Here is a 70,654-nt window from a genome sequence, read left to right on the forward strand (position 1 = left end):
CAGAGGCAGGGCCAGGCCAGGCAGAGCAGGTGGGAGAAGGAAGGACGGTCAAGGAGTCTCCAAGGGCTTGGATCTTCTCGGGAAGAGTGGTTTTATTCTGTTCCCACAAATCCATAGCAGGATAACACTTCCCTCTCCCTTCCCACTCCCTCCCTTTCCCTTGCTGTCTCCCATCCTCTCTCTGGAACCAAATCACTTTCTGGAGGAAATACTGACTTACAAGACCAAGAACAATAATTTTCTAGGGGCTTCCCTTCTTTGGAGAAGGGAAGAAAGCAGAGCTAAGAACACAGCCTCTGGAGCCACTGTCTGAGTTCAGCCCCCAGCTTCACCTCTTACCTGCCTTCCCCATGCCTGTTAGAAGGAATAGCAACAGTGCCTCATGTGCCCAGGAGGTTGTGATGAGAACTCAATGAACCATGGCTCACCATGAGTTTGTCCTGATGCTGTCATTAGGGGCTAATGCTAACATTTCTTTCTTAATTATCCCCCCACCTCCACTGTTGTAGAACACTAGCCAGGTCCCAGCAGTAAAAGGCAGAGCTGGTCCTGAGGCACTGGGTCTGCCTTGTTCCTACTTCTACACCTTGTCTAGGTGCAGTATCCTCCTGGGAAGATGGCAGCGCCAGATGACATGATGCCCCCCCCAACAATTCTTTGGTTTCTCTTTCCTGATGCTCTGTCCAGACTCTCCTTGTCCCTTGACCTTTCCCAGGATAGGGAAGGGAGTCAGCTGCCCAGGGCTTTAGAATAGTTGGGTCCACTTACCACAGAAGCACTCCCCTGCCCCATTTCTTTGGGGGAGGCTGAGAGGACAACGGATTTGAGCCCATACACCTGCCTCTGAAGAGACTTCTTTTGGAGGCTCAAAGTCAATGGTGTATTAATTAAGGGGGAACAGCTGCTACTGCAGTTCTTATAAGTCAGTGACAAATGGCCGTGTTTACCTTACTCCTGAGCAGAGATTCCAGAAGGTGGCTGGAGCTCTTGGGTGGATGTCCACCAGCGAGATTTGTGGGTTATAGTCTCTTCTTCCCTCAACCCCAAAACTTCTTTATCTGTGGCCACTGAACCCAAGAGAGCTGTTTGTCACCAGAGACAGGCTGGTGTACAGCGGTGCTTAGAAGGGACTGGGTGGAGCAATGGAAACTTTTCAACACTGGTTTTCATCCAGAGACACCCTACGACATCCTCCCCCCACAATATCTCTCATGAAATAAGAGCCGCTTAAAAGTGAGATGAGGCCCTTCAAAGCTGAGGGAGGCTCAGGCTGTCTGCAGCAGGGGACGCCTCTGGCCTTTGTGCTACTCCGCACCATCAAGGAGGGGGCTCAGCTGTCAAGGGCTTTTGTTATTTCATTTATTTTGATCTTGCTCTCCAAACAGATTCACAGAAATAGAGCCCTGCATTCACTCTCTTCTCAGCATAAGACAAAACACTGAAGAGGGAGAGGAAAAAAATGTCTTTTTTTCTTTTTCTGGGGTCCTTTGTATCAATTCACCCACTACCCCAGTCTAGCTGATGGGACAGGGACTGCCCGGGGGTGCTGGTGGAAGGCAGGAGAGCAGGCGGTGAGGGTGCCAGCAACTCAGGGCTGACACCATGGACCCTGAAAGGAAGGCCTTGCTGGATGCAGGTGCCAGCTCATGCCTGCTGCTTTCCTTCCCTGATGGCAGAGCGGTAGGACCCTGAAACATACTTGGCACCTTCTGTCCTCTAAAGGCCCACCTGCTCCCACAGGTGGGGGGCCCCTGGGTCCCCCCAGATGCATTCATGTTCTTATGATGTGGACCCAGAGGCATTCTGGCATCCACATCAATCTCTGGCCTCCTCAGAGGACACCAGCTGCCAAGGAGGCGCCCCATCCTGATCCCTTGAGCTATAAGGAGCACTGGAAACCTTGAGGGGCTTGAGGGCAGGTGGGCCTAAGGAGAGGTTCTGCTGACATCCTCTCTGCACCCACTGGGACAGGCAGGCATCCTGTCATCACACCATAAATGGGAAACTGAGGCCTTAAGTCTACATGTAACCTGCCCGAGGACCCCACTGCTAAAGGGCTGAGGACCCTGGAGGCCAGACCCTTCTTGGCCCACAGCTGCCTCTACAGCTGGCCTCTCCCTGGCTCAGCCAGAATAACTCCGAGTTGCCATTCCATTTACATTGCTTTGGGCAAGAGGGAGAGAACTACAGATGAGAAACACATTCATTTTTAATAGCAGTTTATTTATCCAGCAGTTTCAACCCTGATACTGAAGCCTGCTAGTGTTTTCTTATTCTTCTGGTTGGAGCCTGATTACAAGATTGCTTCTTTGCCATGGGGGGTGCTCGAATTCCAGCCCCTCTGATTATCCAGACATCAGAGGAAATGAGAGAGTATTGCTCAAATGAGGGAGACTGGAGCTTTATTAAGGAAACAGAAAAATACCAATAGAGCCGAAAGAGATGCATGAAGCCTTCTGGAAGCAACTGTAAGCCTCCTCTGGTCCTCTGTTGCTGTGGACAAGAGCATACGGGGTGAGGCTCTGCTGGAGTGGCTGCTTGCACTTAGCTAGTAAGGCCCCTGCCAGTTGGTTTTGGAGACACTCAGGCCGTACGGTCTGGTGAGCTGGTGGGGTCAGTGGTCTGCGAGGCTGAGTATGCTCCCCGGTGGCCAGGAGGGGGCTGGGGGGCAGTCACCACGCCTCATCCCAGGCACAGAAACCAAAGCTGTGCTGGGAGCTCTGGCTCAGCAGCCCTGACGAGGAGGCTGTGGCTGCCATGAACAAGGCAGGGATCTTTGCTCGCAGGAGGAGCACGACATCTGAGGTCCTGGTATTGGCCCAGTGCAGCGCCACGGCAGTAGGTCTGGCTATGACGGTGGCTATTCTGAGAAGTGCTGCTCAAGAGGTCACCTTGGGTGGGGCCATGGAGATGGTGGCAGTCCTGGCCCCTCTTGTTCTCAGGCCCTGTGCCTACTCCAGGTCCCTTGCCAAGGTCATATCAGTAGCCCACTCCAACTGTACCCAGGGCCTCAGGGATCTGGGCCTGGTGTCTCTAGATAGTTCTCTTATAGTACTTGTTCTTATAGTACTTGTTACTTAGAATCTTCCCCCTGAAGAAGCCCAATTCCAGCTTGAGGACAGGCTTTCTCCCTTCACCCTTGAACTCCCAAGTAACACCCTCTGAAGGCACATGGACAAGCTGTATCCCTAACCCTGCTGCCCTCCCCCGCCACCCCGACCTGCCTTCCACAGGTATGGAGCCACCTCACTGTCCAGTGCTCACCGCGGAAGACCAGCTACTGCCCACCCAACCTCACACTTGCTCTGCAGGTTCTCACAGTTGTTGTGCTTTTATCTTTTCTACTCATGAAAAACAAACCGTCTCCCTTTTCCTGCTGGAAAAACAGGCGGAGAGGGTCAGACCAACATAGGACAAGCTACCACCTGACCCATGGCTTCTCCCCTCTGCCCTTCCAGGAATCCCACATTTTCCTACTGTGCTAATCTCTGGGGAGTCTTACAGAGACTCTGGAACCAGGGTAGGAGGATGGTGAAAATCAAGGCAAGTGTGAATTCAGCACCGGCAGGTTGGTGGTCCTCTCATGTCCCTGGAGCAGACTGGGAACAGGTCCCCACTAGGGACTTATCGCTCTGAGTCAGAGAAGGACGAGGGCTTAGTCCATCTCCACACCAGCATATCTTCCCCGGCCACGCGGTGGGACTCTGTCTGGATCCGGGATTCATTGGAGGCCAGGAATTCCACTGCCCGGTCCCAGACTCGCTTCATGCGCCTCCTGCAACAAGAGGAGGCAGGATCAGCTGGGTAGGTTGTGGCAGCTCTGCCCGGCACTGAGGGAGAGGAAGCTGGGCTCTGGACATCCTTTGTATAAAGGGAAGGTGGGGATAAAGTTCCCAGATCCAGCACAGAATATATCTGCAGGAAGAAAAACTGTCAGATACTAACAGGGCTCCTGCAGAGGAGAGAGACTTCAGACCACAAAGAAATGTTTCCTCAGTCTTCTCTGCTCCAAAAGCTTTCAATTAGAGGGAACTGAAAGGGGGCTAGAGGTGTCTGGAGCACCCCCAGGTGTCCACACGGGAAGGGGCTGTGCTCAGCTTTGCAGCCCTTTCTGGGATGTGCTGCTGCAGCAGCCTCACCAGGCTGGCCCCACCACCGGTGCTGTCTGCATTTTAATGCCCCGTGTGGGCTCATTAAAGAGTGGCCATTGGGCTGTTGAGTCCAAACTCCACAGCACTGCAGGGGATGGGATGAGCTGAGCATCCAACCAGGGAGGCCAAGAAACTGGAACTGTTCTTGGAACCAGAACCACCAGGTCAGGTCCCTTCCTGGCTGGCTGGCTTTGGACCTTAGGCCAGCATCCCTACTCTGCTGGGTTCCTGAGGTCTGGTATCCCCTGGGTACCAGTCTATTTCCTCCCCCTTCCAGACTAGATAGGAAGATGCCAAGGCAGCATGGAAGCTGCTTTGATGTCTGCCCTTTGATGAAGCCCTGCCTTTCGTCAGCACTGCAGACCACTTCCTCACGACCCCACGAATGGAGTGTGTAAGTATGAGTATGGATGTGTGGGAGAGGGAGGTTTAACCTGGGGGACAAAGGAAGGGGGGCTCCTGAGGTGGCCTGCAGGTAGAAGGCGGAGTGAAGGTATCAGGGCTCCTTTCCTTGGGGCTGGGGGGGTTCAGGTCCTGCCACCTACCAGACCTAGAGCTGTTCAGCAGCTCCCTTGGCTGGTCTGGCCAAGGTCATACATGCCTTGGGTACCAGTCCCACCATGGCAGGTCCCCAGGGTGGAGGCAGCTGGCACTGTGTGGGGGCCAGCACCTCACTGCAGCTCCTCCTTCCCAGCTGCCTATTAACAGGTAATGAACAAGCTTGTCGGAGCCAGCTGCTCTCCTCAGCAACCTGGCGCTCCTCACTAACATGCTCTTCAGATCCCCCCCCTCAGTCTCTCACAAGCAGGCCCTCACAGACAGGCAGGGTCTATGAGATCCAGTGTAGCCTTCCTACTCCAGAGCCTGACTGCACTGACTGGGTGGCTTGCAAGACATCAAGGAGCTGAGAGCCCACAGGGCAGGAGCTGGAGTTTGCTGATGAGGCTCAAACCCCTCAGGGTGGCTTCCCTCTTCCTGTCTCTGCAAATGCCCAGAAGCAGGCGGATGGTGGCTCGGCCCACAAACTGCAAAGCCACTCCCACTGTTATTTAAGGGAGTCTGTGTGCTGCTTGTAATATCAGCAACCCCTTGATGAGTGCTCAGGTGTGAGGCCCAGGCTTAATGAGCTATGAGACAATCCCCAGCACCCTGCTCCCACTTCCCTTGGAGCCTTTCAGTTTCCTTATACATCTTATCACGCCTTTCTCTCTAGAGGAAGGACAAGAGAGCTTTGCTTTGCACTCCCCCATGGCCTGATAAGTCTGGCATGCTGAAGGCTGGGAGAGGATGAGTTACTCAGGGCACATGCCAGGAATTACACTGGGTGTATGAATATACCAAGTGGCCAGCCTCTGAGAGCTGGCGTGTCCTGTGACTGCCTTCTGCTGGAGTCAATCACAAGTGCAAGCCCCACACCTGGGTCAGTCTACTCTCAGACAGATGCTGCCTCAGAGCAGGGCGATGTGGCAGTTTTTAAACATCTTTATACTGAAAATGGGCCCTTACTTATTTTCTTTCAATTCCTGAGGCCAGTGGACGTACATGCCTTATTGTGCCTGGTGCCTTGCGTTTGAGCCCTGGCACCACGAAGGAACAGTATGGATGGTACTGGCGGGGGGTAGGGGGACTTCATGGATAGTGAGAGTGGTCTCATGGTATCCCTCTTCTCTCATTCTCTCTAAAAACAGACTGAGAAAACTGGCTTGAGAGACGCTTCAAAGCCCCAGTGTCATATTTAAACAAATTTCTCTCAGGTTGCACAGAAGTGGTGATTTCTACTGCTAAGTCTGGCAGTGGAAGCACAAAATGCTGCCAGCTGTAGATCCCTGAGCAAGTTCCTTTATTTCCCTGTGCCTCCTCTGGAAACTGGTTTCTCACTATACCTCAAAGCCATGCGGACGGTCAAGTGACTGTGTCTGTTCTTATGAAAACTCAGAGCAGTGCCTGCCAGTGTGAGCTCTCAGCCCCATCTAGCCAATGAGATGATCCAGCCAGAAACCACAGCAAAACTTGCCCCATGTGGAGTGCTGGCAACCCAAGCTGATACCTGGTGAAGCCTGCTGGCTGCCTCCTATGATGCTCTCCCCCAGCTCCACTCCACCTGGCTTTATCAGGGACCCATCCAGCACCTGCAGCCCACATAGGAGTCCTTGGAGTCCGCACCTGTTCCGACTGGCCCCGTGTCCTGGAAGCTGACACCTCAATATACCAGTGTGGAACCCTGCTCTCAACTACATATATGTGCATTTGTTAGTGTGTGTGCATATATGGGCACTGGGCTTTCTTTTAGGTTGTAAGTGTCTTGACGGTGGGTCATAATTCAAATCCTCCCCCTTGCCAGGATTCTTTGTTTTCAAGAACAGAAAAGTAATCAAGTCTGGCCAGTGGAGCCTCAAGGAGTATGTCGCTGGCAGCTTCAGGGAACACCTCCTGTTTGCTTGTGACAGCAACAGGAAACCCAATTCTTGCCCAATTCTTACGGTGAGGCAGGTGCTGCTCCAGGCTGCTGCTGGCACCAACTTGTGACCACAGGGGGGTACAACCTCTGACAGTATTCATGGAGGGCAGGGCCACGAGGGTCACTGAGAAACAGAATTCTGGTTGTTCTGTGCCTGGAGCGCTCATGATGCTGAGCTTTGGCGTGAAGCCACTGGGGAGACAGGGATTCTGGGACATGTCGCTCCAGTCAACAACAGTACTAGTGGTGCTGCCATCTCTGTAGAGGCAGCCCCAGCTCCCACACCTGTCTGTATATTCTGCCATAAAGAGCCACACCCCCATCTGTGATTGTGGGGGCTGAGCTGCCTCCTGCAGACAAGTGACACAAGGCTGTGGATTTCCTGGGTACTCAGTAGGGTTAGACCCATGACTCACCGGCTCTGTGGAGGGATCAGGGTGTCGCGCACATGCAGAATGCCCACATACGGGTAACGCTCCATATCCTGTTCCCAGTCCACATAATGGTCCTGGACCACGTCTGCAGGGTGAAGAGCACTGTTAGGGTGAGGAGCTTCTGGTGTGCACCGGCAGCTCTTTCACCAGGGAGCCACGCACATACCTATGATCTTCTTCACCATCTCATACATGGCCTGCTCCTCTTCTTCTAGCTTCCGCCACCGATATTTCAGGAGGATTAGGAGCCCCCACAGAAAAGCCAAGCCTGTGAGGGAACATAACACTGTTAATCCCTTATATCACCTTCTGCCGTTTAAATGCTCATTGGGTCTCACTACAGAGTCTTAGGACAGCTGTGCTTGGGCTCTGGGTCAACTGCCCACTGTGTACTGGGTACCTATTGTGTGCCAGACCCATGGCTGGAATGCAGGGAAACAAAGGAGGACACGAAATTAAATGATTACCCCCCCATCCTGTTACCACACAGGCACCCCTGCAGTCCAGATCTCATCTCCTCCCTACCTCATTCTCGGGCTTTCATCTCCTCCCTTGTGAGCCAAAACAGAATGTTTCATACATATATACATGCCGGGCCCCTTTGTATTCAAGATGCTGCTGCCGATAATGATGTCTGTGCCTGATGGTTTGGGTGAGGGAGCTATGTGCATGCCCAGATGGCCTGTGATTAGTGACTGGGTTATCTCTGTAGAGCCAGCGCTTTCTGTGACTGGCCTTTCACCTTCAGAGACACCCTGAGGTCTTTGCTCAAAGGCAGCCTCTGATGTTGCGAGACAAGGTCCGCATTCTCCTTTTCAGCTCAGTACCTGGGTCCCTCATGCTTTCATCAGGGATCTGTAGCTCTACAGGAGATGTTTACATTGTTCTGGGAGTAAAATTAGGCCAAGCTCCTACTGCAATGCCTCCTTGGAGCAGCCTCCCTGGAGGCATAAAGCCTGCCTCCAACTCACCTAAGCTCCATCTCTAGGATGCTGATAAGTCTCCTGTCCTGATTTAAGGACATTTTCTATTTCTTCTCATGTTCCTGCTACCAATCTCCAAAGGGAAAAATGACCTGTAGCAGAGGCTAACTTGTCATTTCCTCTGTTTTATCAGATAGACTTAAGGTTCACTAGACAGAAATAAGCTCTCTGGGCCTGGTCTCTAGAACTGATCCTTATGCCTCATCACTGGGTTGGGCCCTGGGAGACAGTGTGAGAGAGAGTAGTGCTGAGGCTAGAAAAAGGGGTGTGGGGAGGCAAGCACTTACACCAGAAGAAGATGAGTACATGGGTGACTGCAGTGAGCAGGGCACGGCTCAGGCGACAGCCAACACCCATGCGTGGGCGGGCAGATTCCAGACAGACAATCTTGTCCACAGTTGTCACCAATTCTGATGGGTCTTCTCCTTTCAACCTGCAAAAGAACACAGGGCTATCAAAGTGTTTAAAAGCTCCCAGAATTGGCTAGAGATGGCTTAGTGGTAGAGTGCAGGGCTGCACATAAGGTCCAGAGTGTGAACTCGGGTACTGTGTATGCTAGACTTGAAAACATATTTTCCTTACTTATCCTCCCTTCCTCCCGGAGCACTGCTCAGTTCTGGTTTATGGTAATGTGGGGGATTGAACTTGATATCTGAGCCTCAAATCTGCATCTTTTTACAGACACCTGTAGACCTATTTCACCACTTGTGAAGCTTTCCTCCTGGAGGTGGGGTCCAGAGGCTTGAACCTGGGCCCTTGCACACTGTAATATGTGGGCTTAACCAGATGCACCACTGCCTGGCCCCAAATCTGAATCTTTTTGTATTATCATTATGCTATCTCCCCCATTTTACATATGCTAGACTGATGTTCTTACTGTCTCTCATGTTAAATAAACCTAAAAAAAAAAAGACAATACAAAAACAACTCAAGGAACCAAGGCCTAAAACCCATGTTGAGCTAGGTGGAGGAAGAAGAGGAGAAGCAGCCTTGAGGCTTCTATTTGCTTAAAAAGTGGACTTGGTATCCTGGTTACACTCTTTCCAGAAATTTCCTATGTTGGCTACTTAGAAAGAATAAAGCTTACAGGTGGCAGCAGGCTTGAACTCCTACTGCTAAAGTGACGTCCCCCTCTGTCAAGTCTTTGCCAGCCCCTCTCAGTGTGCAGAAGATTAAACTGTAAATTGGATTCCCACCTCCCATCACAGAGAGATGGAAATATTTACTGAATTGCTGGCTTGGTGCTGTATAGCAAAAGCTGAAGGAGAGTCTGGGAGGGTGTATTTTCCTCAGTGCTTAGGAGGCATATAAGCCGTTTAAGTGTAAAGATCATGGGTGTTGTGAAGCCCAGGGGAATGAAAACTTTCAGGGTCTCTGAGACTAGATCCCAGCCATAATGCCTTCACCCTGGCCCCCAGCAAGATGACACTGGGACACACATGGACACTAGTATCTGCACTTTCTTTCAGTGAGAGATAACCCCATGCTTTGAACTATGTGCTGGAATGGCTGAACAGTACCCAAAGGGCTCTGATTTTGCAAGACCCACTTGGAATGCTGGTTGTCTGAGCTGAGCTCAGCCCCGCAAAGAAAAGGCGAGTGTCATCATTCTTCTGTGTTAGTTAGCAGCTTCAGTGAGGCGACTGAGGATAAAATCCGCATTCTCCTCTACCTTTTCTAGCACACAGGAAAATCACTCAGCCACTCAGAAAAGCTTTATTATTATTTTTTTTCAAGTCTGCAAATTTTAATCGTGCCACGCATCCAGTTATCTAGCTTTAGGCTGAGCTGCCTTAGGGACTTCTGCTGGATGCACTGCTGATGGAATTAGTAATTTGGGTGGATTAAAGAGGAAGAGAATAAAACCCGAGAGTGTTTTATTATTAGGAGCTACAGCCTGAACAGAGACCCTAACAAGCCCCAGCAAATGGAAGGGGGCATCAGGGCAGGGGAGAGGGGGCCTTTTCCAACAGTCCAGTGGCTGGTGCAACGCTTTCCACCGGCTGAGCAGCCAGATGGGGCCTTTCAGGAGGGTGAAAGGACTCGTTATTTATGCTAAGGGTGCTCGCCAGAGATAGAAATGAGGCAGAACTGCCCTGTCAGAATAAAATCCAGTATTTCCTTTTGCAATTTCCATACTGAGTGAAACCAACATACAGAATCATTTTATCTACAAATGAAAACTAGCACCCAAGGAAAGGAAGTACAGAAAAATGCCTTCTCCAGCAAACCATGCAGGGCCAGTGAATTACAAAGGCACAGACTGAGTTATCTGAAACAGGTTTAGCTGAAACATCAGGCTAACATCCTGACACCTGGATTTTGTGTTGCATCTGAAAATACTCCTTATACTGCATTCCTAACACCACTTCCTTCCTTTGCCCCAATTCAAGTGGAACCCACCTTCTAACTTCAGACAGGAGACACCTCTGTTAGAGCTTTAGAGTCAGCTGATGGGTGAGGTCAGTGGCTATAGGCGCCCAAGGCTGTGCTGTTACCTCGTGATGCCCACCCCCACTCACCAGATGCCTACATCCTTGTTACTGCTCAGGATCCAGGTCAGTGCAGATTCAAACCTGGTGGAGGAGCTGCCGGTCACATTCTGCGGGAAGGGGCAAGAAGATTAGTTCTGCGTCTGGGTGGAGTAGCTGAAACATTATTTTACTGCTGGATTAAGGAAACCCTCTCCCATGTCCTCTGCATGCCCTGAAGCTCTGTTCTGCTAAGTGCACAGCAAACTGGCAGGCAGGAAATGTGGAACTGATGAGAGTTGAGGAAGAGGCTATAACCAGAGGAGGTGATGCGGAAGTGTACATAGGGAAACAATGCAGGTTTGAGGCAGCTAAAAGAATATACTTTACTCAAAGACTGAAGTATCTGGTAGAGAGTTGGCATTTTACCTCTTGGATAAAATGAAAACTGTGTGTGTGTGTGTGTGTGTGTGTGTTGGGAGGCAGTGGTCCTAGCTGTATGGTAAGTTCCTGCCCCTCTCTAGGCCTCAGTTTCTTCATCTGTTAAATGAACAATGAACTGGCTGACCCTGATGGCTTCTGCTAGCTCCAGAGTTCTACAGTCCTATCATTCTGAGGCCATGCGGAAAATCAAAGGGGGCCCTGAGCAATCCTTTCAGCAATTGTAAGGGGAGAGAATGGCCAAGTTATGTGTGTTCTTAGGGCTGAAAGGAAGACAAGTAAAAGGCTCACTTAAAGGTCAGCTTGTAGTGTCCTGTGCCAACTGGCTAGGACCGCTACTGCTGTCATACACAGCTGACATGGGCTGGCTCACAGTTTACATGTCCCCAATGGGCTACCTCAAGTTAAGGTGGACCAGCAATTGACTAAGTTAAAGGGGGAAATAAGAGGGGGGAATGCAGGGCTTCAAAGATCAATAGCAAAGTACCAGGCCCTCCCGGGAGTGGATAAGCACTGTAGCCTACTTACTGCTATATATTCCTGGGCTTCCATTACAGGAATGCATTTGCTTTTTAGCTTCTCTGGATTTCCACATTCAAAATTACCTAGGAGGAAAAAACAAAAAAGAGCACATATTCAAACACAAAGAAGAGGTGAAAAAAAATTACTGTGAGACAGGCTAAAAAAATGCAGTCAGAATCAAGCCATCAGCTCTGATGGGGAGCATGTGGCCCTGTGGCCTCGGCTTCTGTGGGGCATCTTCACTCTGCAGCAAGATCAAAAGCCACTTAGCTTGGATCGATTCCAGATCATTAAAACCTGACCTGCAAAGCAGTGCGGCGATTTGCATTAAATGACTAAAAAGCTGCCCAATACCGAGGCCTGCTTGCAATTGATCCCTAAAAGGATCAGACGGATAACTTTGGTAAGTCCCGGAATGGCACTATAAATAGACATAGCTAGGGCAAAAAGAAAGGCAGGGAGCCCATGGGCACTGTCAGGATTTTGACTCCTGACACAGGCAGGTGACGTGGGACACTAGGTCCACTGTTCTAAAGAGTTCACAAGAGGTATGTCCAAGAGTGGGGATTCTGTGTGCCTGGAAGCTGGGCCTGGTCATCGTGTTCCATGAGACAGCTCCCTCCTGGGAACCCTGAGCCCTCTGCTGCCACCAATAGTGGAGCTGGGAGTCATGTACTTTGTCTTGCTCAGCCCTGCAGGCCTCTTCTGCAAAGCCCTCAAAGGTGCCTCCCATCTTGGGAGCTTGGCATAGCCTTTGACTCTCTACCATCCACTATGGTTCAGATACCATAAGCTGCTTTCCACAGGACTCTGAAAGCAAGGACAGCACAGAGCTAGCAACATACAACCCTCCTTAATCTGACACAACAGTTTGGCCCTGAGCTGGCACAACCTCCGGAGCATTGCGTGGTGTGTGTGTGTGTGTGTGTGTGTGTGTGTGTGTGTGTGTGTAATGTTCCCCAAAAGGTCAGGGGTTGGGTAACTTGAAATGCTTACAATAAATCTTTTGTAAAAGAAGAGTTAACATGCTGAACTGAATCTAGAAAAAAGGTCACAACTTCAGGAAATCACATTTCCTTTTCCTGATGGCCTTGCTCTCTTGGAATAATGAAGAATCATTAAGAACAAATAAAGGCTTGGTTCTAGGAGGAAAATTGAGAAGTCATAATCCAGGAGGTGGGAAGATCTTGGGACATACAACCTCTTATTGCCCCCAGATCCAGCTTCTGGATTCTTAGCCCTTTCCTACTTCCACCTGTATAAAACGTTAACAGTTATGACCTAGGAGGTGGTGCAGTGGTTAGAACTTTTGACTTAAAAGCATGAGGTTCTGAGTTCAATCCTCAGCATTACATATACCAGAGTGATGCTCTGATTCTTTTCCTCCTTATCTTTCTCTCTTAGGTTACTAAGTAAATAAAAAAAAAATACTTTTTTTTTAAAGTTAACACTTTTGGTGGGGGGGGGGGAAGAGCATGAGTTGAGATCCAATTATATATTCAAATAGCAATAATTAAAATTTTCTTTTTTTCATTACCACCAGGGCTTGGAGCTGGCACTAGGAATCCACTGTTCTTGGTGGCCATTTTTCCCGTTAAAAAATCTATTTTATTTGGTAGAACAGAGAAAAATTAGACAGGAGAAAGACACCTGCAGACTTGCTTCAATGCTTTTAAAGTGTCCCACCTACAGGTGGGAGGCAGGGGTTTGAACCTGGGTCCTTGTGTATGGTAATGTGTGCATTCAACTGGGTGTGCTACAGCCTGGCCCCTCAAATTTTCTTTTATGCAAAAGCTGGTATAACAGAGTTTACCTAGCAGGCCCATGTTTGATTTCGTGTGTACAGTTTCAGATGATGATGATGCTGTGTATGTGTGTGTGTGTGCATGTGTATGTGTTGGGAGATGAAGAAGTAGACTATCATGTTAAAATGTTAAAATAATAATCATCTTGAGATTTAAGCCTACCTCCTGACCCTCAACACAGCCAAACCTTCCAATCTCAAAGTTGATCTGACCCTTCAGGTTCTGAGAGCAACTAGTCTTCTCCTATCTGCCTGCCCCTGCTCAGACTAACTTCCTGGATCACTACAGCCTTCTGTTTGGTGGCAGTTTTCTTTTTTCCCTTTCTCATCTAATGCTTAAAATAACTCTGCTTAAATCACACAGCACTCAAGATGATGCCATTTTGTCTTCCTGGCACCTGGCCCTCAGCATGCCCCCACTCTGCTCAAAAGCCTTCCTGGTCCTCCCAGCCTGCATCAAGTCCTGGTGGCTTGGCATCCACAGTGGGGTCCAAACGGCCTTTCCAAACTTCATTTTCTGTTTCTTCTTTGCCCATGAAACCAACTGCTTCTATTCCTGACTCTCATCTCCTGTCTTTTTGTTTCTTTCTTTTTTGGCACCACTGCTCCAGGCTGACTTTTCAGGTAAACAGAGACAAAGTGAAACAAAGAGAAAGACATCACAGCACTGAAACTTCTTTCAGTGCAGTGGGGGTTAGGCTCAAATCTGGGTTGTGTCCATGTCAAAGCGAGCATATTATCCAAGTAAGCCATCTTGCTCGCCTGATTCCTTGTCTTTGACCATGTCCTTCTTCCCACATAAACATAACTAAACCTATCTGGGTTTCAGGACCTGGCTCAGATGCCACCTCCCCTGTGATGCTTCCCTGGCTGTTCCAGTTAAAAGGTATGTGGTCACTTGGCTCTCATCCTAGGCCACCCTATACCACCCAGTGCTCAGAGCCTGTCTGGCTCTTCTTCTACTATTCCACAGCAGTCTACAAGGTAGGACTTTGAGCTGCCATCTTGTATCCTATAAAGGTCAGCACAGTGCCCTGCACCCAGATGCTCTCCCATAAGAGACAGGGAATGGGGAGTATAGTCTAGCAGAGACCCTGCACTCTTCTGCACCCCAGCTAAATGAGACTCAGACCTCCAGGGCTGCCCCTGTCAGGCTTGTTAGAGGATAGCAGGTATCAGGCCCATTGATGGCATAAGCAGGACCACACATGGAGAGTAACAGGGAGAAGAAATGTCTTCTAGGATCCAGAAATTAGGAACAGAGCTTCTCAACTTTGTTTCCACAGGGATCTTAAAGAAATGCAGATTCTAAGTCAATAGTTAGAATGGGATCAGAGATTCTGCATTTCCAATAAGCTCTTAGGTGATGCTGATGCTGCCAATTCTTGAACCACAATTAAGTCAAAGATCCAGAATATCCTCTATGGTTTGATTTTATATCCCAAGAATTTGGGCGATAGGTAAAACAAAACAAAACAAAACAAAACACCTTTTAAAACTCTGAGCTCCAACTCTGATCATGGATGCTTCCTGAGGCACCTCCAGTCTCCCACCAGTGGAGAGAGGATGGGATAGAATTGAGATAAAGACAGAGCCAAGATCAGTCTGTGAGATGGAGAAACTGGGTGGGCTGAGAGGGGACTTTCCAAAAGTTCCATATCAAATAAAGTGATCAGAGCCAGATGTGACAACAGATCCTACTGGATGAGATTGGATGGGCCTGCATGTGTCTATCCACCAGACCTTCACAGGCCTCTCTACTTGGTCTGGCTGTCAGGTGCAGGGAAGCCTTCCAGGTCAGAGGACCCAGACTCTGAGATCTGCGGCCTGGCCGCTTCCAATGCATTATGAGCCTTCCAGCCCCACTCCTCTACCAGTATTAGACAGAATGCATTCCATGGAAGGGAGAACATCTGCAGAAAGGACTGTAGGACTGTGTACATTCTAGGACTGCTTGAAAGATATGTCTGAGTGAGGAGGTGGGGAAGGCCAGTTATTTATTATGCTTGTGGATGACCACTGAGCATCTCAGTCACTTGCCAGTCATGGGTGACAGGGGCAGTGGCCCACATGTGCTCACAATCTTGGATCTCAGGAGACCTACTTACCAGCTTGAGTGGCCAGGAAGTTGTAGAGTTCATGCAGCAGCTCCAGCAAGGCCGCCTTCTGCTTGGCCTGACAGAACTGAAAGGGCACAGACAACTGATTAGCAAGGAGTAGGGGGTAAGGGGGTCTGTCTGTGTGGTTTAACCTCCTTAGTCACACTGTGAAGTACTAAGCAGCAAGGAACAACTCATACTTAAACAAATAGACTGAAAAATGGGGAGTGTAGGGATAGGGTCAATAAATAGCAGATCAACTGATCAGAGAGGAACACTGTAAATGAAGAGGCAGACTGGAAGCAGACACAGTGACTACAGGTCTGCCATTCTGGAGGCTCTCCTGCTCTGCCTCTAAGTTCCCATTAAGTGGGGCTGCAGCAGAGTTGATATACATGTGGGGGAAATGCACGACCTCTCTTCCTGGGAGAGAACAGCAAATGCTTGACAAGCATGTTCTTGTTTCCCCCTCAGGTCATTCTCGGTAATTTCTGGAGAGTCCTATGTCTACATGTGGAAAGTTTTATGTCTATGTGCAGCACGTGCTCTGTGGATTATGTGCTATGCATGCTTACTCCTAAACTGCACCTCCCTATGAAAGGAAAGCTCTATAGAGCTGTAGGAGGTACAAATAATCTGAGAAAGTAGGGAGAGAAGTATATGTAGGCTGTATCTTCCAGCACCTGTAAAAGGACTGATGCAACTGTGCTGAACTTACTGGACTTAGAGCAGTAAGTGAGAGAAAAAAAAAGACGACTCTTGGAGAGTTGATTTTGAAAAGCCAGGCATTATGCAGTGATTCATACAGAACTGTACACTGAACCCTCATAATCTTTATGGTACTCCTAATTTCTATTGAGTAGCCTGAGGGTTAGAGACCTGCTTGTAAAGGGTGGAATCCAGTCAGTTGATTCCAAGCCTACCTGCCATATTTGGGTCTCATCTGGGGTGTCTGGGGGCAGAGCCTTGAACTAGAAGCTGAGGGCCTAGATTTTTGGGTTGACTCTCAACTACACAAGGAACCAAAGCTACTTTCCTGCTTAGGATCATCTGCTGCCCTTGCCTGCAATGTGAAGAACTTGATTTCTAAAGGTCTTGGAGGCCAAAACTTTTTTCCCCCATGTTGTCACAAAAGCCTTTACAAGGCACAAGGGATAGAACCAAGGTTTACACACATCACTATCAATGTTCAGAAACAACTCTTGTATCTGCCAACCCTAACTACTATTTAAAGGTTATCAAATGATATAGAGAATGTGGACAATAAATGTTCAGTGTGACTGAGAATTCCAATTTTTTAAGCATATCTATATTAAGTCAAAGATTATGAAGGTAGACACAGGAATAGACAAGTTAGGGTACACTTCTTGCCTTTGGTGAGGTTCTTGTTGAAAGTCTCAGTCTTTGTGTAGCTACAGGCTCACCCGAAACCTAGACAGTTAGTTTGAGCTATATATATATACACACACACACATACATACATACAGAGATACAAGGCAGGAAGTGTGTTCCCAAAATACAGTGATTATCTCTAAGAGAAGGAAACAAGGGTCATTTTTTTTTGTTATATTTTTCAAATTTCCTATTCTAAACATCTAGTACTGTTAGAACCAGAAAAAAAAAAATAGCATCAACTAACAGTTATAAATTCACCAACATTTAAGCAAAGCCAGAAACCACTTGAAGGAAAAAGCCAGACAAAGCTATCAGACAACCTGATTAAGACATTATGCTCACTTGCAGTCAGTCTCCATGATTTCAGCAGCATAAGTGCAATGTGTTTTACTCAGCTAAGAATGGAAAACAACACATATCTGAAGCTCAAACTAACTGTCTAGGTTTCGGGTGAGCCTGTAGCTACACAAAGACTGAGACTTTCAACAAGAACCTCACCAAAGGCAAGAAGTGTACCCCAACTTGTCTATTCCTGTGTCTACCTTCATAAAGGACATAGGCTCCCCATGAAATAATTCAAGAGAGCTTAAGATGATGTGGCCTGCACCCAATTTTCTGATGGCTTTGATGTTGAAAGTGTCCAGTGTGTTCAATAAGCACATTCTAGCAAGGGCTGGATTGTACTAGTACAATCAAGTTTACTCAAGCAGGTTGGGAGCAGGTGTGGCTCAGAAGAGGTCCAGGAATCAAATCTGTCATTCAGTTGTGGGTCTGCTACATCTAGAGATGTAAAGGGCCAGGAAACAGAAGCCAGGTGTCTTTTACTATTTTAAAGAGGCACAACTATATCAACATAAAAAGGACTCCCTCCACCTGTTTTGTTTTCAGACTACAGAATTTTAACTTCTAGTGACCACATGCTTCTGGGTCACTTTCCCTACTCAACTGCAGTTTTTATGGTAGGAGGCAGGTTAAATTATAAATCTGTTTTTTTACAGAAAAAATTAAGAAACAAACCTGTCTGCCTGGTGGATGAATAAAACATCCACAAACATGACATAGCAGAAGCCAAAGAGAAATACAACTGGTTATCTGCACCAAGATGCCTCTCAGTTAACACAGGGGCAATCAGATGCCCATGCATTATTCCTTTTCTAGCTCTGGTGCTGCCAGAGGAAGCCTGAAATTGCACGCTTAACAATTAGACTACTAAGTCATGCCCTCTGGCATCATAGGCTCCACCTGGTAGGATTTATGACCTGAAATTTATTACCTTGTATCCTTCCCAGGGTACTACCTGTACCAGCATCCTAGCTCCTCGCTAATACTGCTTCCATGACTCATAAAATGAACAGGGCTGTACACTTCCCCAAATATTATTTGTAGGAACATTAAAGTTTCATAAAACAAATCTGTAGAGTGAAGGGCTAATTCTTCCTCAGACGTGCTTGACACAAAGCCTCCCGCCCCCTTCAAATCAGGCTGTTTTTTTTTTTCTTCTTCTTCTTCTTCAGAGGCACAGGCCTGTGAAAACAATGTGCAACTCAGACCCAGCCTCCTGATGCTGAAAAAACACTAACCCTTCCTCCTGCAGCCAGGAAACTCAAGAGGTTCTTCAACCATAACCTACTGCATCTTCCTAGATCAACTTAGGCAGAAGATCAACTCTGCGATTAATGGAAAAGCTTCCATAACAAGCCCAGGGTTGGATCTTGGGAGCTTAATTCTCTCTGTTTCAAGTACTCCTTCACTGCCACAACTGAGTTTGACACAAATATCACAGAACAAGATGTGATTTTGGTATATGACAGGGAGCACTCACTGAAAATGATTCGATTATGATCTTTTTCTAAGGAAGTTTCCCTCCCGATGGAGGCTAATATCCTCAGGAAAAATCATAATATCTAGAGAAACTCAAACTCACCTCACTTGTTTTCCTCTCACAGTCCACTGGCAATAATTTCACTGAGACCAAGAAAAAAACATAGAGGATATTAAAAAATTGGGTTGAGGAAAAGAATACAAAAAGAGATCACTCTCAAAAGTCAGGGGAAGTAGACATTACCAGACTTAGGGGTGACAATTAGAAGGATATGACGTAAATAAGGCAACTTTACTATGTAAAGAGTAAAAGGTAATTGGACTCTTAGTATTAGGTTAGGAATTAAGACAACTTGGTACTAACATCTGCTGCAAATGATGAGCTACAAGCTCTTGGGCAACTCAACCATTCTGAATCTCTTCCCTCATCTTTAAAATGAAATCAGTAAGGTCGGTCTTCCCTGTTTAGCTTAGGGAGGTAGGCTCAAACAAGACAACATATATGCAGATTTTGCAAATTTTAAACAAAGGGGATTGATAATCAACACCATCACAGAATAGAAAATCCAGGATAAACCTGGTATACATTTAGGAATTGTTGTTTTAAAGCCTCTCCAAAGTGACTAAGAGTGAAACAATTTGACATCATTGGTTTAAGTCATAGTACCAATCTGGCACCAAGACGCTCCCAGGCCTGCTTTCTTTATTTAGCAGGTGGAGAAAAATAGCTCTCATTGTTAAGAGCATATTTGGGTGTGTGTTTGAGCCTGGGATCTCCATGCCCAGAGACATGTTCATACACCCAAATATGCATCTGCTGTAATAGCTAAGACAATTTAGCCTTTCCTTGCATTTTGGCTGTTCTACTAGGCGTGGAAAAGAGGAGGCCTTGGCTTGAGGCTGCAAACAGCATGAAAGATATTCATGCTTGGACACAGCACAGAATTCTGGTGGCAGGTGCAATGTAGAATTATCACTCTGTAATCTTATAACTTTACAAACCATTATTAAACCACTAATAAAATCATACAATGTGAGAAAAAAGTATGCTTGCAAAGAATATTCAAAGTTGATGAGCTACAGTGTCACTTTAAATTTATAAAGAAGTACTTTCTATGTTGTTAGACTGCTGTCCAGAATCACCAGAGGCAAGCTTCCTCTTTAGGACACACAAGTCTTCACCTCTTGAGAAAAAAACTGTCATCTATGGACCTCTTATTGGTTTGTCTAATGACATAACTAGACAAAAGCCGAGCTGAGAGCTCTAGGAAACACAGGACCCTCTCTCTCTCTTTCAACATACTCCATGCGAGTTCTGCAAGCAATGACAACCGCCTCTGGTTATCATATACAGGCCCAGTACAATCTCCTTTTGAAAAATAAATAAGGGCCCTGAGGTCCAGAGTGGAGGACATGTCCTTTTTGGTGCTACAAACTAGGAATCTGACTAGATTCCCATGTGTGAAGAGAAACTTGGGGTGCCCTCAAATCAACATTGATGTGTGAATGAGCAAGAGATCTAAGAGGGGAAGAAAAAAAAGAAAGAAAAGAAAAGAGCTTGTTTGCCCTGTTAGAGGGAGGGGGTGTGGCATGTTCTCCAGCTGGAGAAGCAGAGGTTGGGGTAAAAGCGGTAACAAATGAAGACTGCTTCCAGCACGTGGTTGAAAGAGAAATTAGAAAGGAGGGCTAGGGAAGAAAAGGAAAAATGAAGACAGAAATCAGCACTGGTGAAGGAATCCCAGCCCTCTCCTCCCTCAGTTGGAGGAAGGAAAGTGGAGGTCTGGAGCGAGGTAGGCGAGTGCTGCCCGGCGCGGCGCCGAGAGGGTCGGAGGTCGCTGGGGCCACGCGGCCCGGGGCCCCCCCTGAGCCGGCCCGGGACGTACTTTTGTCCTCCGCCTCCTGCGGCGCCGAGGGCTTGCCCATCTTCACCCAGAGGATGCCCAGGAAGACGAGCAGCAGCCCCAGGCTGGCCCAGAGAAGGAGCCGGGACAGGCAGCGCTCCAGCCGCCGCCCCACCTCGGGCCGGGGCCGCGCCGCGCCCGCTGGGCCCGCTCGCGACGCCCGCAGCCCGGGCCGCAGGTCGGGGCCGAGGCCCGCGGAGGGCGGCCGCGCCGGGGACGGGGCCCACCAGCGACGCGGCCCGGGGCCCGGCGCGGTCTTGTCGAGCGGCCGGGCGTCCTCGTCCTCCTCGGAGCTGCCTCGTACCGAGGCGCGGCGCCGGAACGGCAAGGGGCGGGCAGGGTAGGCGAGGCCGCGGCTCCCGGACCAGGAGGCCCCGAGGTCGCAATAGGCCCCGGAGGTCGCGTACGCCGAGCCCGACGCCACCGGCGAGAGCCAGGGCTCCGCCCGCGTAGCGGCCGCGGCGGGCCGGGCGCGCAGCGGCGCCTCCTCCCGCAGCCGGGCCTCCTCTCGCAGCTGCCCGTGGCCCCGCGGTCCGGCCTCCTCCCGCAGCCGCTCCTCGCCACGCAGCCGGGTCTCGCCCCGCAGGCGGCGCAGCTTGTTGCGGTAGACGTCCCGAGTGGTGTCGGTGATGGGTCCTGGCTGGAAGCCCAGGGCCTGCAGCTCCCGCCGCAGCTCCAAGTCCGACAGGCCAGCCATGGCCAGGACGCCGCCCCCCGCCCGCCCCCGGTGCGCACCGCACCCGGAACTGCTCCCGCTGCCGGCGGCTGCGGCGGAGCGGGCGGGGTCCCGCGCCATGATGGGAAGGTCTTCGGTGGTCGCCATGTTGAGAAGGTCAGTGCCTGTACGGCGGGGCCGCCCATGATGAGGAGGTCAGAATGAGCGTCTAGACCGCCATCTTGGGGAGGTCACATGCTTCCCTCCCCTTTTATTTTATTTCTTAATATTCTTCAGTGGGTGCGTTGTCTCTGGCACGCTCTCGAAACTCAATAAAGTCGTGCTGATTTAATGGGTAAGTTACTTAACGGTGAAAAACAGACCATGTTGAGAGTGCGGAGACATCCTTTATGTGCTGCGTACTTGAAGGCTGTGTGTTGCTCCCTTCAGCCCTCAGGGAGGGGATTTGTTTTGGTTCTTGAACTAGACCCCAGGCGTGCCCGACTGGTGGTGGTGACTGGCTTCTGTTTGTGTGGCCATACACACACCAACATTGAGCACCAAGTGAGTGTGGCCCCTTGTTGGCCAGCAAAGGACTCCAGCTGGTGGGAGAGGCCACCTTGACACATCGCATCCGCTGTGGGTGCAGAGAGCCCAGTGATCCCGGGCTGGGGGAAGGGGGGTAGTTCACCCTTTGGAGAAGAGACCAGGTAGTTGAATGGTGGGATTTCCATAAGGAGAGATGTGAAGGGCAAGACCCCAGAGACACAGCATTATGCCTTTTGTGGTTGAAATTGAGAGATCTCGCGTCCCACCTCCACCACTATTACATGTGCGACCAGGTTCCAATTAACGTTTGCAGCCCGCTTACAAATAAACCTTGTTGGGTTGCTGTAAGGATTAGTAGAGGTATAAGGTGCTTAGGACAATATCTGGCATAGGTTTCCAGATGTTTATGCTTAACCCATCTATATTTCTCAGCGTCAGTGATGTGGAGAACCTCCCACAGGGCATGCTGCTTGGTTACAAGAGGTTCTTAGTGAGAAACCCCTAAGGGAAACATTAGGAGAGGTGGCAAACAGGACCGAGCCATGGTTCACGTTCACAATTTTTCTTCTCCCTTCCTTTTTGTATTCCTTCCACATCTGTCATCGACTGTCTTTCCCAAACATTTATTGCCAGGCTTGTAGGTTCCATCCCATTTCTACCCCTCCACATCAGTTCTCCAGGTTTCCCTTGGGTAAAGCCCCTCTGCCAGTGGTTTGCATTCCTGTCACTTGCTCTTCCACAGGGACCTTCAACTCCGGCCACAGTTGCTGGGAAAATTACAGCCTCAGCTTGGTCAGGCCTCTGCTGTTAGCCTCCTCATCTCCCCCAACTTAGCTGCTCCCATGTGGTGCGTTTCTCTCACCAAGTGTTGTTTTCCTTTTCTCTGCCTGTGTTTGCACGGAATGCCATGAATTTGATATAGTGATTGCCTAACACATATACCACATAATAGTATTTTATTTCTTTCTGAAGCACTGTTTGCATGACAAATGAGTTGGTAACATTTGTGCAACTCCTTGCAGCTGTGCAGTTCAATATATAAAGAATGAGCCTTTCAGCATCAATACTGGCCCTGTGTATTCTAAGAGGGCTTGAAACTGATGCTTAAACAAAGTTAACTGTTACAGCATTTCACAGAGTTATGGTCTGTTTCATCACAATGGATCTCTAGGCAATTTAAAAATATGTACCAAACTGGAACCACCCCCAGTGGTGGTCCCCAGTGTGAGTTTTGTGCCTTGTCTGTGTGTGCCTTGTCTTTGGGGCCACTGCTGCCGCTATAGCACTTTGGTCCAGACGACCCGTGGCTGTCTCCTGCCCCCAACCCTGGTGTCTGTTGTTTCTACTCTACAACCAAATGAATCTGCCATTGTTTCCTCTCTCTCTCTCTCTCTCTGTGTGTGTGTGTGTTTTCTCCCCCCCCCATCCACCTATCTGCCTCCAATGATTTCTGGCAGTCCCTGGATTTTTCTTCCTGGGTCTAATTAATAGGTCACTGGGGTAGCAAGCCACTGCTTAATGGCATATCTGCCAACCAGTGCTTCTTTTAGTCTCACAATCAGATGGAGAAAGTTACTCCTTCTAGCCGTGGACTCTGCCATTTCCTCCTGAAGTTCCTATGACAGACCTTTTCCCTTCCTGCATATAGCCTCCCCCTGGTTGGTCCTCCATCCATATTCCCCAGCCCTTGTACCACTGCCCCCACTGATCCTCCTTGGGAGCTGTCATGGGCCCTTTTGGGAGGAGCCCCTGTCTTGTTCTGTCTCCAGCGAGCTTCCTCAGCTGGCTCTTTCCTGAGTATAAGATTGCTAAGTCAACAGCTGCTCTTCATGCCCTCTTTTTTCATGACTCTGTTGTGAGGCTTTAGTTTTTTAATTTTTTTTTAAACACGAGTGGCTCAGACCATGGTCAGTCTTCCTGATGTATTAAAGGCAAGAGAGGAAAAACAAAATGCAACATCTAAATCTACATAGTGACCACATGCCCACAGCTAGTAAGGTGGGGGCTGCTCTAGGATGCTCTGGGATGCTCTGGAACCCCGAAGGGCTGCCACACTCCCTGCAGTCCTGCTGACCTCTCTCTGTCTCAGCAGAGCTTTGTAATAATAACAGCCATAAATCTTTCAGTGGGTTCCATTCTCCTTCTCCTGCAGAAAGCCCTGCACACATTTATCAGGTCCTTAAAGAGACCCAGGGACTGTGGATTTGTCCTTGAGCCACTTCTTCATTGCCTCATGTGTCCCTCTCTGGCATTCTGAGCTTCCTTGGGCTATTTCATGGGTGGTGTCATTCCGGTGGGGGCAGAGGGGGACTGAGGAGTTGCCAAAGAGGGGACAAGATGAGTGCCCTCTTGGGCTCATGGACTCCAGCTTCCTGTTGTCTGATTTCTTACTTCTTTTTTTTTTCTTACTATTTTATTTATTCACTTATTGGATAAAGGCAGAAGCTGAGATGGAAGGAGAAATAGAGAGGGAGAGAGAAAGGGAGATACTGCAGCACTGCTTCATAGCTTGTGAAGCTTCTCCCCTACAGTTGGGGACTGGGAGCTTGAACCCTGTATCCTTATGGATGGTAAAGTGTGTGCTCAGTCAGGTGCGCCCCCACCTGGCCCCTCTGTTGCCTCTTTTCACCCTCCTCATGGGAAGTGAAGGTCTGCTTCTCTTTTTGGGTCAGTGAAGGGGCAAATAGAAATGTCAGGACACATAATGGGTAGTGATATTACCTTCTTGTCCCACTGTGCTGAAAACTAAACAAACTCTCACTTTGCGGGGGGGGGGGGTTCTCTTATGCTTTGTTAGTTGTGAGCTCAAGTTCCTGCAATGGCACATGAAATCCACGCCCCCCCCCCCCCATGTCAGTGACAAATTGTGTATGAAGAAAAATGAAACACTTTTAGAACATTTTCTTTTGGGCTTTGTCCATGATTAGATTATACTAAATTACAGAGTACAGATATCAGGCAATTACTCTTTGCTTTTAACTATTCAATTCATGGCAAATCCGTGTTGCTCAGCAATTATAAAATCACACCAATGTGGTTACTGAGAAAGTACCTCATCATCTCCATCTTGTGGAGCTCGACACAGGTCGCCCTCTAATTACTGGTGTCCCTCTGAAGTGGGAATGAAAAAAGGGGCAGTCAGCGGCTTTCCCCCATAACTGCCAGGTGTCTGTGGAGAGGATTGCAGAGTTTGCCTGATACACATCTGTCACAGGTGAGGAATGGCACTGTTCCCAGCTCAGATCCTGGCTGGGTCCTGCTCCAGGCAGGCCACAGTCTTGCCATGAGTCTCTCTCCACAGTGTTTTGTAAAAGCCTGGCCATTTTCTCTTGGCTCAGTGCACAGAATCCTCCCCCACCTCAGTCCCCCGAATCTTAATTTCTTCCAGGGTTGTGCATGTCCTGTAAGCAATCAAGTCTGCTGTCCTGGAAACTGAAGAAACTCATTGGAGAAAAAGAATTATTTGAGCTGATGGTGAGAAATCGAACAGTGGCAGGAGGAGGAAAAAGAGAGAAGAAAAGAGCCGACACATCTAAACAGGCTGCTGGGGCACCATGCATACAGATGTGGGTGGTGGCTGGGTCCCTGTTGCGGCTCATTACCAGCAGCACATCAGAGGCCGCTGGACAAGGGTCAGGGACAGCTGGCTGCAGTGGGCTGAGTTTTGTACAGGGCTCTTCTGCAGGACGGACAGCACTCTCGTGCTTCCCGGTGTTGTGCTGGCTGAGCCAGTCCCTTCTGTAAAAGCTGCAGCCCACCCGAGGCACAACTTGTCAGTGGTCTCCTTTCCTTCCTCTGTCTCAAGGCTGCTTTTCAATCCTGGAGTGTAAAGCAAATCCCCCAAGACGGTGCTGGGGTCCTGCTACCCCAGAATGCCAGTGATGAAGGAAGGTAGTCTCGGGCAGGGGCAGGTCATAGCAGAGATTGGGGAAAAGACAAAAATGTTTGTTTTCCACGAGAAAAGAGGCAGGGAGGGAACATTTTGTTCTTCTGCTCCTTGTGGTGTGTTACAGATAATGGGGTGAGTGAACTGGGGTGGTGGAGCTCAGAAAGGTGAGGAGTCTTGGATCCAGTTCCTTCCAATCTCATGCTTTGTTGGTTTCTGCATCTTTTTCCTTTGTATCTGTCCCTGCTGCAGCCCTTTCTCTTCATTTGCTACTGATATCTTGGCAGCATTTCCTGGAACCTGCAGCTGAGCTTTGGCTGATCAGTTTTTATTTTTTCATTTTCTTCCTTCCTTTTATTTGATAGGGCAGAGAGAAATTGAAATTGAGAGGGGGTGTGCTGCTTGTGAAGCTTCCCCCAGGTGGGGACCGGGGTCCTTGCAAATGGTAACATGTACTGTCAACTGGGTGCACCACAGCTGGGCCCAAGCTTGGGCTGACCAGTATGTGCACTGGAAATGGTGCAGCATGTAGGGTCTGGGTGTTCCTTAAACATTCGGTACACCCCAGTCAAGGGTCCTGTGTGTGCACCTCTTGGAACTTGTGAACTTTGCTTTTCCTTTTAATCTCAGGGAGGAAGAAAGAGATACACAGAGAGAGGAGAGACTACAGCAGTGCCCTACCATTCATAGAACTTCCCCTTGTTGCTATGCAAGTTGCTCCTGGGTGGCACTATGTGCTGGAACCCAGGATCTCAAGCATAATAAAATGTGCACTCAACCAGCTAAGATATCTCCCAACCCCAATGCTACTTTTTTTTTTGGGGGGGGGGCCGGTAGGAGGGACACCACCGGATCATCACTGCTCAGGTCTGACTCTTTCAGATAGAAAGATAGAGAGGAGAGACACCACAGAATCGAAGCTTCCCCCAGTGGGGCTGGGGGGCTCAAACCTGGCAAAACAGGTGCCTCTCCAGGTGAGCTATCTTGCTAGCCCTAGGGGTCCTTTCTCAGTACTGAATTTTTCTAGTTCTGGTAACTACTCACTGAGGTAAGCCCTGGCAGGGATCAGGGTGCTGGGTCTAATTGCTGGTAACCTATGGATGGAGGGAGCTTCAGTTCCTGTGTGGCCCCAGTTTATAAATAAATGAACATTCATTTATGTAAAATTAAATTAGAATGAAATCTCCCATCCAGTTTTGTTGAGAAGGCAAAAAGAAGTGGTTGGCTGTGTGGTTTTCCTGCGGATGCTGGAACTTCTAGTCACAAGGTAGTAATAATAGTAATTTACTCTTTGCTAGTGCCTGGGTCCCCAGATCTCTAAGCAGATATCACCTCCTCGATTTTGCAAAGGCTCATTGAGGGTAAAGGGCTGGCTGAAGTTACCCAGCAAGGGGTGGAGTGTAGAGGCCTTAAAGCTCTCTGGCCCATTAGACCTCAAGCTTATCTGTAAACTGAAAATGAATCAGGATCCAGGAGACCTCAATTCCAGTCCTTACTCTGCCACTAATTCAGGTTGGGGGTCGGGGGAGGGAAAAACAACAACAACAACAACAAACATATCCTTCTAGGCCTGTCTCCATATCCAGAATGGAAGGACCAATGCAAGCTTCCTTATTCTGTGGATTAAAGTCACTATTTGAAGGTAGAAGTTATAAAAGGCGCACACAACTCAAAGCTGAATCTGACTGAGTTTGGAGTATTTCACCAAAGTAAAAATCTCTGGGTGGAGGGTGAGGGTAAGTGTTCAGCTTCACTGTGGGGGGAGGGGGAAGGGACACAGACCTTTGGTGGCAGGAGTGGGGTTAATATATACTCCTATTAACGTGTAGTCTCACAAATCACTTTAATTAATATGAAAGAGGAAAAAAGAAAAAGGCACACATTTTGCTAATCCATGCACCACTAATGGACTTTCCTTTCCCTCTTTATGGCCTGACCTGAGTTTGTCCCCTGGGAAATTAAGATATTAAATAAAAGGGCCGTAAGCCAGAGTTGAGCAGGGCTCTGATCTGTGTGTCCCTTTCATTAAAATAAACAACTGAAAATCAAATATTTTTAAATAAAAGAGTCATTTCTCTTTATTTTCACTCATGCTTTATTTGCTGGACGGGGTTCACTTGAGAGAGGCTCTTTGCTTCCTGAGCCCAACTGATGGTCCAGGCAGGTTTCTGGGCCCCTGGGAGGGGAGGAGGGAGGGAGGGGCCCCCCAGCTCCTGTTGCTGCTTCCTGGAGTATCACTTGGCCGCTGGGGAAAGGCAAAAGAAGTTTGCAGTGAGTTGTTGTCAGCAGGCCTGCTTATGAAAATGCTTCTGAACCCTCCAGTGGGTCGAGGGCAGGCTTTAAGGGTGTCAGAGAACTCAGCCTCTCTTTCTTTGCAGCCCAAGGCAAGCCATTTAACCTCCCGGTGCCTCCACCCAGAATACACTTCATCTCAGCCTCTCTTCCTCTCCTGGGGACTCAGAAGTAATTAGCAGCTGTTTGCTAGACAAGACCTAGCTTTACTCTAGTAACTTGGCAGCGACCTTGAACTTGGCAAGTCCAAACGGGACCTGGGACTTTGATTTGCAGAACAGATGAGGGAAATGCAGGCTTTTGTGACCACTCTGCATCTGGGCTTCCTGCAGTAACTGCCCAGTCATGGCGGTGGTTAGGGAGGAAATGGACACATCTAGGGCAGGACAGGGTGGGCTGGACTGTGGCCCTGTGATGCCTTGGCTAGAGAGTCAGTTCTGAGGCTGCCAGCAGTCCAGAAAACCTGACCTTTACTGCAATCAGGCTCTCCTTGGAGACAGACATTTGGGAGAGAAGGCACTTTTGTGTTCTTAAGTGCAAAACAGAATAACAAACCTCGCTGAGATGTGCTCCTACAATATTAACACCAGGGTGTGGGGAGGCCAGCCTTCCCTCCCCCTATGCAGAGTGGACCACACTCCCTTACTGTTCTGGGTGGACAGCAGCGCCTCATTCAGCAGCCGTTCCAGGGCGGCTCGGTACTTTTCCAGCTGCCTGGAGTTCATCCTTATTCCAATTTCCACAGGAGCAGTCAGCTGTGAAATAAGGCAGCGTTAACAAGAAGGGAGAGGTGCAGAGAGCATCAGCCCAGGGCCCTACAGGTGGCGGGAGGGCTGACCAGAGTTGCGCTTCACTGCTTCTCCTCTGCGTTGGGTCCTTTGGGATCGTGGGGCGCCTAGGGCCCACTGGGCATTCTGGCACCTCACCCCAACTCGAACCTGGGTCTGGATCCTGGAGGTTACTCAACCCTGCTGGGGGAAGGTCCCTAGCAGGGAAACCAGGGCAGAAGCATCTTGACTTTTCACAAGGGTGAGGGACTCTCATCTCCCCTTCCCTGAGTTAAAGTACCTGCACCTTCCAGAGCCAGGATTCATTCTAAATTGTGCACGAAGTCTTTCACTAAGGCTATGGCGTAGATATCACTATCCCTATTTTGCAAGGGGAAGAAGCTGAGGATACAGAGGTTGGACAACTTGCTCAGGGACACACAGGTACATAACAGAGAAAGAAGCAGTGAACTTCAGGGGGCCTGATCCAGAGTCTGTGACTGTGACAGCAGATTGCACTTGAGTCCTGGGGGGAGGGGGTATGGATGACACTTTGGAGTAGCTGTCTATGGCCTCTCCCTGGGAGGCTGTGTGCGGGAGCCAGTGGCTGGGTTGATCTGACTGACAGCTCACGCTTGCTCCCCAGAAGCCTGGCCCAAAGGTCTTGCTAAACAGAGTGAAGGTTTAGATGTCCACATTTGAGCACCAGATTGTCTCCTCCTCACCTACCCGCTGGCCCCTGGATTTCGCCAGGGTAGGAAATAGGCATGAAGGTGCTGAAGGGCAGCCTTGAGTGGGTCTCCGAAGGTCTGGCACCCAACCATGCCTGCCTATGCGGCTTCCTCGCTGTGCCTGTGCCTGTGGACTAGATCCAGAAAGGACCTCTTGGCTCTAGGAAGATGGAAAGGGACCAGAGGTATGTCAACTCAAGTCATGTGAGCTCTCACAGCCTATATTATGTGAGCCACGGGACCCTCAGAGTTGGTGTCTTAGACGGTGCATTGGGGCCCCACTGCTGAGTAAGCTCCATACTTGCCAGCAGCAGGGTTCACTTCCAGCTCTTTCCTTGAGAGCCCAGGGAACCTGTGGGAAGGAAAGAAGGCCCACACCCAGTGCTGGGACACGTCATGAGGTTGTGTCCATAGGCTGCCTGCTGTAGCAACCCACAGAGGGATGGGGAGACACAGAACCCAGTGTGGTTCTTCCCTGGCTACTGTGTGTGTGTGACCTTGGCCAAGCCCTCACTCTTCCCAAAGATAGCAGTCTACTCCCTCCCCCCTCCACACCCTCCCTTCTAGGACCTCTTCCTTCTTCTTTCACACTTGTCCCATCTGGGAACTCACCTTGCCCTGCCTTGAAATTCCATCTCATCGCTGATGATTCCTCACCTGAAATCCAGACTCTACATAATCTACCTGCCCATGCAGCATCCCCACTGGATACCAACAGGCATCTCATGCTTCCCAGGCCCTGTCTGACCTCCCGACCTTCCTGCTAACCTATAACCAACCCCAGGTTTTACTTATCTCAGTGGCAAATCCACCCTTGGCTGGTGTGCCAGCCCCAAACCTTAAAAAACTCAGTGTTCACTTTTTTTCTTAATTCAAATTCTCTATTATTCCAGCAAATCCTGTGGGTTTCTACATCTAGAACATTTCCAAAACAGTAGCTTTGTTCTGCCTCCGCCATGACACTCTAAGCTGAGCCACTCTGTCAGATGCTGTGGCTGCTTATTGACTCCTTGATCTGTCTGCATGCCTTCAGTTTGTTCTCCACACAGAAGCTGGGAAGACCTTTTTACAATGTAAATATGAGGCTAGAATGCTAGCTCATCAGGCCTGCTTTGTCATGCATGTGGCCCAGGTTCAATTCCCAGTGCCACATGGAAGCACCACCAAACTTGGGGGGAAGCTCCTGCACTATGTTGTCTCTTCCTCCCTGTCACTTTATCTGAATGCAAAGGAATGGTGAATTGTGCACATATAGAGCTAGGACTTAAACAAACAAATAAACAGCTGGGAATATAGCATAATGGTTATGCAAAAAGACTTTTATAGCTGAGGCTTCCAAGTCCCAGGTTCAATTAACTCCCCCCCACACACACACACATATTAGCCAGTGTATAGGGAGTGGGGGGAAACATTCAGTGCTCTGGGAAAAAAAAGTAAATCAAATCATGTTCTCTGCTTAAAAGCCCCCAAGCACTCCCACCTCAGCAGAATGAAGGTTAAGTCTAGACAATGACCAATGAAATCCCCAGGTCTTACCCCCAACCTTCTCCCTTGGCTCCTTGAACTGTAGTCATTGCACCAAGCCCACTCCTGTCTCTGAGCCTTTGCACTAGTTGTTTCCCTGCCTGGACTGTTCTTCTCTAGACAGCCTGTGGCTCACTCCCTGACTCTGCAGGGCTTTGCACTGACCCTGCCTGCTCATGATTGACTCTGATAACCCTGCTCATCCTGACACCCCACCTGTCTCATTTCCCTGTCTGATTTTTCTCTGGAGCATCTGGTGAGCATCTCAGCCATGCTGTGCATCTAGCTGATTTACCCTCACTGTGGTCTCTCTGCTCCATCCAGTACCTGTGTGAGATCCCAAGGGTAGAGGACTTGCCTGCTTTTCACAACTCTATCCTTGGGGCCTAGAATGGTGCTCCCCACAGCAGGGACTTGGTAACTAACTGCTCAGGGACTGACTGCCTGAATCTGTGAAAGTGAATAGCTGTGGTGAACATACTCAAGCTTTTTCCAGATGGCACTCATATATTCTAACTCAGGACTGAGGGGCTGTAGCTATGCCCTGGCTTCTGGTCTGGGGGAGGAAGTGGTTCCCGCTCCATCTCTTCTGAGGACCGCAGCTACTTCTTCACTGGCCTCCTTCTTGGACTTGTGCTGCTCCAGATCTGGGTTGGGTACTGGCTCTGAGCACACAATGGCCTTCTTGACCCCTTGTCTGACCCACCATCTCTGCCGACCTCTTGCTTGCTCTCAGCACACCCTGGCCTTGAGGGTCTCAGACCTACCTTACTCTAGTTTTTTACATGAGGCTTCCTTCTCAGGATTCAAGTTTCAAATCAAATGTTACCCCATCCCTAGAGGTGCCATCTGCCTCCCCTAAGCCCCCCTCCAGCCAAAACAGTATCCCCAAATCCTACCCTATCATTCACTATTGTGCCTTTTTACTTGGTGTTTGTAACTGCTTGTTGTCTCACTGCTGATATCTGCCTTTTCCAGTGAAGCTCACTGTCTGAATGTGTGGTTCAGTGCTGTGTTCTAAGAATGCTCTATAGCTGGTCGGGGGAAGCATCTCCCCCACAAGGTTTCCTTGCACTGCCCCCTCCCCTGCCTGCTTACCCTGATGGCTTGGTTGTCTTCATTCTCTGCATGGTCCAGTGGGCCCACCTCCTCAGATCTCTGCTGCACACTCAGGGATTTCTTTTGTCCTCTGTGCTGCTCCTTTTCCTAGGGCAGAGCATGAAATCACACCAGTGCCACCCTCTCTCGGCCCACTCAGATGGCTGCTTTTCTCTCTCTGCCCAGGATATGGAAACAAGCTTCCGTAGATCCAAATCACCCCCCTCTCCCCAGGGGTCTCTTTCAGGAGACTCAGACACTTGGCGGCTAACACACAACCCTCAGAATTGCCCACCAATGGGTCAACTTGCAAAGGAGTCTCCTCACTTGGAGTTCAGACACTACACCCAGATTGTTACTGTTAATTAAATTAAAACGCTGAAAAGAATGGCTGCCCTTCATCCACATTAAGTGTGGAAATGTGTTTTTCTTAGCAGAGTGCCCATAAACAAGGTGGTGAACCAGCCCATCCTGTGAGGACGCCGTGGGGTGGCCCAGAAGCTCAGAGGCCCTGGGAGGTGATTTATACCAGCCAGACAGGGAGATGAATTGTGAAGAAAGGAGTTTGCTGTTTCTTCATAAAAATCCCAGTGCCTGGCAATTATGAACAGAAAAACCACAGAGCAGATTAATGGAAGGTATCCTTGGGTTGCTGTTTTTGTTTCTGCTGGGTTTGACTGTTTCTGTCCGAACTCAAAAGCTTGCCTGGTGTCCTGCTGGTCAGGTCCTTGAACTGTGACATCAGGTCTATGACCTATTCCTTTGGTTTCTCCAGTGACACATGTGGGATTCAGTTCTGGGCCTGCTCTGAGATGGGGATTTGAGACTGACTATTTGGGAGGAGCTGGAGCAAGGGAGTGAAGAGGGTGTGTTGAGAGAGCCTGCTTCCTCTCCTTGGCACCTTCCAAGGATGCTGGCTGGGTCCAGCCCTGCCTTTGCAAAGGATGCTGTTCACCAGGCAACTGGGAGTGGCCCCAGAGAGAGTATACAAACAGAGGCTGAGCCACAGGGCCCCACCACCTCCCAGACACCTCACTTGGGTGTTTGCTTCTATTGGGGTGTGGATCTCAGACAGGTGGGAGACCAAAGTCGTATTCCTTCATGTCCTTGGACCAAAAAGGAAACAGATACTCAGAATGCCTTGAAGGTTAACATAAAGTTAAGGGAAGGCAGTATAAGTACCCAGTTTTTCTCTCAGCCCCGTTGCCTGAACACTGCTGAACCTTCTTTCTTCCTTCCTCCCTCTCTCCCTTCCAACTATCTTTCTGCCCCCCCTTATTTCCTTCCTTTTAAATGCTTATTTATTATTTAATAGTGATAGAGGGAAATTAGGAGGGAAGGTGGCAATAGAGAGGGAAAGAGACAGACACCTGCAGCCCTGCTTCCCCCTGGAGCTTTACCCAGGGGCTTGAACGGGCATCCTTGTACATTGTAATATTTGTGCTTAACTAGGTGCCTGGCCCCAGCCTACCATGTTTCGTTGGGTCTCTAATGAGAAGTGTGTTTTGGCACCATAGAGTGGAGAGCTACTTTCTTTTTTTACTCAGGACCTTTGCTTCTTTCAGGTCCCCCTTCTTGTCTTGGGGCCCCCAAATCATGCCTCACCTTTTCCCTGTAGGCTTCTAAACACATTCCAGCCTACAGTGATTTCTCTCTCTTCTAAGCTGGAGCTCTTAAGATCAGCATCACTTATTGGGCAATTAATCATGTCCTGTCTGGTGACATCTCCCTTTGTCTTCTATTGTTAGTCAATTTTTCATATGTTTGTGTCTTAACATCCATACTCCTTGAAGAAAGCAGCCAGGAGATTTGCTTGTGTCTGGCCTCTCACTCAGGGGGGCCCTGTGTGGGCCTAGATACTCAGCAAATGTTTATTGGTGTGTTACTTGAAAATCCCCTCTGAACGGCAGTTGGGGTGGGGAAAGCTTCACTCTTGGGAGTCGGAGGCCTGTGCGAGCGGTGCTAGTGAAGGAATGAAAGTGGTCAGGCCACCCCATCATCTGGGGCCCTATTTGGGGAGTCCTGAGATTCCCAAATAGAAGATGGGCCTAGACCTCGAATAAATCCCTCTCTCCACTATTGCTGGTCACCTCTATCAGGAACAATATAATAGACCCATCTGTGGGCCCCCATAGGACCTTGCCCTCAACTTGGATCAACCACGGTAGAGAATGTTCCATCCTCCGAAGGGAGGCTGGACAATATACTCTATCTTCCACCTGAGGAGGATGGGTCCTGAAATTGGGGCTATTTGGAACGTTCCTTCCTACTTATGATCACAGAATGTGAGCTCAGATCTATAGCGATGCAGAGGTCACATAGGCTCCTAAACTGAATATGGGCCCCTGACCAAATCAAATTGATGGGGTTTACAGTCAACAATATTTATACACCTTTCCCATACTTGGGAGCTACTGGTCCAGCTTTCTGGTGGAGCTACTGGTCCAGCTTTCTGGTCCAGCTACTGGTTCAGCTTTCTGGCCCTATTTTCAGCCATGACATCATCTCCCCAGACAACAACTTGGGTCCACCTGCATATCAGATGTAAGGTCACACACACACAAAAAAAGCACTAGTATAGTCATGGGCCCTTTGGAATATAACTAAAATAGGCCTACTAACTATCTACAAAACGGAGACCTCCAAATCTTCATCTGCACTATTCCAGCCTTTAGGTTCACGATTAGTCAATAATTTGTTTGGCTCTATATGTTAACTCTTCTTTCAGCCACCAGGTTCCATGATATCAACCGGACTTCCCTGGGCACAGACAACCCCACAAATGTGTCCTGTAATCCTGGTTTCCTAGAGCCCTGCCCCATCAGGGAAAGAGAGAGGCAGGCTGGGAGTATGGATTGACCTGTCAATGCCCATGTTCAGCAGGGAAGCAATTATAGAAGCCAGACCTTCCACCTTCTGCACCCCATAATGTACTTTGGTCCATGGTCCCAGAGATATAAAGAGTAAGAAAGTTATTAGGGAAGGGGATGGGATACGGAGTTCTGGTGGTGGGAATTGTGTGGAGTTGTACCCCTCTTATCCTATGGTTTTTGTCAGTGTTTCCATTTTATAAATAAAAATTTTAAAAAATTTAAAAAAAAAGAAAGTGGCCAGGAGTTGGCTGGAGTTGGGGGGGGGCAGGTTGTGCTGAGGCCAGGTTGGCACTCTCTCCTTGGTGTCACCTGCATGGTCAGTCTAGTTTGGATTTGCTAAGGGGATGCACATGCCTCAGAGGGACTAACATGTTCTATGGTCAAACATGGTGGTGGATCACTGTGGCCATATGGAGAGGCAGGTGTTGGGGGAAGCTCTTACCTGCATCCTCTGGAGCTCGCTATACGTGAAGATGGGCATGAAGGCTTCTGTCTGGGAGGCCAGCATGGCAGCCATGTGCACCATGAGCAGGACAGCCATAGCCTTGCAGGACACCATCTTGGAGCTGGGTAACAACAAGGCACTCCGGTCACCTAGTCTGGAGCACAGTGATGGAGCACAGTGGCCCTCTACTCTGGTCCACACTCTGACCTATAGCTGTGTGACCTGAAGTGAGTTCCTTGGCCTTTCTGGACTCAGGCCTGGTATGGGGTTTTACCAGGTGGCTTCAGAGTCTCCTCTCTGCCCCAGAGCTGTCAGAGCAGCCAAGTGACTAGGGGAGACCATCCAGATCAAAGCCACACATCAGGAAGGAATGACTCTACTTCTTAACCTCTTTCTATGTTACAGTGGGGTCTTCTGACATCAGCTAGGCGTGTGAGGTGGGGGAGACCTTGGATCTCAGAGAAAAATGTCTTTTGGATTATCTGCAGAAGAGATCCAGGAGCCCTCTCTGCTCCCTGAGATGACCAGACTGACGGAAAGTTTGACCCTGGGGCCGGATGACCCTAGCTATGCCAGGGAGCCATGGGCTAAGCCCCCAAATTGAGAAGTGAAAAATCTGAGACCCATGTGGCAGCGAGCTAAGTGACAAATTTCAGTGTGGAGCAGCACCCAGGAGCTGAGTCAGGGGCCCTTGTCTTGGTGGTTGTTTTGGCTCTGAAGCAAACCCCTCCCCAGCTCTACCACATCTGCCTGTTGGCTGCCTAAGTACAGCAGCAAGGCACCTGAACCTCCTTCCAGCATGGGGCCCTCCTGCACCCTAGAAAGTGGGGTATCTGGAGTGGCTGGTAGACTGCAGAGGTTTTCCTGGCTCAGGGCCTGCAGGGGGCTGCTGGATTCAGTGACTGCAGGACTGCTTGGCCTTTAGGCAGGGGGTCAGCTGGGCAGAATTGGACAAGATTGGGACGGTCCTAGGGGCAGTGGCCTGTGGGCTGTCACCCTTGGCTGAAGACTTAACACTGGTGCAAAGTGGTCCATTCTAAGCTCTCTACAGACAAGCCTCATGTCCCCTAGGAGCTGGAGCTGGAGCCAACTTGGGAGGCGTAGTGACCTATCTAAAGGCATTGGGAGCTGGAGCCTGGCTTCCTGAGGCCTGAAGCTTTCCCCAGTTCTCTACTGCATGTTGCCTTTGTCCACAGGAGGTGGGGCTGGTGGTGGAGGAGCAGAACTACCAAATGCATCCTGAAACCAAGGCTTCTGTGCTGAGTAGGCTATTGGACACAGGGCCAGGACCCCAGAGCAGGGAGGAGAAGCCAGGGGCATCTTCTGCTGAGGTGGGATGGGCTATTTGAAGGGTTTCAAATGAAGAAATTTTGGAGGTCAGTAAGTCTCCTAAAGGCCTCAGGAAACCTGGATCTTGTTGGCCAGAGTGGGCGCTGCTCTGGACTGGCCTCTAAGCTTTTCCCTTTGGCTAGAATCACCCACACCTGTGGATTCACAGCTTCCTCTCTATCAGTACCTGCCTCCTGACTCACCTGAAGCCACCTCCTATTTACCTTGTTTGTTATTTTGTCATTGCTGGGTTTTTTCTGCTCTACTTGACTCTTTTGGATAGAAAGAGACAGAGGGAAAGTCACCACAGCACAGGCACTTCCCACAGTGCAGTGGGGGCTGGGTTTGAACTTGGGTTGTGCATGTGGCAAAGCAGGTGACTGCACAGGTGACCTACCTTGTTGACCTATGAAACCACTTTGATTAAGTAGGACTTAATCTCTCTGCCTTCTTGCAATTCTGGTACTCTCCACTAACTTTCTTCATCTGGTTGAAACTTCCTGAGCAAGAGCTCAGAAGCCACAGTCTCCCATGCCAACTGCATGCAAATTCCCATAGGGTAGGAAGCCTCTCCCCCCTCTCCCACCCTCCACTAAAGACCCCCTCTCTGAGCCTGGGGGGATATTGAGGGAGCAGAGGGCAGAAGGGAGTGCTTGCCTGCTCTCTGTTCACATACTTTCCCTGCAGAGTCTCTGGGCACCCCTCCTTCCCTTCCCAGTAGAGACAGATATATCACATTCCCCGTGTCCCATTTCCTTCACAGAGATGCAATGGATCCCTTTTCATTCTGCTGTTTACATTTAATTCACTCCATAAGAATCAATAAAACTTTAAATAAAAAAAAGGCAAAATCCAATTGCTGTTCATTTCCCTGATCCAGCTGGCAGTTGGCATGTCACCTACATTCATTTGTGTTCTGGGAGCTTCGAGTGGAGAGAGAGAAGTTTTCATCTGTAATGAGGTACTGGCTTCCCTTTTTCATCACCAGGGATGAGGCTCCAGCCTTCAAGTGCTCATCTCTGGATGGGAGATGCCTGCCTTTCACCCCCTTCCCAGGGCAGCTGAGAGTCCTGCCTAGCTGTGCATGCTCCCTTAGCTTCCCTGAACACAGTGCCTCCATGGAGCCAGGCTTTCATACCCCGTGGAGACTAATATTAATATCCATGCTGCGCTCCTATCTGGGTTCCTGGTCTGTAGCTGCTGGTACTGCCCATCTCAAACAGCCTCTTTTGCCAAGAGTTGTTCCCCCTGTCAGGAGTTGCACCCCTCCCTCTCCTCCCGGATTCCATGCCTCAGGACTGCACAGTTTTGACTCACAGCATGAGGCTTTAATCTGCTACTTGGTAAATCAGCTCAGGAATCTGAAGTCCAGCCAGCTTTTTGAAAGTGACAGGGGCCAGGCATTGGCACACCTGGTTAAATGCTCACAACACAGTGTGCAAGGACTCAAGTTCAAGCCCCTGGTCTCCCTCTGCAGGGGTAAGCTTCATGAGTGCTGAAGCAGGGCTGCAGGTGTCTGTCTCTCTGTTTCTCTCCCTCTCTATCTCCTCCTCCCCTCTCAATTTCTCTCTGTCTCTATCCAATAAATAAATAAATATTTGAAAATGAACCGGGGCACATCAGCCCCCGAGAGCTCTGCAATGAGATGGCTATGTTCCCCACACCCCCATCCCAGGACTTATGCTATCATCCCCCACCTCTCTGGCCCCTATCTCAGCCCCTTTGTCAATAAGGCTACTTACTCACAGTTAGGCGTGTTCTGCGTGAGCCAGAGGAGTCTGTCTCCGCTTGTCCTCTGGTGTCTGGCTGGCCTGTTCAGTCCTTATATACAGCCTGTCCTCCCTCTGAAGCCCATTAACCTTTGACCACACCTTTGGGGGATTCCAGGTAGGAAGCCTGGATTCTCCGGGCTCGTGGAAACCAGCACAGGCCCTGCCACCTGTGGATTTCTGGGGTTTTCTTGAGACTCTCTGGTACCAACGAGGGGATGCCTGCTGCCTTTCAGACTATCATTTTAATGAAAGGCTTTTCTCCCTTTTTGCTTAAATATATGGCACTGTTGAGTTTCTCGGGTCAGCTCTTTAGTGATCTGATTCTCTCTCAGCCTGTCGGAGCTGTGTATTGGAAAGATGGCTTGTCTTCAGTCTTCCCCATGAAGCCCCTGGTGAGAGCCAGAGCTCAGGAGCTTGTGGCAGTGCTCTGATCAACAAAGGAGAAGAAAATTACATTAGAGACCCAGGATGGGGCACCCCGGAGGCTCCATGGAGCCAGGGAAATGTGTAGGGTGTGTGGGACAAAAGCTTTTATGGGTTTGTAACCTAAATGGGGAGAAAGGACACCTGTCCTGGCAATGTTCCTGGCAACGGTGCTATTTAAATGCTAAGTGTAAAGATGCTGATGAACCCCACTGGCCGTTAGCATCTTCCAAAGAACTTCCAAGGGAGAATTAATTAGAACAGTAGTCGCCAGGGTTTGGAGCTGAGTTGTTGACCCTTAACCTTGACCTGATTGAAGTCTACAGGCTCCATTTCAAGAGAACTTTAAAGATGAGTTGCAGACCTTGGCAGAGGAAAACAATTTGTAGCCAGGAAGGAGCACCCTGGCTGCCCAGCTCTGATGGTAGAATGTGTCCCTGCAGCTCCAAAATTTGGCCTACCACTTCTTTCTTTTCTTTCTTTCTTTCTTTCTTTCTTTCTTTCTTTCTTTCTTTCTTTCTTTTTAATTCTTTATATTAGTGATTTGATACTGATTTACAAAATTATGTGCCAACAGGGATAAAATTCCACACAGTTCCATTCCTACCACCAGAGTTCTGAATCCCAAGTTCCTCCATTACAAACCACCACAGTTCTCCCACCTGCAGACCTGCTTCACTACTTGTGAAGTGACTCCCCTGCAGGTGGGGAGCCGGGGGCTCGAACTGGGATCCTTACTCCAGTCCTTGCGCTTAACCCTCTGTGCTACCACCCAACTCCCTAGTTTTTTCTTTTTAAGATTTATTTATTAATAAGAGTGAGAGGAGAAGAAGGCAAGGGAACCAGAGCATCCTGACACCTGTGCTACCAAGGATTGAACTTGGGACCTCATGCTTGAGGGGTTATTGCTTTATCCACTGGGCCACTCTAAAAGTAGTTATTACATTTTAAAAATCAAAAAAACATCAAAAGGAGAGTAGGATTTATCAATACATAAGTTTGTATGGAATTCAAATTCCTTTGCTTATATTACAGGAACACAGACACTGTTGTTCATCTAAGTAGTGTCTATGGCTGCTTTGGGGCCACTGCAGCACAGCTGAATATTGTGACTGTCACGAAGTCTAAAATACTTACTCTCTGGACCTTGTAGCATAAGTTTGCTAGGGGGGTTGGACAGTGGCACACCCAGTAGAGCACACACATTACCATGTTTAAGGACTGGGGTTCCTTGGTGTCCATCTGTAGTAGGGGAACTTCATGAGTGGGAAGCAGGTCTGCGGGTGTCTCTCCCTTTCCTTGTCTAACTCCTTCTCCCCTCTCAATTTCTCTCTGTCCTGTCAAATAAAAAGAATTAAAAAAAAAAAAAGAGTAGGGAGGAAGGCCTCCAGGAGAAGTGGATTCATAGTGTAGGCACTGAGCCTATGGTGGAAAAAAAAATAAAAAGAAAGTATCAGGCAGTAGCGCAGTGGGTTAAGCTCACATGGCGCGAAGTGCAAGGACCAGCTTAAGGATCCCGGTTTGAGCCCCTGGCTCCCCACCTGCAGGGGAGTCGCTTCACAGGTGGTGAAGCAGGTCTGCAGGTGTCTATCTTTCTCCCTCTCTGTCTTCCCCATCTCTCCATTTCTCTCTGTCCTATCCAACAACAGCAACAACAACAATAAGAATAATAACCACAACAATGATGGAACAACAAGGGCAACAAAAGGGGAAACAATGGTCTCCAGGAGCCGTGGATTCGTGGTGTAGACACCGAGCTCCAGAAATAACCTTGGGGGCAAAATAAGAAAAAAAGAAAAAGAAAAAAGTTTGCTGACCTTGACTGTGTCTAGGACATTGTATTGTTTGATCTGTAATAAATAATTTCCAGACATCACATATAACAGCTTTTTAAAACAAAACAAAAAAACTTCACACAGACCTTACAAGGTCCATGTGGCAGTTCTGTTTTCTAGGTGGGAGATCTGAGGTGAAACAACAGGTATTAAAATGAAAGGTCCAGGACCAAGCTCAGGAGTCCAAATTCTGTTTTTTTTTTCCCCTCCAGGTTTATCACTGGAGCTCAATGTTGGCTCTATAAATTCACTGCTCTGGATGTTATTTTTTTCTCTTCATTAAAAAAAAATTATTTATTTTTCCCTTTTGTTGTCCTTTCTGTTTTATTGTTGTAGTTATTATTGTTGTTATTAATGTCTCATCGTTGTTGGATAGGACAGAGAGAAATGGAGAGAGGAGGGGAAGACAGAGAGGGGGAGAGAAAGATAGACACCTGCAGACCTGCTTCACCGCCTGTGAAGCATCTGCTTCTGTGAAGCGCCTGCTGTTGGGGAATGGGGGCTCAAACCAGGGTCCTTGCAAATGGTAGTATGAACAATTAACTGGATGCACCACCACTAGGTCCCTAGGAGTCCAACTTCTCAATACCCTGTGCTTCTTGTTTTGAAACGTTTGATGAGTAAGGAACTGAATGCCAACAACTGGGGAAGTCCCTGAACAGGGACAAACTCTACAAACCTGCCGTCCTCTCCCTCAGCCCTCATCTGATGAGGTGTCTGAGCACAGCACAGTCTGAACAAGTTGGTCTCGTGTGCACTTGCATTTGGAGAGGTCACACCTGGACCAGATAGGGCTATAGAGGGTAGGTTAGGCCATTTAGCAAACACAGGAGAGAACTTGGAGCTGATTCCTGCCTCTCTTCCCCACCAGGGCTTTGAGTTTGGTGCCCTGCATTTGCGAGACCAGATTGGGCTCTGATTCAGAGATGCCTTCAAGACACTCTGCAAGATGATTAGGAGTCTCTAAACCCAAGTTGGGTCTGTAGTGAGAGATAGGAGAAAAAGATGCAGTGGGAGCAGTAAATAACCTGGGGTCAATTTTCTGGGCGTGAAGAGCTTTATCCTAGCCTGCTCCCACAGTTTGGAGCAGTTTGCTCCACAGTTTTGATCCCAGTGATTTGCAGCATTAGAGTGTGATATCTGCAGTCTTCTGTGGACAGAAGGCAAACCAGGGACCACAACGGGCTCTTCCTCATACTGCAGAGGGGAATGTGGACTCACAGGGGGTGTCACAAAGCTTGCCATGGGTCACAGTGTTAGCAACATGAGCTGCAAGTGAGGAAGCTTGCCTTCCAGCCCCTTGCTGCACATCTCCAGGGCTGGTGCTTCAGGAATTGTCTCACCAGGAATGTGTCTTCTCTCTACTTTAGGCCCATGGTCTGAGTTTATCACGATCATGGTGAGTGCTTCAAACATGGAGAGATGGGTGAATAACAAGCCTAATAGTCTCCACTCTGTCTTTGCCATGTACACCAATTCTCCCTGTAAGTACTCAATTAGTGGCTGTTCCTCCTGCTAGGAACTGGACAGAAATGAAAAGAAGGCATCATTTGCTGTGTCTGCTGCTATGTGCATTGGCCAAGGTGCAGGGGAGGCACCAAAGCCTTGCACAGCTCTGGGAAAGGAAGTTCATCAGATTCCAAGGAAATGACTCAGATCCCATGTGGGCACTTGAATATCTTCCCCCCCATCATGGACAGAGGTTTTGGCCAGTTAGTGCTCCTCTACTCATAACCTTGAAAATATTATTGACCAGCTACTGCTGTAACATCTCCATTAATGGCCTGGAACAGGGAGGTGATGGCATGTTAATGAAATTTGCTGATGATACTAAATTGGAAGATGTAGCAAATATCAGAGAGGACAGAGACCTAGTACAAGGAGGTGTTGGAGATTGGAGCAGCAAGCTGGGAGAAGACTACGTCATCGAGACCCAGACGACTCAGGATGGAAGGCATGAGGGGCTGCAGAGAAGGAAAACTGACTTGGAGGGAGTTGGGGGGTGGTGGCAAGGCAGCCCAGTTTCCAGATGGTTCCTTCAAAGAGGTAGAGGATGGTGGGTAGAGGAAGATGGAGCTCACAGGAGCTGGAAAAGCCCAAGATTTGCTGGGTATGCCAAAGCCTAAGGCATAAAAATGGAAAATGAAAGGTTTTAAAAGATTGACTTGCCTAGAACACTGGTGGCGATGAAATGTGCATGGCTTCTGCTAAGCAAAGGCCAAGGAGAGGCAAAGATCCAGGTTCTCAAGGACAGCAACAGTGGGGAAGGGGAGGGAGAGTTGCTGCCCCACCTTCAAAGTCCTTGATGACCCTCACAGGGCCTCTTAGAGGTGTGCAGCTGGGCTGGGGAGCAAAAATACTAGTTGATGGTGATGACATTTAAAACTAGGGCAAGCAAACACTGAGAGGTGTATTTTAGGCAACAACTATGACCTCGATCAGGGGACACGGGCTTTGGCGACCCTGTGGGGTATTTTTATTCTTTTCTTTCTATGGCTCAGTGTCTTTTTTTGTTTTTTTCTCCAGGACTCATAAGTGATTCATTGAGACAAGATGTGCAGCAGAGGCTGTGTACCAGTAACCCCCTAGTATAGAAATAGCGCAAGTGGAAAGGAAAGGCTGCTGACAGGGCCAGAGTCCATCCAGAATGGATTCTCAATTTGTTGAGTTTCTTGGGTGTGTCTGCTACTTGAATTAGCATTCCTGCATCTCCAATTTCCTGTTGAGTTCATTCAATGTGCCCCAACAACCCAGTCTTCTGGTCCTGAAACAATCCAATAAAATGCTTTCTTTTTAGTTTCAGTCTCATGGACTATTGACAGCATGCATGGAACTTGGGAACTTGGCTGAATTTTGCAATAGCATTCCTGCCGACTTCCTGATCAATACTTCCCCAGGTGGTTAATCCTCTCCAGTCACCCGTTAGCTTCTGGGTTCCCTTTCTATTTATGGGGGTCTTATCATGTAAATAGCAGTTGTAAAACTTCAAGAAGAGGTCACATAACTTCTTCCCCAGGCACAGGATGTGATGCTAAGAGATAGGTCTGTGGGATGGATAACACTGGGACTTTTTTTTCCTGTTCTTTCTGTGAATTGAGCTGGTGATACTAGGTCTCCTTTTAATTGAATTTTACACACACACACACACACACACACACACACACACACACACACACACTTTTGTGGAGATAACGGATGTGTGTGAAGAGAAAGCAGATGGCTTTGGAAGTGATGAATTAATTACAAGAAGAAGCTGGTCTCTCATAAGCCAGATTCTCTCCTTTCTCTCTGCCTCCTCTGCGAAGGGCAGCTCACAGCTCCCTGATTTGAGGGCAGGAGGCCCTCAAGGAGGAAGCAAGGACAGCTGACACATTTTCATAAATGATTAAGGAAGCCTGTAGTAGAGAAAAATTTGAGCTTTCATGTTTAAGGAGAAAAGTCTTGGTAGAGCCTCTACACTGTGTGCATGGGAGACAGAATTGTTTCAAATGTCAGCCTAACCCAGGCTAGAGCTGGGTAAAAGGAGCTAGCTGTCCAAACTTTTTCTCTCCCGTTGCATCAGTGAGTCTCCTTCGTTGACTTCCCCACATCTGCTGGGCTGATGGATTATGGATTTGGGGGGCTGCCAGCAGCTGCTAATGGGAGCAGCAGGCTGCACACAGCTTCTTCCATTAACAGCTGTGGCAGTGACAATGGCTTCTTCCCACCAGCACAAGAGACCGGGAAGGGGAAGATTCCACTGCTGTGGTTCTGGGCTAGAGCTAAGTAGCGGGGAGGTGGCAGGGCCCAAGAAACCATGCAGGATGGTGGAAGAGGATCAGTTTACCCAAGATTTGAGATAGTCTGCTGCTTGGTTCTGGTGTTCAGAGCCATTCCCAGCTCCAGCTCCTTCCCTGACATCCAGCTGAACAGAGACCTGGGCATGCCACCAATATGCGTGTACCTTAGGTCCTTGCACTATAAGGTAAGCAGGGAGAAGCACCTTGTGTTTATGCCAGGGGATCAGGGCACCGACAAGATGAACTTGAAGGGAGCGGGTTAGAAATCAGCAAACCTGGTTTCTCTTCCCTGGATTTAAAATGAGGTTGACAGAGCAGCCCTTAAGATGGGTTTTACAACTCATTCTTCCCTTCTGTGTCTGTGACCATTACTCTTACCTTTCCCAATATTTTATTTATTTGTTTATGTTAATGAGAGAAGCAAAAGAAAGAGTGTGAGAAAGAGAAATGTCAGAGTATTGCTCAGCTTTGATTTATGGTGTTGCTGGAGATTGAACCTGGGATCTCAGAGTTTCAAGCATGAAAGTTTTTTTATATAGCCACTATGCTATCTCCCCAGCCCTCCTTTCTCACCTTTTAGAATACTGTTTTTCTTGAGAGTGCAACTAAGTTATTGGGGGAAATGGCAGCCCCAAACACTGCAGGACTTTGAGAGAGCATCCCCCGGTCTCAGGCACGCCCCAGTAACAGAGCTAACTCATCTAATCATTATTCACTCAGAGCCTATCTCATGAGTGTTTGACTGTCAGAACTGAATTCCACCCCAAAGAAAATCTATCCTTAGAGAAGATTTGCAGTTGTTCTTTGTGAAAGGGAGAGAAAAAAGGGAGAATTTATTTAAAATAGACACATGTAAGCTCCCAAGGGACTGGAGGCATAAATTGCAAGAACAGCTCCAATCAAACTGGAGCTAAACCTCCTGGTTTAGGATTTTACAAAGAAGGATGGAAAATGAAAGGAAACCAAGTATCCCCACTCACTTCCAAGTCACATCAAGGCAGTCAGCTTGTGACAGGAAGATTACCTGCAGGAGGGCTTTATTTGATGTGAAAAGAGTTAACATCATTTTAGCAGATTAGAAATTCTCTGGGTTTCTTAGGAATGAGAAGCAAATTCAGAGTTTTCATTATGGAACCTGATGAATCTTTTTAGATAATAGGAACAAAGACGGGGGGGCAGCATTAGGGGGGTGGACAAACTGATGTGCTTTGTGTTGAGCATAAGAGTTCATGAGGGTTATGGGTTTCATCATTCTTATTTTAGGCTTTTGGGGAGATAGTAAGGGGCCAGGGTAGCACTTTGTTACAAGATTCATGCAATGAACAAAGCAATGAGTGATTAATCATCACCCACCCAGCATTGCTTTGTGCTGGATACAGATGGGGGTAGTGACAGACATAGTCACCCCTGCAGGACATAAAATCATAGAGAAGGAAACATGGAGAGCCAGAAATCAATGATGAATGCCACGAGATGGCAGGAAGCTCTTGACATCTCCAGAGGATGGAATTTCTTAAGGAAAGCCAGTGTCATCATGGAGGGCTTCCACGGGGTAGCTGGGAAGCCTACCCCTACCCATGCCACCATCTTTTCCCTTTCCATTTCATTTTTCTCCCTTGTTGCCTCATCCCTCTGCCCTCAGCAGCTCTCCACATCGCACCTCCACCCTCCCCAGGGACCGAGGACACATTTCAGGCCAGCCGTGTTATTAGATTTTAAATGATGCTATGGCCTTTTAATTCTTGCTTTAATTGCCTTTCCATGCAGAACACTGATTACCAGGCAACTGGGTCCAGTGGTGACATTGCTTATTCCATGTCTCTTCATACTGCAGTGAAAGGGGTGTGCCCTCAGGACCTCAACAGTGGAGTTTGCTTAGTTCTACCACTTCCCCCCACCTCTTCTGGCCTATGGGCACCTGGGGGCTTCTTGGAGCTTGGGGTGCTGTCCATCAAGCTGACAGTTCTAGACCATTCCAGCTCACCAGTGAAAGACTTGTATACTGAAAATTATGAGTCATTTCTCAAGGAAATTGAAAAAGACACAAAGAAGTGGAAAATATTCCATGTTCATGGGTTGGAAGAATTAACATCATCAAAATGAATGAATGAATGAATACTGCCCAGCGCCATCTACAAATTTAATGTTATCCCCATCAAGATGCCAACCACATTTTTTAGGAGAATAGAACAAATGGTACAAATTCTTATCTGGAACCAGAAAAGACCTAGAATTGTCAAAACAACCTTGAGAAGAAAGAACAGAACTGGAGGCATCACACTCCCAGATCTCAAATTGTATTATAGGGCCATTGTCATCAAAACTGCTTGGTACTGGAACATGAATAGACAAACTGACCACTGGAATAGAATTGAGAGCCCAGAAGTAAACCCCCACACCTATGGACATCTAATCTTTAACAAAGGTGCCCAGACTATTAAATGGGGAAAGATGAGTCTCTTCAACAAATGGTGTTGGAAAAATGGGTTGAAACATGCAGAAGAATGAAACTGAACCCTATGTTTCACCAAACACAAAAGTAAATTTTAAGTGGATCAAGGACCTAGATATTAGACCAGAAACTATCAGATACTTAGAGGAAAATATTGGCAGAACTCTTTTCTGCATAAATTTTAAAGACATCTTCAGTGAAATGAATCAAATTACAAAGAAGACTAAGGCAAGAATAAACCAATGGGACTACATCAAATTAAAAAGCTTCTTCACAGCAAAAGGAACCACTATCCAAACCAAGAGCCCCCTCACAGAATGGGAGAAGATCTTTACATGCCATACATCAGACAAGAGGCTAATAACCTAAATATATAAAGAGCTTGCCAAACTCAACAACAAGAAAACAAATGACCCCATCCAAAAGTGGGGAGTGGACATGGACAGAATATTCACCACAGAAGAGATCTAAAATGTTGAGAAACAGATGAAAAAAATGCTCCAAGTCTTGATTGTCAGAGAAATGCAAATAAAGACAACAATGAGATACCACTTCACTCCTGTGAGAATGTCATACATCAGAAAAGGTAACAGCAGCAAATGCTGGAGGAGTTGTGGGGTCAAAGGAACCCTCCTGCACTGCTGGTGGAAATGTAAATTGGTCCAAACCCTTGAAGAGCAGTCTGGAAAACTCTCAGAAGGCTACCCTATGATATATCCTAAGGAACCCAACACACTTATCCAAAGACATTTGTGTATACCTATGTTCATAACAGCATAATTTGTAACAGCCAAAACTTGAAAGCAACCCAGATGTCCAACAACAGATGAGTGGCTGAGCAAGTTGTGGTATATATACACAATGGAATACTACTTAGATATTAAAAATGGTGATTTCATCATTTTCAGCCCATCTTGGATGGAGCTTGAAGAAATCATGTTAAGTGAAAAAAGTCAGAAACAGAAGGATGAATATGGGATGATCTCACTCTCAGGAAGAAGTTGAAAAACAAGATCAGAAAAGAAAACACAAGTAGAACCTGAACTGGAGTTGGTATATTGCACCACAGTAAAAGACTCTGGGGTATGGGGGGTGGGGCAGAGTACAGGTCCTGGAAATGTGACAGAGGACCTAGTTGGGGTTGTATTGTTATGTGGAAAACTGGGAAATGTTAAGCATGTACAAACTATTGTATTTACTGTCGACTGTAAAACATTAATCTCCCAGGAGTCGTGAGGTAGCGCAGGGGGTTAAGCACAGGTACGCAAAACGCAAGGACCAGCATAAGGATCCTGGTTTGAGCCCCCAGCTCCCCACCTGCAGGGGAGTCCCTTCACAAGCGGTGAAGCAGGTTTTCAGGTGTCTATCTTTCTCTTTCCCTCTCCGTCTTCCCCTGCTCTATCCATTTCTCTCTGTCCTATCCAACAATGATGGCATCAATAACAATAATAACTACAACAATAAAACAAGGGCAACAAAAAAATCTCCCAATAAAGAAATTAAACATATTATTTATTTAGTGTGTGAGAGAGAGAAAGAGGGAGACGAGAGCATGAACCTAGCCTCTGCAGTACTAGATGAAACCCAATCATGCAAAGCATGTACTCTATAGCTGAGCCATCTTCCCCAAACAACAAAACTTGTTTTTATTCATTTAATTTATTTTAAAATGTTTACATGTTTACTCTGTGTGTGTGTGTGTGTGTGTGTGTTATGTGTGTTAGAGAGAGGGGGGAGAGGGAGAGGAAGAGAGAAAAAAAAGAGAGGACTAGAGCACTACTCAGCTCTGGCATAAGTTAGAGCCTGGAGTTGAAGCTGTAGTTCTAGCAGGGGGCTAAGATGGGCAAATTGCTTGTCTAACAGACTGAGTGAGGTTGTTCTTGGGTTGCAAGCATTGCTTTTAAGAGACCATTCTGGGTGCTGTGCAGAACATGGGTTACAGGGAGGCAAGAAAAGAAGCAAAGATATCAGCGAGGAGGGCACAGGCATGGGAGAGATGATGATGGTCATGGAAACCAAGGAGTCAAGACAGATTCTTGGAATTGGAGTTGGTGGAAGATTGGAAGCACAGGAAAGATAACTAAGGCTGGGGTTCAGGTTTCTGATTTGAGTGTGTGGTATTTACCGAGTTAGGGAAAACTGAGAAAGGAAGAGCTATGTAGAGGGGACCCACTAGAGAAAGAGAGGCACTAGCAGAGATAAGACCACACAGAGAGACACCCCATATTAGAGGGAGGGGAGAAATACCTTGGCTTCTCTTCTCTCTCTCACCTGTCTCCAACAGTGGCTTCCAGTACCAGCAGGTGAGGGGGCTGAGAAATGTAATTTCTAGGTGGTAGCTGCTGAGAGTGCTGGGAACAGTGGCAAGGACTACACAAACATTTGCTGGAAATCACAGTGACAGTCTAGATAATAATTTCAGGGCCATTTGTATTTCTAGTGTACTCTTTTCAAAGGGCTGACTCTCCTGTAAGGGGACTCAGGCATCAGGGAAAGACAAATTGGGGGCTATATGATGGTGTCTCCTAGTTTTACTGCAGGAAGATAGGCTGGGACCTATTCCATCCTGGACCAAGCCACCACCTGAGAAGCTGGTGCATGAACTGAGAAAGCTACCCCACTCCATCCTTGTCTCCAACACCTTCAAAAATGGAGACAGCGGACTTGTCAGAAAACTGCCTCCAGAATAAAGAGAAGGAGAAATGTGATTAGGAGAGCCGTGAATTGGTGATGACAGCAGCTGCTTAATATGAGGGAAAGGATCCTAGTTATTGCTTGGACAAGCAGAGAAGTAAAAAGTCAATCAGAGCTGTGTTAATGGGGAGACGTGTGTCAGTACTGGATGGCCTGCAGAGGCCTGGCTCTCAGGGCAAGATGGTGGAGCCAGGGATTGAGTGGTGAGGAGACAGCAGCTGAGGGAACTCCATTACAAACTCCAGCACAGAGGGGCTCTGATTCTAGTGAGAAGCAAGGAGGCTGAGACGAGGGGGCCACAAGAGCAGGGGTCTTAAGGAAGCCATTTGCTTCCTGAGGGTTCATTTTCCTCTTGAATGGTGACCAAAAGTTTCCCACTTTTCCAGCATGCGTTCAGAGACTGGGCTTCCTTCATTGTTTGATGGTTTTGGCCTCTTCTGACTTGTGTCTATTTCAGGTTCCCTGCCTAAGCAGTTCTGCCCCCCCCCCCCAAGGAGTTCTTGCACATTCCCCCAAGCCCATGGTAGTGACTGACCCAGCATCTCACTGTGAATGATGGCTATTTCTGAGCTCTGCCCATCTCCTCACTTTGGGTGTCTTTTGACCATGTTCTCCCTCCTCAATCCTCTGCTCTCCACACTGGGAGACTGGCCTAATTTCTGCAATTTGTAGTGTTTGGCTAGAATTGGAGGGTAAGCAAGTCCATCATAGGACTTAGCTAGCAGTCAATTAACATGAATTAACAGGTGCCCTGGTCCTGGGATCTTGAGGGGCTTCCAAGGACACCATCCCAACACCTCCTTCTAGGGTAGTTCTCACCTGAACTTGCACCTAATCTTGTGGGTTCTGATCATTATTCATTAGGGTGCTTTAGGCCTTGACATGTGACCCAGAACCTAATTCTTCAACTTCTACTGGAGAGAAAGGGAGATAGAGATAGAGAGAGAGGGAGAGAAAGGAATAGAGAAAAAGAAGGAGGAGGAGAAAGAAGAGGAAGAGGAGGGGGAGGAGGAGGAAGAGAGGCCACACAGCTTCTGAAATCATGTGCTTTTCATGAGATCATCCTCTCTAGATAAGAACAGTAGTTTAGTTGTGCTTTTACACACACTACACACACACACACACACATACACACACACCTGCTAAATTATTATTATTTTTCGTAGACAAAAGAGGTCTCTGTACAACACGGATCAGTGAATTGCTGCTGGTAGCTTTGATGTAGAAGCTCCCCCCCACTTCTGGCCATTGAGGTTGTAGAAGTGTGGAGGCTCAGCTTGGCTAGAACCCCTTTTCATGTGAGTAATGGGAAGGCACATTTGCCTTGTTGGGGTGCTGTGAGCACTAAATAGCTGAGGATATGAAGGGTCTGGTTGGGATGGCAGGTCTTACTAAATGCAGAGGCATTTTCTCCACCTCAGCTCAGTTACTTCAGCTATAACTTAAGGAGCTGGGGAATACAGGCTGGATTGAGGGGTTCTGAATGCCCCTTCCAACTCTGAGTGGCAGAGGTAGGGGAAGAGGGCTTTTCAGAGTCATGACCCAGAGCCCCATTTGGACATAAAACTTTGCTGTACAGAAGGTGGCACAGCAGGCAGAGCACTGGACTTGCAGGTCAAGCAGGTTGGTGTGAAGCGGGTGTCTCTGCTGCACCCTGGAGGTCTGCTTTGTGAGCCATGGAAAAGCAGGGAGAGCTGGTTCTCATCTCAGCCTTGCTGTGTGCCCCTTGGTCAAGGCACAATCTTGCAGTCCCTCTCCCAGCATCTCACCACTTGACCTGTAAACGTCACCAAATTCCACTCCACTCCCAGATTGGCCTGGGATTTAATGGGATGTGGACATGAAAATATCTGCCCAACTTAAGTGTCATTCCTGCTGGTGCTTGGCTTGATGATCTGACTCAGGCTTGAATTGCCACTGGGATATAAGGGGCATCCAGGCTTTGTGGGGCTGTGGGAGTGGAGGAGTCTCAGGGCCCACCCTGAGTGCAGAGGCTTTGAACTGCTGACTGCACTCACTCCTACTGATACTTGATGTCATCCCTGTCACTGATCCCTGCCACCAACCTTGCCTTCTCTCTCCCCTGAGGGCTTAGCCTTGGGCAAGTTGGAGTTTTTAATCTGAGTTTATGTAAGAGATGGATTTATAGGAAAGAAACTGGTTTAAAAAGTAAGAAAATGGACCTGAGCAGTGACACAGTCAGGTAAGCACACACATTAACGTGTGCAAGCCCCTGGTCCCTACCTGCAGGGGGGAAGCTTCACGAGCAATGAAGTGGGGCTACAGGTGTCTCTCTCCGTCTATCTATTTATCTATCTTCCCTTTCCCTCTCAATTTCTCTCTTTAATTTAAAATATATAAATAAATTAATTAAAAACAAGAAAATTGTGGCCTGGGAGGTGGAATAATGGCTAAAATGCTGGACTTAATAAGCATGAGGTCCCAAGTTCAACCCCTGGTATTTCATATGCTAGAGCGATACTCTGGTTCTCTTACTATAGTAAATAAATAAATAAATAAAATTTTAAACAGAGGAGGAACTTAAAATATAAAACACAAAGCAATAAAATGGCCAAAGGAGTGATGAAAATTTGATTTTCAAGTTGAATGGAGAGGGAAGGAAAAGGAAGACCTCGGGTAAAGAACTACTCTGCTTCTTGTCCATCTTTAAGAGATTACCAAGAGTTTAAGGGTAGAGACCGTGGAGATGAACAAGGCATGAATCCTGCTTTTGGGGAGCACACTCAAAGGTCCACAGGAAAAGATGGGTCAGGCACTATCAAAAAGGCCAGAAACTATAAGTGCTGGAGAGGGTGGGGAGCAAAAGGAATCCTTGTGCACTATTGGCTAGAATGTGAATCATTCTAGTCCCTGTGGAACTTTCTCAAAATTTTAAAAATAGAAGAACACAAAGATACAAGGCTGAAAAGATATATGCACACCTGTGTTCATTGCAGTGCTATTTACAATAGCTGAGCTATGGAAACCATCCAAGTGCCCTGTGACAGATGAGCAGATAAAGAAGATGCGGTGTGTATACACAGCGGAATCCTATTCAGCTGTGAGAAAAGATGAAACTTTACTTTTCGCTACCACAGGGGTAGATCTAGAGAGGGTCATACTGGCTGAAACAAGTCAGGAGGAAGACAGATATGGACTATCTCACTCCTATGTGGGATATAAAGACACAGAGTAAAGGAACTGACAGAGTGAGACAGAGTGAGAGGAGCCCGGGACACCTCTAGGGAAAGGCAGTTGGAAGGGTGAGGGGCCCAGTGACCTGTGGTGGGGGAAACTGCTACTGTGTGGTGGTGTGGTGATACATACTTTGAAGATGTGAAAAATGAAATTCTGCCCTTAATATACACAGTCATGGGGGTTGGGCGGTAGTGCAGCCAGTTAAGTGCACATGGCGCGAAGCACAAGGACTGGCGTAAGGATCCCGGTTCAAGCCCCTCCGGCTCCTCACCTGTAAGGGAGTCACTTCACAAGCGGAGAAGCAGGTCTGCAGGTGTATATCTTTCTCTCACCCTCTCTGTCATCCCTCCTCTCTTGATTTCTCTCTGTCCTATCCAAGAACAACAACATCACTGGCAACAATAACAATAACGACAACAAGGGCAGCAAGATGGGAAAAAATGGCCTTCAGGAGCAGTGAATTCATAGTGCAGGTACCAAGCCCCAGCAATAACCCTGGAGGCAAAACAAACAAACAAAACCCAACCAGTCTTATTATTAGCCAATATTACTTCAATTATAACAAAAAAGGTGAAGCTGGGTGGTAGCAGACATGTTAGCATGCACAAAGACCCAGGTTCAAGTCCCTTCCGTCACCTGGGGGAGGAAGCTTTACAACTGGTGAAGCTGTGTTGTGGATGTCTCTCCTCTCTCACTCTCTATCTCCTCCTTCCCTCTCAATTTCTCTCCGTCTCTATCCAAAAATAAATAAATAAATAACATATGTTTTTAAAAAGTGAGTCTGATAAAGTCTAGAGGACAGTGGTCATGGCTCTTTTTCATGGTAGGTGGGCTCTCAGAAGACTCCCATAGAAAGTCTACTTATTAATTAATTAGCTGGTTAATTAATTTTAATAGAGCACTGCTCAGCTCTGGCTTGTGGTGGTGTTGAAGATTGAACCTGGGACCTTGTAGCCTTAGGCATGGAAATGTTTGCATAACCATTGTGCTGGCTCCCCCTTGTCCAAGGAACATTTAGATACAGAGTGCAGCGCAGGGTGCTCAGGGGCACCTTTCCACAAGATCTGGTGAAGTTGGGGAGAGGTTAAGTGCCCTTTTAGGAGAAGGCCGGAAATGGGGACATTGCTTTGTAAAACTAGACTCCTCTGGACTGTGCTCCCTTCTTCCCCCTGCCTGGACCTGGATCCTCTCCTGATGGGTCTACTCCTGCCGGGGTATTGTCAGTCTCTGCTCACTGCCTGCCAAGCTCTGTGGCCTTAGATCTGAAGCTGTACTTCAACCTAAAAGCCCAGCCCAATGTAGCTGAACAAATGTTTGTGGAGCGTCCTCCACAGAGCCCATGGTTGCAGCCCTGAAGCACCTTTTCTTGGGGGTGTGGGGGTAGGTGGGTGGGTGGGGAGGAATAGGGTCTTCACCTGGCTCCCAGTCTGATTTGTGTCATTAGAAATGGGGACTAAGTGACATCACAGCTACAATTAAATGAAAGGAAGAGTGCCACCACTGGCTGATTTGTCAAGGATAATAGGTTCAGTACAGCCCTAGATAAGGTCTCAGAAACTTAAAGTCAAGGTGAAGTAATGTACAGCAGAAGCAAGTCTTTGAATGGCTTTGTTGGCATATGTGTGTTTTTAGTAATATTATAACAAAGCAATACAAATGAAATCATGTTATATGAGGCCCTGCTGTGTAAGAATCCATGTTTGATTTGAAGAAAAAAGATCCAACGACTTTGAACACTGATTAGATATGAAAGAATTACCATTATGATAAGGGTATTTTGACTCTGCTTAAAAATGAAGAGTCCCTCTCTTAAGATTTATCTGGTGAAATAATGACAGGGAGACTAATCCCATAGCTGGATTTACATTAGAGTAACTGGTGGGGAGTGTGTAGAGGGTGTAGAGGCTGAGACTGGCCCTGATTCTGTGACTGTTGATGCTGACTGATGGGGGAATTAGCAGACTATCCTTTGTACTTTTTTGAAATTCTCCATAATAAAAAAGTGCAACAAAAAGAGAATAAAACCCGGTATCATGTTTTGTTTGGAAACAAATAAATTTCAGCTGTGCTTTCAGTAATCTGTCATTGTGTAGGAAATTCTCAATGGCAGAAAATATTCATGATGGATTCAAGACATGTTGGGCAAATTTCTGTTTTATTAATGACAATAGCATCTGAGGTGTGTGAATGGCAGTGAAGGTATATGGGGCCAAGCATTCACTCAGTAGATGGCATGTGGCTGGTGTACCCAATAGGATATCTTTGCACGTCGCCTGGAGGCTGGGGTGAGGTTGAGGATAGCCTTGGTGGGATGGATAGTTGAATGGAGGCTCCCCAGAAGTGGACTTGGGGTGTCTCTGGAGATGTGGCAGGAGGGGTGTTGGGTGGTCCTGCTTACTCTGTGTGATATGTAGTGGGAATAGCCTCATTTGTATTTTGTGACCTAATTTCAGCTGCTGCATCACACTAGGCAGGTGAATGAGTCTTTTAGACCCAGGAATGGGGAATAGAATGGCTCTCCAGGCCCTAGCCCCGGGCTCTGCCAGGGTAAGGCTCTGAAGATTTATGGGATTGAAGTCTGAAGTAAGCCTGGTTTTCTACAGGCAGTTGCCAATGCTTTTCTGGCTTTCCTAGCCTCCTCATTCTTGGCCCAGCTTCTTCTCCCATTACTGTAATGCACAAAGTCAGGTTTAATGGGCTGGTCCCAGTGGACTCTTAGACCCTGCTGAGGATGGATTTTCACCCACCCACCCCTTTTGTGTTCTCACTTCTCTTCTTCCAAGGCCTACTATGCCAAGTTCTCTTTTTGCCAGTAAGAAAGTCACTGCTATTCCTTCAGAACCAACCAAGGGGTATTTAACAAGAGGACACAGGAGAGCAAAGCTGAACTCACAGAAATAACATCTGTGGAGAAGGGAAGGGGCAGGGCCAGAAGAAAGAAAAGGATTGAAGGGGACAGAGGCAGACAGGGTGTGTGAGAGAAGGGTGGTCTGGTGGTTTCAAGAAAGAACATGGTTTGGTACAGAGGGAGGCAGAAAATGGAAGCTGCCACCCAGGTCTGGAACATCCACCAGAGGGGGCTTAATCCTGGTTTGAGAAACTCCAGTTGGAGACACCTCCTTACTCTACTGTAGGTTGCTGGACTGACCTGCAGGTTAGGTACCTGTGCCTGTCACCATGGTCCTTTTATTCAGATCTCTTCCACTGAGGAGAGGTCACTGCCTGACATTGGCAGAGCCTCTCTTTACACATCCACTCATCTCCCTTTTTTTGGACATCTGCCCTCACTTCCTTCTGGGTCACTAGCCTCTCTTCTCCTTCCCCCAGCCCACTAGCCTGACCATCTAGACATGCAGCTAAGGGCCTCATCTTTCTGCTTGGGGATTTGGAGGACTTTCTGAAGTCACATACACCAAGCTCCATGGACAGGGGCCTTTACTACCTATCTGCTCACTACCTGCTCCTGCTGGTGCGCTTCCAATGCTTTCCATGCTTTTATCCCCAAGGCCTCCTACCACCCCAGGCTTTCAGTCCTGTTTCTTTAAGGATGTGGACACTATGTTTCTTTGGTCTCTATTCATGGCACTGCCCTTGGCTGGAACCCTTCAAGGCTGAGCAGAAGGGCTCCCTCCTTGCTGACAGCTCCCTCAGCTCCTTGGGTAGAAGTCAGTGACTGCTACCTGCAGTACCTGTGAGCACCTGGTGTGCCAGTCCTTTCCCTCTCCCTGAGGGCTCTTTGTTCTGTCTGAGCCCCCAGCGTGACTCTTCAGTGTTCATTGTGCTGGGCACACAGTAGGCTCCTCACAAATGCTTGTTAGGCTGAACAGGTAATTGCCATTCATACCTTGTATGAGTAGCATACTTTCCTTCCACATTACTGCAAAGAGAATCCCTAAGGACTTTTCAACATTCATAACCATATGGCCATGGATAAACGAAAAGCAAATGTACCTCATGCATCTCCAGCCCTCATCTAATTCCCCAGTGGGAGCCTATGACTGGCCTGGGGGTGCTTTCTCTACACCACTGTTTCCTCAAGCTGATGCCCCTCCTAATAACAGCAGTGACACTTGCTAGAAACTCATTTTCTGGGATGAGTCCCAGGACAGGCTTGCTGGAGCTGCAGCTTAGAATTCAGAGCCCCGGAGTCCAGCGCCTTGTCTGCAGGTGAGAACCACTGGAGTTCTAGTCATAACTTTTCTCACACTGAAGCCCCCAAACCCTTGGCTCAGCCTTCATCATAAACATTTAAATTTTATTTTGGAGTGAATCCTAAAAGTCAGCCCATTTCCTCTGTTTCCTTGAGCATCAGTGGGTGGCAGAGGGAAGTCAGTGAACCTGTGGCCAGTGCTGTCCCCAGGGTCAGGTGGGGCTCTGGCTGAGCCTCTAAGGTGCTGTGTGGTGTTTGGCAAGTGGCTATACTTCTCTCTTTTCCAAAGGCTGTTCTCTAGATACTCTCCAAGGTGTTCAAGGAAAATACCTGGGGGAAAAATCTCTTCTGAATGCTCTGAATTTCCTGTGGTCTAGATAATGGGAATTTTATGAGGAGATCCCACCAGTTTCCAGGTTTCCAAAGGGAAAGAGAAAGACCCTGTGATGGTATGGAAGAGCTCACTTCTCCCCTGAGCATGCCCAGTGGAGGGTGAGCTCTGCCCCATCACTTGTCCTGTGGCCTATGCTTGTGAATCAAGGCAAAAAACAAAAAACAGCACAAGTTCACTCTTTTGAATAAAAAAAAGCCCTTCAAAACAGGCCTTGACAAACATTTTCAACACCTAGCAGCACTGTTCTGGATACCAGGAACACAGCAATAAAGCAAATAGGCAAAGACAGCAGCCTTGGAGAACTTTACATTGTAGCTGAGAGAAACAGGTGACAAAATAAAGAACTAAGGTATGGAGATTGTCAAGGAGAAGGGCTATGGGGAGGAAGCAAGCAGGGCAGGAGAGCAGCTCTTAGAGCACAGAGCCAGGAGACCAGGGGCACCCCCAAAAGATCCCACGTGCACAAGAGCAAGAGGGAATTTCCAAATGATCTTCCTGCAGCCCTTAAAGGACCCAGCTATATGCAGAGGAAAACACACACACACACACCCACACAAAATAAATAAATAAATAAACAAGCAACAACAATGAAAATCTGGTTGGCCACAGAGCCCTGTGTGTCCGCAGAGTCCTTCTTTCACAGATGTGACTCATTTATTGCTTGCCTGTTTATGTTGTCACTGGGATTCATGCCCCTGAGATGTCTTTTGCAGACAGATAGAGGGAAAGATATGGCTGAGCTTCTACACCATGGCTTTCTCCATTGTGATGGGGGCCGGGTTTGAACCTAGGTTGTGCAGGTGCATTGCCCAGATGAGCTATATTGACAGTCCTTAACATTCTTGCTATTTTATTTTAATTTATTTTTTCTTTCTATTTTGTTTGATGGGACAAAGAGAAATTGAGAGAGGAGGGAGAGATATAGATGAAGAGAGACATCTGCAGATCTGCTTCACTGCTCCTAAAGCATCCCCCCTGCAAGTGGGGAGTGGGGGTTCAAACCTGGGTTCTTGTGCATGGTAATATGTGCACTCATCTGGGTGTGCCACTGTCTGCCGCCTCCCTTTTATTTTATATTATTTTTTTGTAGTTATTATTGTTGTTGATGATGTCATTGTTGTTGGATAGGACAGAGAGAAATGGGGAGAGAAGGAGAAGACAGAGATGGGGAGAGAAAGATAGACACCTGCAGACCTGTTTCACTGCTTGTGAAGTGACTTCCCTGCAGGTGGGGAGCCAGGGGCTCGAACCGGGATCCTTATGCCTGTCCTTGCGCTTTGCACCACCTGTGCTTAACCCACTGCACTACCGTCTGACTCCCCTCCCTTTTATTTTAAACCGAAGTACTGCTCAGTTCTGACAGAGATTGAACCTGGAACTCCAAAACTTAGGTGTGAAAGTCTTTTGCATAACTACTATGCTCACTTCCTTGATATGGGACTCCACTTAGGCGCTGATGATGGACAGGTCAGGAAAGATAAGAGTTAGTAGGGTTCAGAGTGGACTTCTTAGAGAAGGTGACTGTGTGTGTTTGTGTGTGTGTGTGTCTACGAATACACAGCTGCATGGGAGGGAGAGGGGACTCCAAGCCACCAAGGCACAATGTGAGGCAAGATGGCTGCTCAACTCATCTCCACCCCCCCACCCCTCCCCTCTGCCCAGGGGACCTGCTGCCCCTGATTTGTGGGCTGGAAATGGAAGAGTCCCACCTCCATTCTGAGCTTGGCAAATGTTGCCTGCACAGAGTTGTCACTAATTATACCCTGTGCCAGCACTGAGCCCTCACTGCTCTGGCACCTTACAGAGGCCTGTGATGCCAGCCTTTACCCTTGGCACTGTGCTGACATCATTCCTTTATTCCCTCTGGGCTACTCCTCCTTTCCACAGTCAGTCTTACTTGACAAAGAGATGCTCCTGGCAAAAGTCCAAAGACGAATTTTCCACTTGTGGGTGGGTCACAAGAAGGCACATATTTCCCAAACTGTCATTCTATGAGACCAAGAACAATTCTGGTTCCTTATAGCTCCCTGGGTGGGTGGGGAGAAACAGTAGTGAGTAGCTCTGCAGGTCTAGAAAGGGACGGAGAGTCTTCTGGTGCCTCAATTTCCCTACTTTGAGCTGGGGTAGGACACTGGACACCTGGTGAGCTCTGGGTCTTGCCAGAGGGATGACCAGTGGTGGGTGTTTCACATCTGTCCTGCAGCTCATTACAGGTAAGTCAGGGCCCTGTGGCCCTGGGGTGAAATACAGTCCAGGAGAGAGCAGTCTTATGGGCAGCTAGCTGAGCCTGATGCTGGCAGCCAGAAGATTATTTAACCACCCTGATGGATTTTACAGTCCCAGACGTAACATTTATTGTGAAATTGCTTTAAAAAAAAAAGGAGTGGTAACTCCCCTGGTTATTTTTCTACTTTTCCCAAGGAAATGAAAAGGCAGATGTTTCCCAGAAGGGTTGCATCTAGAATCTCATTTGTCCCCCATGCCTTAGAGCTGGAGATGAGATGAGAGAACCTGCCACCCCCTGGGCCCACATTCAGGGCATCCCCCCACCAGGTCCCATCTCCCACCCTTGGTTCTCACTCCCTCCTGCTTTCTGAGTACCAGCTTCTGCTGGGACTCCCAGGAAATACTTTATCTTCAAGCTTCCATACTCATTGTCCCTTCCCCCTCTCTTCTTCAGTCCTCCTGCCCCCCCCCCCCTTTCTTTTCTCTTTCCCATTTTCCATGCCTCTTCATTTTTCAGGTGAGCAGAGACAAGGAGAGCTAACTTGCAGGAAGTCACATAGTTCAGCCCCTGGATGGCTGGTGAATTCTGCTCATGGCATCCAGCAGAGAGGCTGGCTGGTGGTCCCTCCAGCTAGGATATCTGTTGCAACGTCCATTGGGAAGCCACAAGCCCAGAGCCTCCAGGCTCTTGCTTTGTGGACTAGGAGCTCTGGTGTCATTGAGGAACTGTTAGAAATAGACTTCTGGGGAGTCCGGTGGTAGTGCAGCGGGTTAAGCTCATGTGGCACAAAGTGCAAGGACCAGTTGGAGCCCCCATCTCCCCACCTGCAGGGGAGTCGCTTCATAGGCGGTAAAGCAGATCTGCAGGTGTCTATCTTTCTCTCCCCCTCTCTGTCTTCCCCTCCTCTCTCTATTTCTCTCTGTCCTATCCAACAACGACAAAATCAATAACAACAACAATAATAACTACAACAACAATAAAAACAAGGGCAACAAAAAGGAAATAAATAAATATTAAAAAAATAGAGTTCTGGGCCCCTCAAAGGCCTTTGGAACCCCATTCAGCATTTTAACACCTCCCACACCCTATTCCCCAGTCACAGATGCATGAGGGTTAGTGCTGGAGTGTTTCCAGGGAAGAGTTCACATCCACTCTTGCTTCTAAGTCACAGACCTGGCTCAGGCTTGTGCTTACAGCCACCACGGCACACACACACACACACACACACACACACACACACACACGCACACACACACCTGCCTGCGCCTCTCCTGTTTAGACTAAGTGAGTCAGAATCTCCACTCCTGTCTGCTGGGCCAGAGAGGGGCAACAGAGATCTGGGGCTTGAAAGATGGCCTCTGGGTCTCCTGGTGCTTGGCCACATGCTCATGAATAAGGGTCTGGAGACATTCAGAGACCACAGCCTGCCAATAGCAGGCTTGGCCCTCCCTTCTTTCCTGACTGTTGGCCACTGCAGTGAGTGGCTGCAACCTGGGCCAGGCCCACTGGCAGGAGGGATACATCTGAATGCAGCATGGAAGCAGAGGCAGGTGGGGGGGGAGAGACACTTGGGGCCTGGGTCCCTGCTCTGTGCTGCCTTCACTGTCTAGCTGCCCTAGCTCGAGTCTCAGGCCCAACTGAGGGCCAGAGAGCAGCCCTGGATGGAAAGACACTCTGACTTGGGGACCCACAGAGAGGATTCACACCTGGGCTGGGAGGACCCCTCATCTGATGGGAAGAAACAGCTTGGGAGGAGGGCAGGGGCTTGGCTAAGGTTGCATCAATTTTTGTCTGGAGGATCAGATGACTAGAATGTCAGTGGAACGCCAATGAGGATATCATGGCCAGCCCCCTACACTAAAGTGACCTCCCTGCTCTTCTCCACTCACCTTTTCTCACATCTATGTCAGAGCGATTATGGCTGAACTTTCTTCACTGGTTGGTGTTTATAGCTTCCACCATGGCATCCTGAGACACCTGCTGTCTAACCCAGTTGCCGTGTTACTTGAGGCCCAAGGAGCCCCAAGAGAAGTCCCAGTGAAGAGCCAGGACCTCATGCCAACAAAATTGGCTAAGCTCTAGCCTTGAGTGTGCACACTTGCTGGGACTAAATCTGGAAGTGGCCCCAGCAGCTCCATCCCAGTGACCCCAGCAACAGTGGCCCCATGAGCCTGGCCAAGTTGCAGACTCACAAGCGAAAATGGTGACTGTGGTTGCTTTAAGCCACCTACTATTGAGGGTGATTTATTGTGGAGCTAGAGAAAACTGGAACACACACATCCAGAATCAATCTGTTGGGAAACCTTGTCAGTTCCACCTTCTAAATATACTCAAATTCCAACTTCCATAGTTCTTGCTTGGAAAGTGACACTAGTCTCCTTACAGCACTTTCCTTCCTGCTCATACCAGCACCACCTTCTTAGCATCATTTGTCCCAACCACTGGTATCCTTTTGTTGTTTTGTTTTTCTAGGTGAGATATCTTGCCGGCCTTTTCTTTTGTTCTTCTTTCTTTTTAAAAGACCATCCACTTTTGACAATCTCAGACTAATCTGCACAAGGTTAAGAGGTCTTCCCAGGATGAGGGACAGAGACGAGAGGGAGAGTCAGACACAGAGAGGAAGAGAAGCATCACAGTAGAATTCCACCATCTTGGCGCTGTCCTTGGTGTTGTGCAAGGTAAGGTATGCATTGTTCCAGTTGATCTATCTCCCAGCCCCATTCCAACTTCATTTCTACCTCAGGCCTTTTCCACTTACAGTTTTTTTGAGCACTGCATGCAGATACCCTCCTGGTATATTAATTTAAGTATCAATTTAAAAAGCTTCCAGAGTGACTTCCCTGCCCATATGACAATGCCATACCCATGTTCTTGCCCTTTTTACCTTGTATTTTTCTCATGGGACTTAGATTCCCTGTGTTAATTTTGGTATCTTCGTCTCCTGACTAGAACAGAGATTGTGGTGAGCAGGGGTTGTTACTGTGTGCTTCACTGCTGACCCTCAGTGCCCAGCACTGTGTCTGTTCTGCTGTGTGTGCTCAGGACATGTGAATGGGCTGCCAGCACACCTCAGAGCCCTCTGACTTCTCTTTGGCACACTGTGCTTACCTCCGTGGTGGGCTTCCCATATGAATAAAAGGTGAGAGAGGGCATGGAAGGGATCCCAGGACACACCTCCTAGCCTCTTTTCTCTACTTTTGGTCTTATTTCCACCTGCCTCTGCCCTGCCTGCCCCCACTCCACAACAGTCTCTGGTTTATTGAGATTTCAACTTGATCCCAATACCATCCCCTGTCATATCCTCACCCAGGATCTTCACAGGTACCCATATGAACATCCACAAAGCCCTCTGGGGAGCCACCAGAGTGCCTGTGGTGCCATGTCCAGGGGCCTGCAGCCAAGCCTCGCTCACAGTCCATATCACCTTCACAAGCCATGGCTCCCAGCCTTTCCCACCCTCCACTGTGAATTTTTTTCCCCCCTTAATCCCCAGGGCTTCAGCATTTGCCCCTTATATCCCCAGCAGGACTGATCTCTCCCCTGACCTTATCATGTATTTTCTTTTTTCCTCCAGGGTTATTGCTGGACTCGATGCCTGTACCATGAATCCACTGCTCCTGGAGGCCATTTTCCCCCCTTTTTGTTGCCCTTGTTGTTGTAGCCTCATTGTGGTTATTATTATTGCCATTGTCGATGTTATTCGTTGTTGGATAGGACAGAGAGAAATGGAGAGAGGAGGGAAGACAGAGGGGGGAAAGATAGACACCTGCAGACCTGCTTCACCACCTGTGAAGCAACACCCCTGCAGGTGGGGAGCCAGGGGCTAGAACCGGGATCCTTACGGAGGTCCCTGCGCTTTGCACCACATGTGCTTAACCCACTGCGCCACCGCCCGACCCCCATCATGTATTTTTTAAGATTTATTTTCTCCTCTCCCTTTTCTTCTTGCCACCAGGGTTATCACTAGAGTTTGATGCCTATAACAAATCCACCACTCCTAGTGGCCATTTTTACCCCTTCTCTTCTTTCTTTTATTGATTGAACAGAGAGAAATTGAGAGAGGAGGGGGAAATAGAGAGGGAGGGAGAGAGGGAAAGAGACACCTGCAGGTATGTGTTACTGCTCAGACCAGGGGCTTGAATTCAGACTCTTTTGCATATATACTCTACCACATGTGCCATCACTCAGCCCTAAGATTGACTGCTGAAAGATTTCTCTCTCTCCTTCTTTCTTTCTTTCTTTCTTTCTTTCTTTCTTTCTTTCTTTCTTTCTTTCTTTCTTTTTTTTTTCTTTCTCCTTTCTTTCCTTCTTTCTTTTCTCCTTTCCTCCCATGAGAGAGAAAAAGAAGAAAGGAGGAGGAGAGTATGAGAGAACCAGAGAATTACTTCGGCATATATGATGCCAGGAATCAAACTTGGAACCTCAAACTCCCAAGTATAATGCTATAGCCACTATACTACCACCCAGATAACTATTTAAAGACCAGAGCCATGACTCCCTCTGGCTTATAATACCAGGGATTGACCTTGGTTGGGATCCCTGGGGTCTTTCATGTGCAAGTCCTGTGCTCTGGTGCTAGGCTACCTCCCTGGCCCCATTAGACTAAAAAGCCTCACCTGACTCCGCAACCCCAAGCTTTGCTCTCCAAATGCCCATACCCACGCCCCTGTCTCTGACATCCCCTAGGTGCTCACTGCAGACCTGCCTCTGGCTATTCTCCTGCGGTCTTCAGATGGAAGTCTGTAGCTGCCAGCAGATGAGGTCTGCAGGGTGCTGGAAACAAACCTTAGCCCTGATTCTCTAAAAATAACTTTCAGTTTGGCTCCAGAACCTGGTTCTGCTCGTCATCTCTCTGCAGGAGGGCTTGGGAGGGCTGATTGCTGACCTGCCCAGGAGGGGCTAAACAGCTGTCCAGCTCCAGTGCCCTCCCTCCAGGAGTAGAGGGGGCCACATCTCCTAGGTGGAAGCCAAAAACAATAGACTGCACTCAACCTGTGGTGTGATCCATTTAGAACACAGCCATTATTTTAAGGACCATGAAGGGAAACGAGTGCTGCTGATTAAGCCAGGTTGCGCCATCGATCCTTAGACACATCTCAGTTTCAGGGATGTGAAAACAAACTTAGATGCAATGTGGTCTCAGTCTAGGTGAGACAGCCTCCCACCTGCAAGCTAGTCACTCTCTGGCTTACACCTTCTCTGGAAAGGAAGGAATGAAAAGTTTGCCTCCCATCCAAAGACTTAGTTCCCACTCTTGCCAGAGCTGTCTGTGCAAGGGGAAGTGAGATGGAGGTGATATCAACAAGGGGTGGGGGTGGGGGTGGGGGGGAGTGGAGAAAGGAATCCTGTCACCAGAGAATGGAAAGCAATCTGCCACCCACAGAGCTTGCTGAATAACAGCCACAAGCCCACGAACTGTCTTGTCAGCCAAGCACCAAAGGATGACCTCACTGATCTGAGTCAGGGAGGACAAGCAATAGGAACAGAGAGGACTGTCCTAACCTCTCCCCGCAACTCAGCTCTTTGTTCAGATGCAATCTCCCAGCCCAGGAAAGGAGGGGGAGAGGGCACTGGAAGGAGCCTCTGCTTTCTGGAGGGGAAACCACTGCAACCTGGAGCTATCAACACCATGCCAGGGAGAAGGACAGATAGGGAGTGGAGCCCAAAAGGACTGAGAGTGTATGTGGGGGGGGGGGGGGGGAGAGGGACCTACTACCTCTTCCCAGCTGTAGCAAGAGGGATGTGAGTGAGACCTGCAGTGGGAGGAGGCAGTAGGTCCCTTATCCTGTGCAGACCACATGGCCTTGATGCCCACCTCTCAAGATGTCAGCGCCAGTCCTCCCAGCATCAGGGAATGCTGGCAGCTGACAGCACCAAGAGTCTCTCCTTTCCCCTCTGAGTGTCCTGGCTACAGCTAACCTCCCCCCAAGGTGACCCTATTTTCTGGGGACAGCATGCACCCAGCAACTGATAAATGCACATATAAAAGATGGCCCCCTCACCCCAGATGGGATCACTTGCAGGGCTATCCCCACTCTACTGGGTGGCTGAGGCTTTTTCTGGGACTACATCACGGCCCAGTTCCCCCTGCCTGCCTCTCTTGCCCTGGTGCTGTGCCCAGGAAGTCTGTACATCAATGACTCTTTCAGGATCTGTCTTGTAGAAACCTGACCTGTTGTAGAGACCCAGAGTAAGAGGGAGACAGTGAATGGCTGCCAGGATCACAGTCCCACTCAGAAGCTATGGTGTAGACCAGACAATCCCATCCCTAGACTCTCTTGCCCAGGGCATGGGTCCTCCAGGGATGAGGGAGATATAAGGGAGTTTCTTGAGCATGTCTTCCAGGTCAGACCCAGCTCCCTCCCCATGTGCAGGGTAGAGGAGAAGCCGCAAAAACATGGAACATGTGCCTGCACCATGGCAGGGACAGGGGATGCAGATGGAGGGGGTGTCCAGAGGATGCTCAGAGACAAGTGATATAGCCACCAGGACACCCAGGTGTGGCTGGGAACAGTGCAGGGCACATCAGCTGTGTGCAGAGCCAGAGCAGATCTGAGCTATGTATAAAGCTGGATTGGCCAATATAGAAGACTATATGTTCTTTCATGTAAAAGTATACATACAAAAATGCAAGTGTGCATGTGGTGTGTGTGTGTGCGTGTGCGTGCATGGAGTCGTGTGTTTATATCTGGCAAGGAGTGTGCATGAGACTTGCCTCCTTCCAGCCAACAGTATTGAAAATAGACTCCTCTCTCCTTCCTCTTTCTTCCAGATTGAATTCCTGGTGAGAACCTGAGAAGGGGAGTTGGGGACCACTCCCTGCCTAGTTTTTGTCTTAGATAATCTATTGGGGGGGCTTGTCTAATAAATGAAGTGTGACCAGGGGTTGGGACATCTGGGTTCTCATCTTTTTTGCTTTCGTGACTCCATGAGCCTCATCTATAATGTGAGAGGTTAGGCTGTAGGGTATTTCAAGGCCCTGCCCCTTGTTTACACAGCTGTGGTGACTCTCAGTCCCTAGGGTCCCCTGTGGGCCCCTGTCCTTCCCTCTGGCTCCTGGAAATCTATCCGCCCTGCTTTAGGCTCCTCTGTTGACCTGGTTGTTTGCAGCACCCACCCCCTCAGCAATGGGGAGGGATGAGGAGGGTCACAAGGCCCTATGTCCTGGGTTATTACATTGGATAAGCTGACAAAAGCCATCAGAAGATATATCGTTTGGCAGGAGATTAAAAACCAATGAGAGCAACTGGGGTTCTGACCCTGAGTCTCCACATTTTTAATTTAATTCCTTTCGCTGCTCAAATCACAACATTCTAAAATGATAAAAGTAGCCGTGTTTGCTCAAGGGTTTTTATCATTAATTGATTTGGCTGAAATTTTCCCAGGAAGCACACCTTTTGGAACCTGCTTCTCATTTTAAGCCTCTAGATTTAGTAAGAAAGAGATATGCTGCATTCATAGGGGTAGGAGAGGGACTGAGGGCAGCTCCCCCTGCTCCCAACTGAGCAGTGTACCACTGGGCAGCAGCCTTGGTGGTGACTGCCTGCCTTGCTGCTCCAGCACCAGGATCAGGCTTCCCTGCAAACCTGGGTGCAAAGACTCAGAGCCTCTGAAGTCTTCCCTGGCCCCGGGCAGCCAAAGCCTGAGAGGCATCCTAGAGAAGACAGGGAACCTTTGGCTGTAGGTTTCAGGCCAGCTCTCATTCCCCAAGTCCATGCAATTCAGTAGTGGCAATAGCCCAACTCAGCCCTCATTTCCCAAACAGATATCCCCTTCCTGAGTCACTCTCTACCCACTTCCATCTCTGTTGGGACCCTCTCCCAGGGAGAAGCCAGCTATTGACTAACTGACACACTTCCCCACAGCTCCAGGTTGGGCTCAGCTGGTTATGGCTTTGGGCTGGGTGATTAGAAAAGCCTTCCTGTTCCATGTGTCCCATGACTTTAGTAATTTTTGTCTGAGTTCAATAGCTAACATGCATGTGGTTAAAAGTATTGTCTGGGAAGATGGTGTCAGAGTTGAGAATAGGACTCGAAAGCTGGCTAAAGGCAGAGGGTAGCTCCTAAATATGAGGAAAGTATATAAACACCATTAACTATTAACCCCATTGATCTGATCCTGTTTATTGAATAATTTTCTTTATATTTTACCACCTTTCAGCTACCAAGTTGCAGACACTAACATGACACCATCCTGACCTTCCCAGGCAGACAGCCTCATCAAGGTGTCCTGGAACCTCATATCTGCAGAGCCCTACCCGGCTAGGGAAAGATAGAAACAGGCTGGGAGTATGGATTCACCTGCCAATGTCCATGTTCAGCAGAGAAGCAGTTACAGAAGCCAGACCTTCCACCTTCTGCACCCCATAAAGAGTTTTGGTTTATACCTTCAGAGGGATAATGAATAGGAAAGTTTCCAGTGGAGGGGATGGAACACAGAACTCTAGTGGTGGGAACTGTGTGAAATTGTACTGGTTATCTTAAAGTCTTGTTACTTATTATTAAATCACTAATGAAAATTATTTTAAAAAAAAGAAAAAATTAGCCTTCCTGAAAAGAGGCATTTGTATTTACCCTTGAAAGGTGAGTGAGAAAATAATGATTTATATCCCTTTCCCATATTAGGGAGCTACTCTCTTCCTTGATCCAGCTTTCTGGTCTTCTTTCCAGCCATGACATCATCTCCCCAGACAATAACTTAGATCCACCTGCATATAAGATTTCAGGCTCAGGGGAAAAAAGAAAAAGAAAAAAAAAAACTAGTATAGCCACAGTCCCTTTGGAATATAACTAAAATATGCCTACTAGCTATCTACAAAACAGAGACCCTTCCCTCAACTCTTCATCTGCACTATTCCAGCCTTTAGGTCCATGATTGGTCAACAATTTGTTTGGCTTTGTATGTTAATTCTCTTTCCAACAATCAGGTTCCAGATGCTAGCATGATGCCAACCAGATTTCCCTGGACAGACAACCAACCCCACCAATGTGTCCTGGAGTTCTGCTTCCCCAGAGCCCTCCCCCACTAGGGAAAGAGAATGACAGGCTGGGAGTATGGATCGACCAGTCAATGCCCATGTTCAGCAGGGAAGCAATTACAGAAGCCAGACCTTCAACCTTCTGCATCCCACAATGACCTTGGGTCCATACTCCCAGAGGGTTAAAGAATAGGGAAGCTATCAGGGAAGGGGATGGGATACAGAGTTCTGGTGGTGGGAATTATGTGGAGTTGTACCTCTCTTATCCTATGGTTTAGTCAATGTTTCCTTTTTATAAATAAAAAATTATAAAAAAGAAAATAATGATTTCATTTCTGATTATAAGTAGTCACCAGTACCATTCAAAAAGCTATATGAAACCCTATGATCATAGCTGTATAATTCACAATAGTCAAAATATGGGATCAATTTAAATGTCCAATGATAGATGACTGGATAAAGCAGTTACAGAATACATACTCAATGGAAAACTACTCTGCAATCAACAAAGATGAGACTGTATCATTTGGAACAAAATGGATGGAACTGGAAGTGATTATACTAAGTGAAATAAGTGAAGAGGAGAAGGACAACTACCAGATGTTTTCCTTTCATATGTGGAATATGACATATTTTTTTCCATGCAGAAATATGTTGTGACTTTTCTAACAATTCAGTTGATGAATAAAGCAAATAAGCTGGTAAAAAAATGTGGTAACCGGAAGCCGGGTGGTAGGTAGCTCAGCGGGTTAAGTGCAGGTGGCACAAAGTGCAAGGACCAACATAAGGATCCTGGTTCAAGCCCTATCTCCCCACCTGCATGGGAGTCTCTTCACAGGCGGTGAAGCAGGTCTGCAGGTGTCTATCTTTCCCCCTCTCTGTCTTCCCCTCCTCTCTCTATTTCTCTCTGTCCTATCCAACAATGATGACATCAATAACAACAACAATAACTACAACAATAAAACAACAAGGACAACAAAAGGGAAAATAAATAAATATTTTTTAAAAAAGAATACATCTTTAAAAAATATGGTAACCAATTGTTTCTTGTACTTTGTGAGAACTATGGTGTTGGTGGGGCACAGAACTTTGGTGAAGGATGTGGTGACTTGTACACACTTATGTGTGAGTGTGCAGACACATACCTGAAATCTTAAACATCTGTAAAAAAACAATTAAAAGAAATATAAATAAATATAAATTACCAAAAGAAAATAAAAAGATAGCCATTACCTATTGTAGAAAACTTGAAAAATGCAGCCCAGTTTTATGTTAGCTGAGTTCTTGTGTTGACACAGCAGGGGGCACCAATGAGAGCCCACTTAGGCATTTAGTCATTGCTTGCTGACTGAGGGCTGGTTGAAGTGGATTATATCTATAGGGTTAGACCCGTCTGCTCACAGGCCTTTAGCTACCTTCAGCCTTTCCCCTCGGGCAAATGCATTTCCAGTTCTCAGGCTGCTTGTCTCCTGAGGGCAGAATGTTGACCTGACTATCCTCAGAGCTCCATGATCCTAGAGGAGAGGGTGCTCTCCAACTCTCCAGTGATTGGAAGCCCAGAGAGGGCACTGATTGGCCTGGTGCCCACTCACTGTGGCCTCTAAGAAGCTCAGATGAGAGAGAGAGGCTGGCAGCTCTCATGGGTCCACATGGTTTTCGTGGATAGAGGGCCAAGAGCAGGCGGCTGGGTGTGGCGGTGTTTCTGAAAGTAGGGAAGAAGGACCGAGCCACCTCCCCAAATTCAGCTTCCTAGTACTAGAAAGAGGAAAATACAACTTATTTAGCCACTATTGACATTTGGGTGTAGTTCTTTTTTCATGCAAAAGGCCCACAGCTCAGCAGAATAGCTGTGGGAGACACACAGATGGGGAAAGATGATGGACCCCACTGCAGACAGGGGAGTGTACATGAAAGACACAGTGAGATGCAATTTCCTAGCTTCAGATCAACAAAAATGAAAACATCTCTCCATCAAGGATGTGGGATGCAGGGACTCCCTCCTCACCTTTGGAGTCATTACTGAGGAGCACACTCCAGCAGCACCTTGTAAAGAAGACGATTATCATGCCCAGTGACCTGGCCACTGCACATGAAGTTGTAATTCCCCTTGTGTGCACAAGGACA

The 70,654-nt window shown here is 48.1% G+C and overlaps 2 protein-coding genes across 3 annotated transcripts; both read right to left on the minus strand.

Annotated features, from left to right (window-relative positions):
- Positions 1-2,202: 2,202 nt before the first annotated feature.
- On the minus strand, positions 2,203-21,277 carry LEMD2 (LEM domain nuclear envelope protein 2). Of its 2 annotated transcripts, XM_060189620.1 has the most exons (9): positions 20,463-21,274; positions 18,683-18,723; positions 15,373-15,448; positions 11,467-11,543; positions 10,549-10,628; positions 8,314-8,459; positions 7,210-7,311; positions 7,026-7,128; positions 2,203-3,775 (listed from the first exon to the last, which is right to left on the minus strand). In XM_060189620.1, exons 1-9 carry the CDS (start codon positions 21,175-21,177, stop codon positions 3,625-3,627), a joined length of 1,491 nt encoding a protein of 496 aa, XP_060045603.1. In that variant the 5' UTR covers positions 21,178-21,274; the 3' UTR covers positions 2,203-3,624. The 2 variants fall into 2 exon arrangements, with proteins under 2 accessions (XP_060045603.1, XP_060045604.1); XM_060189621.1 differs by lacking the exon at positions 7,026-7,128 and having other exon boundaries at positions 3,632-3,775; positions 20,463-21,277.
- Positions 21,278-27,653: 6,376 nt separating this feature from the next.
- On the minus strand, positions 27,654-35,414 carry MLN (motilin). Its single transcript, XM_060190900.1, has 4 exons — positions 35,298-35,414; positions 31,983-32,090; positions 28,509-28,617; positions 27,654-27,815 (listed from the first exon to the last, which is right to left on the minus strand). The coding sequence occupies exons 1-4, from the start codon at positions 35,412-35,414 to the stop codon at positions 27,805-27,807; spliced, it is 345 nt and encodes a 114-aa protein (XP_060046883.1). The 3' UTR covers positions 27,654-27,804.
- Positions 35,415-70,654: the final 35,240 nt, after the last annotated feature.

This window comes from Erinaceus europaeus, chromosome 4, assembly GCF_950295315.1.
Source record: "Erinaceus europaeus chromosome 4, mEriEur2.1, whole genome shotgun sequence".
NCBI classification, from domain to species: domain Eukaryota; kingdom Metazoa; phylum Chordata; class Mammalia; order Eulipotyphla; family Erinaceidae; genus Erinaceus; species Erinaceus europaeus.

Coding starts and splice junctions, on each gene's coding strand:
- MLN (XM_060190900.1), bottom strand. CDS start 35,414: ATGGTGTCCTGCAAGGCTATGGCTGTCCTGCTCATGGTGCACATGGCT. Junction 32,091..35,297: donor GCGAGCTCCAGAGGATGCAG/GTAAGAGCTTCC, acceptor GCTCTGCCCTAG/GAAAAGGAGCAGCACAGAGG. Junction 28,618..31,982: donor AAGACAACCAAGCCATCAGG/GTAAGCAGGCAG, acceptor CTTATTTCACAG/CTGACTGCTCCTGTGGAAAT.
- LEMD2 (XM_060189620.1), bottom strand. CDS start 21,177: ATGGCTGGCCTGTCGGACTTGGAGCTGCGGCGGGAGCTGCAGGCCCTG. Junction 10,629..11,466: donor AAGCCCAGGAATATATAGCA/GTAAGTAGGCTA, acceptor CCCTTCCCGCAG/AATGTGACCGGCAGCTCCTC. Junction 3,776..7,025: donor CTGATCCCTCCACAGAGCCG/GTGAGTCATGGG, acceptor CTCTTGTTGCAG/GAGGCGCATGAAGCGAGTCT.